At 43.6% G+C, this 72,089-nt stretch overlaps 1 protein-coding gene across 2 annotated transcripts; it reads left to right on the top strand.

The window, feature by feature from the left end:
- Positions 1-14,469: 14,469 nt before the first annotated feature.
- NSUN2 (NOP2/Sun RNA methyltransferase 2) lies at positions 14,470-67,961 on the top strand. 2 transcript variants are annotated; one of them, XM_084850673.1, is made up of 19 exons: positions 14,470-14,667; positions 15,050-15,210; positions 17,774-17,878; positions 19,388-19,493; positions 25,499-25,570; positions 26,731-26,815; positions 27,832-28,024; positions 28,895-28,969; positions 38,842-38,972; positions 40,813-40,886; positions 41,978-42,108; positions 46,693-46,789; positions 52,324-52,481; positions 53,572-53,664; positions 55,494-55,629; positions 64,078-64,158; positions 65,365-65,503; positions 66,556-66,595; positions 67,467-67,961. In XM_084850673.1, the coding sequence occupies exons 1-19, from the start codon at positions 14,605-14,607 to the stop codon at positions 67,852-67,854; spliced, it is 2,328 nt and encodes a 775-aa protein (XP_084706799.1). In that variant the 5' UTR covers positions 14,470-14,604; the 3' UTR covers positions 67,855-67,961. The 2 variants fall into 2 exon arrangements, with proteins under 2 accessions (XP_084706799.1, XP_084706800.1); XM_084850674.1 differs by having other exon boundaries at positions 14,470-14,825.
- The last annotated feature ends 4,128 nt before the right edge of the window (positions 67,962-72,089 follow it).

The raw sequence follows: 72,089 nt of genomic DNA, 5'->3' as shown, positions 1-72,089 counted from the left end.
GGTAATTAGACCACTCCTGAAAAAACCTAACCTGGACCCAGAGGATGTTAACAATTTTAGGCCAGTGGCCAACATCCCCTTCCTGAGCAAGGTGCTTGAGCGGGTGGTTGTAGGACAGCTCCAGGCACTCTTGAATGAAACGGATTATCTAGATCCATTTCAATTGGGCTTCAGGCCTGGTTTTGGAACGGAAACTGCCCTGGTCGCCCTGTGGGATGACCTCTGCTGGGAGAGGGACAGGGGAAGTGTGACCCTGTTGATTCTCCTGGACCTCTCAGCGGCTTTCGATACCATCGACCATGGTATCCTTCTGGACAGGTTGTCTGGGTTAGGAGTTGGAGGCACTGTACTACAGTGGTTCCGCTCCTACTTGGATGGCCGACTCCAGAAGGTGGTGCTGGGGGATTATTGCTCTGTGCCATGGCAATTGTGCCATGGGGTTCCACAGGGCTCTATTTTATCCCCCGTGCTGTTTAACATCTACATGAAACCACTGGGGGAGGTTATCCGGAGGTGTGGGCTGAGGTGCCATCAATATGTGGATGACACCCAGCTCTACCTCTCTTTCTCATCAAAACCAGGTGAGGCAGTGGCTGTTCTGAATCAGTGCCTGGGCACGGTAATGGACTGGATGAGGGCCAATAAACTGAAACTCAATCCAGACAAGACGGAGGTACTGTTAGTGGGTGGTTCGTCTGCCCGACTAGGTGATATTCAACCTGTTCTGGAGGGGGTTGCACTCCCCCTAAAGGAACAGGTTCGTAGTTTGGGGGTGCTCTTGGATCCAGAACTGTCACTTGAGGCACAGGTGAACTCAGTGGCACGGAGCACTTTTTATCAGCTTAGGCTGGTATACCAACTACGCCCTTATCTGGACAGAGATAGCCTAGCTACAGTTATCCATGCTCTGATAACTTCTCGTCTGGATTACTGCAATGCGTTATACGTGGGGCTGCCTTTGAAAACAGTCCAGAAACTTCAGCTGGTCCAAAATAGGGCAGCAAGATTGTTAACAGGGATTGGCCTACGAGCTCATATTACGCCAGTACTTTTCCAGCTGCGCTGGCTGCCAGTCCATTTCCGGGCCCGATTCAAAGTGCTGGTGTTAACATTCAAAGCCCTTAATGGCTTGGGGCCAGGTTACCTGAAGGATCGCCTCCTCCCCTATGTGACTGCCCGGACCTTAAGACCATCGTCAGCGGCCCTTCTCTGTGAGCCCCTGCCAAAGGAAGTGAGGCTGGTCGCGGGTGGCTACTAGGAGGAGGGCTTTTTCTGCTGTGGCACCCTGGCTCTGGAATGAGCTCCCTAGTGAGGTTCGCCTGGCGCCTACATTGTATTCCTTTCGGCGCCAGGTGAAGACCTTTTTATTTTCCCAGGCATTTTAGCATTTTAGCTTTCTAAATTTTTATCTTTGCTGTTTTAAATCTGTATTTTAAACTCCTGCACTGCTGCTAGGTTTTATTGTGGTTGTATTGTTATATTGTGGTTTTAATGTTCTATATATTTTAAATTGTTTTATTGTGTGTTGTTTGGTTTTAATTTTTGTGAACCGCCCAGAGAGCTTCGGCTATTGGGCAGTATAGAAATGAAATAAATACATACACACATACATACCTGGGGAGGTGGTGGGCTCTCCCACACTGGAGGCCTTCAAGACGAGGCTGGACAGCCATTTGTCAGGGATGCTCTGACTTGGATTCCTGCATTGAGCAGGGGGTTGGACTCGATGGCCTTGTAGGCCCCTTCCAACCCTACTATTCTATGATCCTATGATCTATGAACACAACAACATAAACACACAATGTTGTTGTTGTTCAGTCGTTAAGTCGTGTCCGACTCTTCGTAACCCCATGGACCACAGCACGCCAGGCCTTCCTGTCCTCCGCTCTCTCCCGGAGTGTGCTCAAATTCATATTCGTTGCATCACTGATGCTATCTAGCCATCTCATCCTCTGCCGTCCCCTTCTCCTTTTGCTTTCGATCTTTTCCAGCATCAGGGTCTTTTCCAGTGAGTTTTCTCTTCGCATTAGGTGGCCAAAATATTTGAGCTTCAGCTTCACTATCTGTCCTTCCAATGAGCAGTCAGGGTTGATTTCCTTTAGGATGGACTGATTTGACCTCCTTGGAGTCCAGGGGACTCGTAAGAGTCTTCTCCAGCACCACGGTTCGAAGGCATCAATTCTTCGGCGCTCAGCCTTCCTTATAGTCCAGCTCTCACAGCCATACATTGCTACTGGGAAAACCATAGCTTTGATTATACGAATCTTTGTCGGCAAGGTGATGTCTCTGCTTCTTACTATGCTGTCTAGGTGTGCCATAGCTTTCCTCCCAAGGAGCAAGTGTCTTTTAATTTCATGGCTACAGATTGTCTGTGGTGATCTTGGAGCCCAAGAAAGTAAAATCTGTCACTGCTTCCATTTCTTCCCCTTCTATATGCCAGGAAGTGATGGGGCCAGATGCCATGACCTTCGTTTTTTTAATGTTGAGTTTCAAACCAGCTTTTGTACTCTCCTCTTTCACCCTCAACAAGAGGTTCTTTAGATTCTCTTCGCTTTCTGCCATTAGGGTGGTATCGTCTGCGTATCGGAGGATGTTGATAATTCTCCCGGCAATCTTAATTCCGACCTGTGATTCATCCACCCCCAGCGTGTCTCATGATGTACTCTGCATATAAGTTAAATAAGCAGGGTGACAATATGCAGCCTTGTCGTTCTCCTTTCCCAATTTTGAACCAATAGGTTGTTTCATGTCCGGTTCTTACTGTTGCGTCTTGACCCTCGTACAGGTTTCTCAGGAGACAAGTAAGGTGGTCTGGTACTCCCATCTCTTTAAGAATTTGCCACAGTTTGTTGTGATCCACACAATCAAAGGCTTTAGCGTAGTCAATGAATCTCTTAAGATTGTAAGATATCTACCTTTGGCTCCCCTTACACAACATATGCTTATTATTATTCTCTAGTTCTTAGTTGTATATCATACATTGAGTTCACAGTCATTATCTCATTTCTCTCCTAATTTTAACAATAAAAAAGAGAACCATCTCAAAGTTCAAAATCCACATACATAGATATCATTTTTCTCTATTTCTTGTACAAATTCTATAAAAGGTTTCCAATCTAATATAAATTTAGTTGTTGATCCTTCTTTAATGAAATTGAAAGTTTTGACCATCAACGGGAGTGATTGATTAAGGGGGCTGTGAAAAACAGCACGTAGACAATGGGGGACTTCAAGTATATAATTCTCTCCAGGACGTCACTCAGTTGAGCTTCGGTGCAGACTGGGACTATGTAGGTGCTGCGCGTTGGCTGACTGGAGTCCCTCCGCAGTCGTTATCTAGGGCTCCCAACAGCAGAACAGAATGGAGGAATAAAATATTTTGCTTAGTTTAGCTTTATAACATCATATGCTTAACTGTAATACCCTGCCTGCTATAATTAATTAAGCTTTTTGACTCTTACTCCCTTGTGTAAGAGATTATAAGAGATTCCATTGCTCTGAATCCAAGAAAGAACCTCTCTGCCTTTGGCAAAGCAATCAGCGTAGTTGGCAGGATTTGGCAGCAATGCCCTTGTGGGGAAAGAAGTCTACTGAGCAAGATATTGGCCAGAGCTGCATCCCCAGATAGCCATGCACAAGTGCTCGGGCACCCATGGCTCAAATATTGAACCGGTTGAGTCCACTGGTGTCATGGGATTCTGAGAGGGCTGATACAGTGCTTGAATGCATGCAGGTACTGGGAGTGGGGGAGAAAGCGGGGCAGAAAGTGGTGACAGGGCTAGGACAGGTCTTCCTCACTGTGCTCCTCAATGTGTGGGAACAATTAGAAGCCACTCCGAAGCAGGCACAACAGCAAGCCAATGGCATTGCCGCCCTAAAAGGACAACAGGCTCCCTTGCCGGAAGCACTGGGAGGAGTGCAAGGGAGGGGAGATTGGGCAGAAAGGCAAGCCACCTAATGGGTTGTCTGGTTTGCAATGCTTAAACATCAAAAGCAGGCAGAGCAAGGGTGTATATCTAATCCTTGCAAAGTTAGAATGTTTATTGTGTCCTGGGAGTGGAATCTCGAAGACTGGAACAGAGAAAACAGGGACTCCTCTTCTAAGACAGAAGCGTGGGAGTGGGAGGAGGAGGAGGAGGAAGTAATAAACGTCTTGGCAAACTCAGTCTCCAATTACAAAGGAGGCAGTTTGCATGAGAGGTGCTGAAGCCGGGGAATTGGCTTGATTTCTCTCATGGTGCTGTCCAAAGAAAATCAACTGGAGGACAGTGAGGTTAAGCTACAGAAACTAAGAACAGTAGTTTCAAGGGTTTGTCAGTGAGCGACCTTGATGTGCAGGAGAAGGTAGGAGTTGACAGTGGAGGAGAGAACTGTGATCTTCGGGGGACAGCATCTGAAAACTTGGTGGAAGAAAAAAGCAATAGGCAGGAGAAATCGTTGCCTTAAGAGAAAAACAGGAGACACGTGGAATTGGAGCTGGCGGATGGGCTTCAGCAAATAAAAATCACTTAAATGGGAATGATCACAGGGATGCAGAGCACAAAGGTGTGTCTAACGCCTTTGGGAAACCCCAGGGGTGGAATCCAGGAATAGGGAATAGAGACATTCCAGCTGCAATGGTTGGACAGAGAAAATAGCAGAAGGCACTAGGAGTGTGCTCTTGACAGCAGAAGAGCTAACAATGTTATTTATTATATATTTATTTATTATTGCATTTATATCCCGTCTTTTTTCCTCTTGCAAGGTACCCAAGGCGGCTTACATTATCCTCCTCCTCTCCATTTTATCCTCACAACAACAACCCTGTGAGGTAGGTTGGGCTGAGAGTGTGTGACTGGCCCAAAGTCACCCAGTGAGCTTCCATGGCCGAGTGGGCACTAGAACCCGGATCTCCCAGCTCCCAGTCCAACACTCTTGCCACTACACCACACTGGCTCTCTATTGTTGGGAGCTTTATCAAAGGACACTGATTAACCAGTACTTGAGCGGGCCAGCAACTGAGGCAGTCGGTCCCTGTTTGATTGGTGTATCTTAGCAGTCCAGGCTATGTATCCTGCTGCAATATCCTGCTGCCTTCCTGGCATACTACTGAAGAGGCAGCAGACCTATTGACAGCAATGGCTATACAGGCTGGAATTGTGCCAGCAGGGATTTAATGGATCAGATGCCTGGCCTCTTACAGCTGGCAGGAGACTGCAGTTAATGACAGGAGCTCCAGCCCAAATGCATGGTCCATTATTAGCACTGGTGGAGCCTGCACAAGGAAACCCACTAGGGAAATAGTGGTTTTAATAGGGCAACTGGGAGACTTTGAAAGGGAAAATGTCTCTAAACCTTGAGCTTGAGTTGCCAAAAGAGGGGGAAAATCCCAAGGCAACCACAAAATTCAGAATAAGTAACAAGAAAGCAAATATTTATGGAGCTGCTAAAAGTATGGGTATTGCAAGACAATATAGACAGCATTTCCACTCCTGACTTGCATAAGATGTGGGAAGAAAAGTGCATGCATAACAAGGCAACCAGGAAGGGGCCCCCACTTGCCAGGTATGCTGTCTCCCAGGAGGATGGATTAGAGACGTGACTGAAAGGTTGCCTGCACTCATAAAGCCCACTGACAGATATCCCTTTCTTCTCATCCATGTGGAAACAAATGATACCACCAAGCAGAGCTACAAAGAAATCACGTCAGACTTTGAAGCTTTGGGAAGGAAACTCAAGAACTTTGGGGACCAGATAGTTTTCTCATCCATCCTTCCAGTAGTTAGAAGAGGGATAGAAAGGGAAAGAAAAATACTCCGGGTGAATGACTGGTGACGAAGGTGGTGCTGACGAGAGAGATTTGGATTCTGTGACCACAAGCTATACTTCATGGAAGATGGACTGTTGGCAAGGGATGGGCTGCACCTCACAAAGGCTGGGAAGAATGTGTTTGGCCACAGCATGAAGAACTTCATCAGAAGGGCTTTAAACTGAATCCTACAGGGGAGGGAGATGTAAAGTTGGGGGTAACAATGGATGAAGGCTCATGCACCACAACAGAGAGAACAGCTCTAATAGCGCCCAATAATAGTCAGAAACATGTAGGAAGAAAGCCAGACTATATAAAGCACATGGTCTTCATTGTGTATACACTAATGCCCAGTATTTGTTGGCAGACAAATTCTGCAAAACATGTCCCCTCCAAGAGATTCCTGACTTGTGTTGCTGATAATTTCCTTCTACAGAAAGTAGAGGAAGGAACTAGAGGATTGGCTATCCCTGACTTGATCCTAACCAACAGAGATGACTTAGTGGATCAAGTAGCAGTTGTGGGAACTCTGGGGGAAAGTGACCATGTTATACTTCAGTTCTTGGTTCTAAAGGAAGCAAAAGCTGAGTGTAGCCAAACACGTACCCTGGATTTTAGGAAAGCCAAGTATAATAAACTCAGAACAATGATCAGTAAGGTCCCATGGCAAGTGACTCTAAGGAGAAAAGGAGTCCAAGATGGGTGGGAGTTTTAAAAAAAGGAAATTCTAAAGGTACAATTACAAACAATTGCAACAAGAAAAAAAGGCTGAAGAAAACAGAAGAAGCCCATGTGGCTTCACAAAAAGCTTAGAGATGACCTGAAAACAAAAAAGGACACATACAGGAAGTGGAAGGAAGGCCAAGCTACAAAGGAAGAGTACAGGCAGGTAGCACAGAATTGCAGGGACGGCATCAGGAAGGCTAAAGCGGAGAACGAGCTGAGGTTAGCGAGGGATGCTAAAAGCAACAAAAACTTTCTTCAGATACGTGCATAGTAAAAGACAGAGGAAAGAAATGGTGGTTCAACTACTAAATAAGGATGGCAAAATGATAACAGATGACAACGAAAAGGCAGAAGTGCTCAATTCCTACTTTGGCTCAGTCTTCTCCCAAAAGAGGGTGTATGAGCCCCCTGGCAAAGGCGAAGTACAGGCTGAAGGGGCAGGATTGCAGCTTGAGATCAACAGGCATATGGTCAAGGAACACCTAATCACTTTGAATGAGTTCAAATCTCCAGGGCCAGATGAACTGCATCCTAGAGTAATAAAGGAACTGGCAGAAGAACTCTCAGAAGCACTGTCTATTATCTTTGAGAAATCATGGAGGAAGGGTGAAGTGCCAGATGACTGGAGGAGGGCTAATGTTGTCCCTATCTTCAAAAAGGGCAAAAAGGAGGAACCTGGGAACTACAGACCAGTCAGTCTGACATCAATCCTGGGGGAAATTCTGGAACAGACGATAAAGCAATCCATCTGTAAGCACCTTGAAAACAATGCAGTGATGACTCGAAGCCAACATGGATTTGTCAAGAACAAATCCTGCCAGACAAATCTGATCTCATTTTTTGATCAGGTAACCTCCCTTGTGGACCGTGGGAATGCTGTGGACATCATATACCTCGACTTCAGCAAAGCTTTCGACAAAGTGCCCCATGATATCATGATATGATGAGCAAACTAGCTCAAAGTGGGCTAGATGAAACAACGATCCGGTGGATCCACAGTTGGCTACAGGATCAGACTCAAAGAGTGCTTATCAATGGGATCTTCTCAAACTGGGGAGAGGTAACGGGCGGGGTACCGCAGGGCTCAGTCCTGCGCCTAGAGCTCTTCAACATTTTTATTAATGACTTGGAGGAGGAGGTGCAGGGAATGCTGATCAAATTTGCAGATGACACAAAATTGGGCGGGATAGCTAATACCTTGGAAGACAGAAACAAAATTCAAAGTGATCTTGATAGGCTGGAGTGCTGGGCAGAAGACAACAGAATGTCATTTAATAGGGATAAAGGCCAAGTTCTGCACCTAGGAAAAAGGAACCAAATGCACAGTTACAAAATGGGGAATACTTGGCTCAAAAATACTACAAGCGAGAAGGATCTTGGAATTGTTGTAGATCACAAGCTGAATGAGCCAACAATGTGATGTGGCTGTAAAAAAGACAAATGCTTTTTTGGGCTGCATTAATAGAAGTATAGCTTCCAAATCCAGGGAAGTACTAGTTCCCCTCTACTCAGCACTGGTTAGGCCTCATCTTGAATACTGTGTCCAGTTCTGGGCACCACGCTTTATGAGGGATGCAGACAAACTGAAAAGGGTTCAGAGGAGGGCAACAAAGATGATCAGGGGACTGGAAACAAAGCCCTATGAAGAGAGACTGAAAGACCTGGGCATGTTTAGCCTTGAGAAGAGAGGAGATATGATAGTGCTCTTCAAGTACTTGAAAGGCTGTCACAGAGAGGAAGGCCAGGATCTCTTCTTGATCATCCCAGAGTGCAGGACACGGAATAATGGGCTCAAGTTACAGGAAGCCAGATTCCAGCTGAACATCAGGAAAAACCTCCTGACTGTTAGAGCAATACGACAATGCAACCAATTATCTAGGGAGGTAGTGGGCTCTCCCACACTTGAGGCATTCAAGATGAAGCTGGACAGCCATCTGTCAGGGACTTAAGATTCCTGCATTGAGCAGGGGGTTGGACTCGACGGTCTTATAGGCCGCTTCCAACCCTATTATTCTATGATTCTATGAAGGAGCTGTGTGGAGCCTATGGCAAAAGAGGCCTTCAGGCAAACTGGTGACCTTGGGATTTTGGTCCCGACGTTTGCCCAGTGTTAATTACCCTCCTTTTGAGCGACAGCTTCTAGCATGTTATTGGGGCCTTGTGGATATTGAACGGTTAACCGGGCAGGATCCTGTAGTCATGAGACCTTCTATCCCGATTATGAATTGAGTAAAAGAGGACTCAGCTATCCTGCAAGTTGATAGGGCACAACAGTCCTCCATAATCAAGTGGAAATGGTACATTGCAGAAAGGGCAAAACCAGGGCCCCAAGGAGTGAGTGCACTCCAAGAAGTAGTGTTAGCCTTAACCCCCCACTGGGGAAGAGGTAAAAGAAAGCCCTACAATAGAACTAGGGATGTCTCCAGTGTGTGAGGCCCCACCATATGCCCAAGTGACTCATGATGAAACTTGGTTCACTAATGGGTCTGCCCAGTACCAGGGAAATGTAAGGATATGGCGAGCAGCAGTCATTAATTCAAGGAGGCAAGTCACACCCTGTAGGGCTGGGAAAGGAAAGTCCAGCCAACATGCTGAACTAATGGCAGGGTTAATGTTAATTGAACAAGCTATAGAGCAGCAGTCCAATGCCATTTATATGTACACTGACCTCTGGGCAGTAAATAAAGGATTGACAACATGGTTCCCCAAGTGGAAAGAAAGTGGGTTTTGTATACACATGGGGTCAAAAGATATGGGAGCAAATCGGTCAATTAATCCAACACATTTAAGTATACGTTGGACATGTAGATGGACATACTTCAGGAACACCTGAAGCTCTGTACAATCAGGCTGCTGACCAACTGGCTAAGGTTCGGGCAGTGCTACCTGTACAAGATTGGGGGAAAGAGATGATGATACTAGCCCAATGGACTCATGAAACATATGGGCATCTGGGTGCCAATGCTGCTCAAGAATGGGCTGTACGCAGAAGCATTTCTTGCTCTGTGCATGTGGTGGCCCCGGCAGCCACCACCTGTGAGCACTGTCTAAAGCTCAAGCAGATGCCTTTTGCAAAAGTTCCAAAGGGACAGTTAAACAGAGGTGAGGGACCAGGACAGATATAGCAGGTGGATTACATAAGTCCCCTGCCTCAGTCTGGGAGGTGGCAATATTTGCTGACAACGGTGGATACCTATTCAGGGTATCTATGGGTGCTCAGGCTATGCAACAAAATACTACGAAGGGGTTTGATGCCTTGTTTAGACAATGCAAGGTGCCTGTTCTAACAATGGGAGTCACTTCCCAGGCACTGGGCTAATGAGTGGAATATCCAATGGGTATATCATATTCCCCATCATCCTTAAGCCTTGGGATTAATTGAAAGAATGAATGGGTTGTGGAAACAGAAAATAAAACAATTAACCCCAGATCACACCTTAAAGACATGGGAGACAGTCTTGAAGCAGGCTGAGTTCGAGTTGAATAGTCGCCTTTGGGAGCTGGCCTGACTCCCTTACAACGTATGGTGGGGCTGGTAGCACCTACACCAGTGGAGCACCTTAAGGTGTGGAAAGGCCAACCCCATGGAGTACTGCCTTCTGGGCAACACCTGACAGTGCAGGAGCTGATCTCATCATGCTGGAGAAGGTGTCGTACCTCCCGGAGGGTGGGTAACCATACCCCTTGGTATAGGGATCACTCTGCCTTGTGAATTTATGGGCAGATTGCACCACGATCTGGCCTGGCCCTTAAAGGAATAGAGGTGTTAGGAGGGCTGGTGGATGCTGATTTTCAAGGTGAAATAAAGGTGCTACTGCACAGTGCTGATATGGAGATATAATCCTTCAAGCTGGTCAGCGTATAACGCAGCTAATTTGTGACAGGATTAGCATTCCTGCTTTCAGGAAGTGGCAGGCCCCGACCCACCAACAGGCCAGGGGGATCAAGAGTTTGGATCTACAGATAGGAGTTTGATACAAGGACAGAAAATATGGGTTCTTTACCCAAACAGCCTGACCAAACAGGAGAAATCCTTAGTAAAGGACCAGGAGCCACCTATTGGACTTTTACTAATCAATACCTCTTCTCCTATTTGTCTTGATGTTGCTAAATTAAGGCGCCGGGAATAATAAAAATTGCAAGGTTCTCGCAGTTGAAACAATGGCACCGCTGGGGTACGCTGCCAAGAAACTGCAAAAAAAACCAGTTGGCTGCATTTTGTTAGACCATGCACTAATATGACAAGAAAGTGGGAAAGGCAGTTTTGGACTTGGATGCCAGCATGAGAACCCACTAACAATCATAAGATGGAAATGCCATAAGGGAATAATGGCATTGGTGTAGGGGCCAGATTCAGAATACCCCACCTTGGTCTCTCTATAGTTAGAGCGTAAACCAAGATGAAAAGGATTGTGAGCGGCACCTTCTGTAGAGGTGAGGACACGACTGGGGATGTGCTGGTACTAACCCGACTCTCACCCATGAGGGGACAATAGTGGCTCCAGGGCATGTGCTGCCCCTGACACAAATGGAAGTGCCACTGGAATCAGCAAAATAAAGGCAAATTACTGTAGGCAGCCCTGAACTCAAACTCTTTACCTCTAGGGAAAGTATATTGACTGTCCACATACCCTCCTCTTCGGTGCTGACGTTGTGACCTTCATGCAATGCTTTCAGCTGTCTGTGTCAGGCGTGTGAGGCAGCTGTCGGCCCATATGAGAAGAGAAGAAACATGAATGAAGTTCCCTACATGCCCCATGAACAGCAAATGTTGGTTGCAGTATGGATTCTCTCCTCCCAACATGTCACTTTGCCAATCTATGTTGATCCACATAGGCCTTTGGGAGCCTTTGGAACCTACTCCCAGAATAGGAATGCCCTCAGTTGCACCATAATGACAACCACAGTATCACAGGATAACAAACTGAAGGGCTGAAGTGCTCAAATCTGCCAAGACATCCAAAGAGCACCTGCTTGGGAAAGGCTGAAATATGGCACACCTTCTCTATGGGCAAACCCAAGTGTTAGAAGTAGTTAGGAAGCTTTTAAGTTCTACTGACCTCTTTGTCTAGCAGTTGCGATGATTCTATAGTACAGGAGGTGGGCCTCAGGGGTGGGGGACTTCCTACAGCCACGGGCATTTCTCTGGATTCTCGCATCATGCTTCTCATTATGCTCAAAAATAAATGGGGGGAGGATCTTGAACAGGCCAGTCATGCAGGTCACTGAGCAGAATGCAGCCTGTAGTGTTGTGACGCTGTGATATCCGGAGCTGCTTTTACTCTGCCTTTCCCCTATTATCCCATCATGCCTAGGATAAGAAGCCTAAAGGAGTGGGGCATCACTGCCAAGTCAGCTGTACCCACTGACCTGGCTAACCTTTTAGCAGACCACAATTAACACCAAGTGTGTCTATTCTATCGCTGGTCTGTTACTTCCAAGTAACTGGTGTCTATTATGTATTCCAGAATAAGGAAGTAGAAAAGAAGACCAAGGTGGCTAATGGATTTGACTCGGGAAAGTAAAAGGAAAGTTTAATATTTTCAAGATATAATTTAAGGGTTATAGCCGTGATTCTTTAACATAAATAACAGAGATATTATTAATTAGCCTAGACCTCCCTCCCTTCCCCTCTAAATCCTCCCTCCCCATGCAAGATGGAGTTCTGCTGAACTCCAAACCCTAACAGAGGGAACTCACTATCCAAAGGGAGACTAAGGGCATAATCCTATGCATGTTTAGACAGAACAAAGTCCTACAACTCCCAGCATGACCCAGCCAGCCATGTTGGCTGGGGAATACTGGGAGTTGTAGGACTTTATTCTGTCTAAACATGCATAGGATTGTACCTTCTAACTTCCTGTGACATCACTCACTACCCCCACCCACAGGCAGAACTAGAACAGCCAATCACACACAATCCCCAACCTGCTCACATTTAACCCCTTCTTAGCTATACAAGTTGTTGTTCAGTCGTGTCCGACTCTTCGTGACCCCATGGACCATAGCACGCCAGGCCTTCCTGTCCTCCGCTCTCTCCCGGAGTGTACTGTCCTGGAAAAAAACAGAGTAATACTAATACAACAGAACAGATCGATATAATAAGCAACTTATTTTGTCAGAATGGCATTTCTGAGGTATGTCCTAATGAGCAGCCTTCGCTCCCAGACTGTCACATGCCAATGCAAGCCGACTCTTGCGGCAGATGTGTAATGCTGCCCAGCCTGCTTACTGGTAGCAGATAGCAGAATGGCTGTAAAACCAGCAGGGAGGTGGCTGTTATTGACCAGCAACAGCAATATTAATGGTGTGATGGAGTTAGCTGGTAGACTAACGTATTCGTTCACCTATGTGTTTCTCCAGCCATGTGTTCACCAGTTTATTTTATTAAAATATTTAAACACCCCACTTCAGCTGAAAACCCGTTAAGGAAGACTCACATGAACAAAATGCTGGAGGTACTTGCAGGCACGTCCACGATCCAGCCTGCTTGGCTTCCCCGCGCATTCGGGGTAGGAAGCGGCCGGTGTTTAAAAGGGGGGGGCGGCAGCGGCGCAGGTTGTTGTTGTTGTTCAGTCATGTCTGACTCTTCGTGACCCCATGGACTATAGCACGCTAGGCCTTCCTGTCCTCCGCTCTCTCCCAGAGTGTGCTCAAGTTCATATTCATTGCATCGGTGATGCTATCTAGCCATCTCATCCTCTGCCGTCCCCTTCTCCTTTTGCCTTCAGTCTTTCCCAGCATCAGGGTCTTTTCCAGAGAGTTTTCTCTTCGCATTAGGTGGCCAAAATATTTGAGCTTCAGCTTCAGTATCTGTCCTTCCAGTGAGCAGTCAGGGTTGATTTCCTTTAGGATGGACTGATTGGACCTCCTTGCAGTCCAGGGGACTCGTAAGAGTCTTCTCCAGCACCACAGTTCGAAAGCATCAATTCTTCGGCGCTCAGCCTTCCTTATAGTCCAGCTCTCACAGCCATACATTACTACTGGGAAAACCGTAGCTTTGATTAGACGGACTTTTGTCGGCAAGGTGATGTCTCTGTTTCTTACTAGGCTGTCTAGGTTTGCCATAGCTTTCCTCCCAAGGAGCAAGCGTCTTTTAATTTCATGGCTACAGTCACCGTCTGCGGTGATCTTATTTATTTATTTATTTATTTATTTAATTTCTATACCGCCCAATAGCCGAAGCTCTCTGGGCGGTTCACAAAAATTAAAACCAAACAACACACAATAAAACAATTTAAAATATATAGAACATTAAAACCACATCTTGGAGCCCAAGAAAGTAAAATCTGTCACTGCTTCCATTTCTTCCCCTTCTATATGCCAGGAAGTGATGCGGCCAGATGCCATGATCTCAGTTTTCTTAATGTTGAGTTTCAAACCAGCTTTTGCACTCTCCTCTTTCCCCCTCAACAAGAGGCTCAGGGGCTCCCTTCAAAAGGCTCCAGGGAACGACAGCAACAGGACTTCAGCCGCTTGAGTTCTGAACGCGCCTGCCCTGGGGTCCTTGGAAAGCCAAATCCGGTTAAAAGCAGAGGCGCTGGGCTGCTCCTCCTGAGCACCTCCACGCTGCCGCAGCAATTGCAGCAGGAGCGTAAGTGCCCCTGCGTGCAGCCTTTCCTACCACCACCGCTGATAAGGGAGGACGGGGGGCAGGAAGAGAGGAAGGCCGGGGGGACGAGTGGAGCCATCAGTGCATGTTGCGGGAACCAGTGCTCAGCGGAGCGGGGACAAGGGGCCAGCCACCGCCGCCTGTCCGGATTTTCCCGTGCAGCTCGGGAAAAGGAAGGAAGCGCTACGAGAGATGCCTGCGTGCGGGGCCAGTCGAGATCCCGGAAAGGATCAGGAACCGACAGGGCCGGCCTTAGCGGGCTGAGTGCGAGGAGACCCCTGTGCGAGTCCGGCATTGCGGCTCCGGAAGGGGGGGAGTTCCGCTGCGCGGCTGCGCCCGGTCCACGCTCGTGACGCGGCGCTGAGGAGCAACGTGGGGCGCTCGGCCTGCTGGCGAGAGGGCCGGGTTCCGCGGCGGCCTGGGCCTGTTGCGGGCTGAAGCCGTGAGGCGCGCGGGCGCGGCCGGCCTTGTGCGCGCGATGGGCCGCAGGCAGCGCCACAGGAGGCAGCCGCCGCCGCCGAGAGCGGAGAGGGGCGCCGGGGTAAGTCGAGGCCTGATCTGGGAGTGATGGCGGTGGGGCGTAGGCCTGAACTGAGGCCTCGTTCTCGCCGAGGTGACCTGGGGAAGCGTGACTGTACCACTTCAGGCTGCACGGGGCAGGCTCAAGTTACGGAATGATCCTTCAGGAAAGATGCTTTGGTAAGAAATGGAAAGCTAATAGGTCGGGGAGAAGGGCTAGCCTAGAATCTGTGGCGCTGGTGTGCTAGTCTTCTACGTGCGGGGATTATTCCTTTTGCGTAGAGAAGCATTCTGTTATGTGTGTTTTCTGCCTGCTGTTGCTGCTGCATTTTGAAGTGGCGTAGGCCCAGCAGTTTGGCTATCTCAGTTGACTGGCTCCTTCTTTTCTCCTTGGCTTCTCCTAGGGCTGGCCTGAAGGCGGCTACCCAGAGATCGTGAAGGAGAATGCTTTGTTCGAGCACTACTATGGCAAGTTGGGCATCGTGCCTCAAGGGGAGTGGGAGAGCTTTATGGCTGCTCTGCGGGAGCCTCTTCCTGCCACCCTCCGCATCACAGGATATAAGAGGTGAGCAGTGCTGGTGTGGTTGCTGATCTGTTCTTAATTTGCTGTCTTTTATTTGATAACGATATGGATGGGGGGTGTCAAATGTTGTTATATTTTTTTAAATATTTCTAGATCTCCACAAGAATACATAACTTCTGTTTATTAATTTTAAAGAGATTGGGGTCGGAACCTTATACACATTTGCCCTTTAGTAAGCCCTGTTGAACGCAATAGGTTTTACTTCTGAGTAGACATTATTGGATTTCATTGTCAAGTACTTCACTTGCTTTACATTGTACTTCTTGCAAAAAGCCTGTGAAGTAGGTATGCATTATTATCCCCTTTGTAAATGGTGTAGTGGTAGTGGTGGGAATGAGGTTGGGAGAGAGTGGCTTGCTGAAGACTCTTTCACACATAGATGTAAAAGCAGAGGGGGATTCCAGACTAGCCCAAACTAAAATGAACACACACACTTAAAAAAAAGTATATCCCTTTGAGTGCTTTGAAAGCAGGGAACACAACTAAGGGCGCAATCCTACTGAGATAGTCAGCAGCCTCCAGAGTTGGAGGCTGTCGAGTATCCAGTGCAGGGCAGCCGTAGCACAGAGACAGTCCTCACTTCCATGCTGCAGCTGCCCTGCATTTTTGGCTAGATGGTCGATTTCAGCTCTCTAGCTGTAGCTTTGGGGAGGGGAAGGTAAGTGGGCTGCACAGCACATAGGAAGCTGCGTAAAGTGGCTTCCGTGGTCTCCTCCCTGCCCTGGGGCTGCCACCTTTTCCCCCATCTCTGCATTACGTTTCTAAGTGCGGAGATGTAACTGGCGCGGAGAGAACCATGCAGGCTATGAGGGGGCAGGGAGTGCGGTTTCTGGGGACCAAAACATCCTATGGCCCTCCAGGTAGTGTCTAGTGGCCATAGGATTGCTCCCTAAAGTATGTTTTCTAAATAAAAAAGGAGACTTGGTAGCAAGGGGGTGGTATACGGTACTGGTTCCTTTGTCACTGAAGATACTCAAGAAATAAAAAAGAGGCAATTCTTTTACTTGTTGGTAAGGTTCTAAAATAAGACTGCCAGATCTTAAAGTGGCAGTTGGTTGACTGAAACTGAACATAAGAGCCCTGCTGGATCAAGACAAATGCATGAAAAAGGGTTCAGTGATAGAGCATGTGCTTAAAGCCACTGCCACTTGTCACAGACAGTATGACAATAGATGGACAGCTAGCCTGACTTGCTATAAGAGAATGACCTGTGTTTCTGTGTGGGTGTTGTGCTATCGCTATTGATGCACGTGGTGCATGCAGCTACATTTTCTGTTGCACTAATGACTTCAGCCAAACAAGTTTTTTTCAGGTCTTTCTGTACTCCTTCAAATATCTGCAGAACTTGTTTGACTACGTGCAGTAGTTGCATTCAGAAGCAACACCATATCACGGCTCTATTTTACTACCTATAACACTTAATTTTCAGTCTTGTGCCACATGTTCTCTGGCTGTGCTTACTTAAAAGTGGTTTGTTTGTTGCTTACTGTGACGGGCTGGTTTATTGAGCTCATACAAGCAGCCTTGGACAAGCCTGCATCAGTTTACTCCACATACTGTCTTGTAACTGTTGCTGCTATTGTGTGCATAAGATTGCAGAAATGAATTTGTGGGCCACCGCATTTCAATTTCTCTGAGCAGGTGTGCTGCAGAAACATTTGCATGCTGTCCAGTTGTGCTTTTCCATTTCAAATGCCAAATTCTACACCTCTTTCTTACACAGCTTGTGCAAATCCTTGCAAAGAAATCTTTGCAAAACCTTATGTATGAATCTTACATTGAAAATGGATGGCTGTAGAAAAAAAATCATCTTACTCCTGATTATTTAGCCAGTTCTGAAGCATTGTAAGTGAGAAAGCTATTGGGAGAAGTGGTAACTGGTAAAAGCTGTGGCTGGTGTCTTTGTGTTATGGCATAACATGTGTTATGTGTTACGGCATAACATGTGTTATGCCGTAACACAAATGCTATTTTCATAAACAAATGGCATGGTAATAATTTGAATAGGATGGCTACTCTATGCAGTGAACAGTTTGTGTGTACTAGTGAACAGTCATGTGCTTTTCTGTACAGTGCTGCAGATTTGTGACAGTATGGAGAAAACTATGTGGCAGTGGGTGATCTTTGCGGAAAATTGGCATATTGATTCAATTTTTGACAGCTTCTGCAAAGGTTGATGGTCATGTGAAAAATAATTTAGTCTTCATAGAAAGAGCTTCATCCATACCAGTTATTGCTGTTTTTACCATTGTTTTTATTGCTGTTTTTACTGTTTTTATTGTGTTTTATCACTTTTAATATTGTATTCATTTTATGTGTTTTATTGCTGTACACTGCATTGAGTGGGCTTCTGCCCTGAAAGGTGGCCAAGAAATATTTTAAATAAATAAAAATAAATAATACCAAAAATATTGGAGCTAAGCTATTAGGTGGAATTAGGTTTTTTTTACATTTAAAATAGTTCTATTAAAACAATTAGTGTGTGCTCTCCCCCACTCCTTCCACGGCAATTCACACTGTTGTGGTTTATTTTTTCATTTTGTAGCCATGCCAAAGAGATTCTCCATTGTTTGAAGGACAAGTATTTCAAGGAGTTAGAGAACCAGCTGGTAGATGGCCAGAAAATTGAAATGCCGCAGCCATTAAGCTGGTAAGATCATTGTATTATGGCTGTTGTATTTGGATTATACCTGACTTTAATGTGTAGTTGTAATTGTTAGTGGTATAATACACTGACTTTGAATGTCAGCCTAGTCTAGACTGGTTGTGTTCAGATGAATTGCTGAGAATTCTGGCTTATCACTGAGGAGGAATGTACTGGCACACACTGCCAGTTGGGAGCAGCTAAACTAACCAGAAACTAACAAGGAAGTAAACAGGCCAGACCCTGGCTTATTGCTCCAGTTAAAAAATAGGAGTGGAAAACTAATGTCAAAACTTGGCTTCGGGCTCCTGTTTGTTCCACACTAACAGAAGGCTTTTACTTCCTTGTTAGTATCTGGTTAGTTTAGCTAACTAGTATATACCAGGCTGCGGTGGCTTAGTGGTTAAGACGCTGAACTGCAGACCGGAAGGACGGCGTCAGCAGTTCGAGACCCGAGTGCCGCGTGATGGAGTGAGCTCCCGTCTTCAGTCCCAGCTCCTGCCAACCTAGCAGTTCGAAAGCAAGAAATTGCAAGTAGATAAATAGGTACTGCCTCGGCGGGAAAGGTAATAGTGTTCCGTGCACCTCGGTGTTCAGTCATGCCGGCCACATGACCACGGAAGCATCTTCGGACAGCGCTGGCTCTTCGGCTTAGAAACGGGGATGAGCACCGCATCCTAGAGTCGGACACGACTGGTTGGGGACACCTTTACCTTTACCTTTTTATATACCAGGCTGACATACGTCTGCACATGGCCATTGTTGGGCTTTTTTTTTTCCCCCTTGGTATGGTATTCTCAACTTATTGCAGTGTGGTCTGTTTTTAAGAATATTCTAAATATGTATGGATTGGAACCACAAATACCTTCTGCTTACAGAAGGGAAGGAAGTGATTTTCACTGATTCTCATGCAGCCTCCTGTGCTCCAAAATCTGCTCCAATGTTGAGGAGCCTCTAAAACAGCATAGGAGGTGGCTGCAGGGGAATTTGGTGAAAATCGAACACACATCCCATTCTGCCAGTGGGAACCTCTACTGAGCTAGAGCCCCTTCCAAGCCTATCTCTTAAAAAATCTGGGTAAGTGCAAATGCTTTAAGGGCACAATCCTATGCAGAAAAAGGTTCTACAACTCCCAGCATTCCACAGCCAGCCATACTGGCTGGGGCATGCTGGGGGTTGTAGGCCTTTTTTCTGTCTGAACATGTATAGGATTGCACTTTAAAGGAGTTCGTAAATCACACTGTTGCTTCTAGGAATAAAATAAAAGGTAGCTAACACATCAGAATTGAGAGTATCTTATCACTGTTACTATTTAATTTCTATTGCTGTCTTTAATTGTTTTTCTTCTATAGCATGTTTGTTTTAGCTCATTGAGTGACTTCATTACTCAAAGTTACATGCTTTGTACACAAACTGAGTCCATGTGTATACAGTTAAAAAGGCAACTGCATGTTTCATTATGCCTGTTCAAAGATTCCAAGAATACCGTATTCAGATAACCTATTATTTCATTAGGTATCCAGAAGAGTTAGCATGGCATACAAATTTAAGCAGAAAAATCCTGCGGAAGTCCCCACAGCTAGAAAAATTCCATCACTTTCTTGTTAGCGAAACAGAATGTGTAAGTATTAATGTTAAGGGTGGTTGTTGGTTTTTTTTCTCACTTTGTGCCTCACTGTGATCACTAGTATCCAGGAAGTCTCCCCCCGCCCAAACATACCTTAGGGAACATATGAACATGACATAGTGTGGATGACATTTTCCCCTAAAGAGAATTTGGGGATGGGGGGATGGCTCTTCCTTCATGCTTCTAATCAGATTTGTCCTCATAGATAGGGCGAGGACCCAAGCATAATTTTTCCAGGCATGTCAGTCTGTCGGGCCCTTCCTTTCTGTTCTGTTCCCCAGGGGGGTGGGATGGCACATCTATCTCTCATGCCTTGCTAAGTCCCCTTCTCAAAGGCAAGTGGCGGGGGTGGGGTTGTATCACTCTCTTATGTCCCTGTGTCTGTTTTAATCTTGTGTCCTGTTGGCGGTTGTGTTCGTGTATGAATGAAGCTGCTGATCTGTGTGTCTGTCATTGTTTATTGAGTTCTCTGCCATGGATTCACAGACTGCCTTTGGGATTTGTCTCAGTGCTTTCCATCTGTAAAATTGGTGTTTTCAGTGTGTCCTAAATGTTTAATTCCTTGAATACATACGTAAATGCATTTTTGACGCATGGATTGCTCACTTTCTGGAGCTGTCTGCATAGATATGTAAAATTTCCGGAAATTTTTGAAGCCATGAAAAAAAACCAAGTTAATACATAACATATTTTAGGTTCCTAATTTATGTCTGACTAGATGGAAATTCAGCAAGTAGTCTCTGAAGCATCTGAATTATCCCAGAAGCCAGAAAAGGCAGGCAGAGGAAGACAAGTCCAGAAACACAGGAATCTGTAGAACAAAACTCATACTCTGTCCACATGTTGGGAAACTGAGCATGACTTGGAGCATCCGAAAATGTTTATCAGTAAAAGATAGATTGGATCAATAATTTTAATAAGAAATGGAAGAAATAACTATGCTGAGAATCTTACAGAGAGAATGAAAACACATTTTCCCCATGGGTTCATTTTTTCCAGGCATTTTACATATTTAGTCTTTCTATAAAATTCTTGTTATTACATCATTTTTAGAAATAATTTGCCAGGGAGGGTAATGGCCTGGTAACAGTATATAAACACCTTGTCTTAAATTCTAAAAGAAAATGTTTCATAATCCAAAGCTGTTCAATTTTTCCAAGTTTTTGGAAAAGAAACAAAAATGGTCCTTGGTAAAAAAAACAAAACCAAAAACTTTTTTTTTTTCTGATTTTTTCCAGTTTTTTTCAGGGCCTTCACATCTCTAATCTGCAGGGACACACATTGTTCCTGCTTTCTGATTATAGCACAGCTGCCTGGTTGTCTTACGATCTATTGAGGACTGATATGTTGGAATTATATAACTTTAAGCATACCAGTTTTGACTCCACCCAGCCTGCCCCCCCCAGCTGTAATTGATCAGAGTCCTGTCAGACTCCCTCCACTCATGAAGACCTGGCTTACATCTGGCAACCACACCTGAGTCCAGGCAGCTGAGCACGCCCCTTCAGTTGGTGTCTGTCCTGGGGAGTTATGGGAGGAGTGTGCTGTGTGAAGATTTGAGCAAGTACAGCTCATAGCTCTGCTGCAGCCAAGGTGAAAATCCCCAGTATCCGATGGCTCCTCAGACAATGCCTAGGGGCCATAGGATTGCTCTGTAATTCAATTTAGAGATTAACTATATGCCTAACGTGTTTATACTCAAATTATTTAATGTTAGCCTAGTTAATTTACGAAAAACCTAGTATTTACACTTAAAAAAAATTAAAATCAGATAGAAATTTTAAAAGTCAGATTTTTTAAAAAAAATCATTGATATTTATCCACCTTAGGGAACAATCCTTTGGCCCCTAGACAGCGTCAGAGGGGCCACTGGTTATTTTGGATTCCCTGATCCAAGGTCAGAGACAGCGCTCTGCCCTCAAGGGGAGAATCAGAGCCTGTCACTCGCAGCAGGCGCAGAAAGAACTGTGCTGGCTGCTCTCCAAGGTTGGGAACTCAACCTCAGAGAAGGGGGCATTTCAGTGGGCGGGGAGGGGAGGAGACTGGAGAGGCCAGGATACGTTTTACTCTGAGGCCTTTCTAACCTTCCCTCCCTTTCCAAAATGCCCCAGCTAGATGGGCAGAAAAGCCCATCTAGTGTAAAATGCAGGGCAGGAGGACAAGGAAGCAAAGATCACCTCCACTGCTCCTCCTGCCCTGCATTGCGTAATCATAAGCCTCGAAGTTTGAGGGCTTACGATTATAGAGGGTGCAACTAATAGGGTTGCGTGCTTACTGTATTGTCTGTCTTATTGCCTTAACTAATGCCTTTCCTTGCTTGCTTGACTGAGTTCAACCACCACGTAAGCATAGAACAACAACACTCTTGCCCAGCCTGTGTCTTTGCATATGTAACATTAGCCAGAGAAACAGAAAGCCCAGATGTTCAAGCAGCAGGTGCTGACTGTTAGGCTGGACAGAGCTATTTTCATGAGATAAGAAACTGAAACGAATGCCCATATTTGATTAGTAGGTAATTCAGTATATGAGACTGTGACACAGCCACTAATTTTTATGACACTATAAGTGTAGTGTTAGCATGTTTATGATGAGATTTAATTGTAACTGTGATTTCTTAAATGAGAAGTTTAGTATTTTATTTATATGTATTTTTTAAAAATCCAATTAAAATAAAAAATCTGATTTAAATTAAAAAAATGTATTTTTTTAATCATTGCTTTTTTATTCCCCTTGCCACCAACTCAAGCTTCCTTAAAGCCCCCTGCCCTTTTTTAGCCACTGCTTCCTGACCCATTTTTTAGAGTCACAGAGCAGTATCCAGTGGTGACATTTTTCAAACTCAAATAGCACTAGTGGAGCTCAGTTGAATCTTTTTGTTGCATAAGCATCAATCTTTTTGTTGCCCATTATGGATGCACAACTGGTTGCACAACAGATGTAACAATGGGTACAAGCAGTTGTGCACAAGAGGTTGCACAAGAGTTATGCAAAAATGCTTGCAAACAAAACTTTACTTGATTCTTCTCTTCTGCATAGTTCAGAACCTAGTTTCTGCTAGTGCAGTGTCATTTGTCCTAATGGAATGACATAGTTGGATTCTGCCCATGGACTGGGTTCATACAACACAACACTCCATACTCAAGGTAGAGTATGGGTTGAGCTATGGGTTGTCATTGAACCGTGGGTTGTTGTGTTGTGTGAACCCACAAACGACCCTTGAAGACAACCATGAAGACCCATGATTTGTTGTTGGGTTGTGAACTGTGGGTTGTTTGTGATTAACAAACCATGATTTGTTAGTGTGGCTGGGTTCACACAGCACAACAACCCACGGTTCAGCAACAACCCATACTCAACCCGTACTCAGTCTCAAGTATGCATTGTCATATTGGGTGTGTCTTTGGCAGCCTGCTTCAGTAGATTATACATATTTGCTATCTGGGGTACCGTAGGCTTAGGTTTTGTTTCCGTTATTGGTGGTTCTGAGGCTGCTGCTTTCCCCTCTGTAACGTGAGAATTCAGCAGGCCACCTCCATTTAAACTGGGAAGCCTTTTAAGTTGTCTATCTGTGTGTATAATTAAAAGAGATTTTAAAAATTGAAATCCATAAATTATTTACTCTGCAGCATGGTCAAAAGTTCCGTTTTTTGCCCTACTGATTTTGATATGATTATTAGTTTCATATTCAGGGTGGGGGAAAGCATTATTGGGAATGGGGTTATTTTAAAGCTCTGCTGGGGCTAATTTTAATGTGTAATATTAGCTTTTTTAAGACATTAGTTAACTTGTAAAATCATTATTTCAGTATAATGAATATCTGATCCTTCCCTGACCCCCATTCTGAACTCATGACATATCACTGTAATAATTGTAGCATTACCTGGCAACCATAATAACTAGACCAGCCTTCCCCAACCTCATGTCCTTCAGATGTTTTGAACCCCCATCAGCCCCAGCCAGCATGGCCAGTGGTCAGGAATGCTGGGAGTTGTAGTCCAAAACACCTGGATGGCACCAGGTTGGGGAAGGATGTACTAGACACTTTTGAAATGTGCTATGATCCTGGGATTCTCAATAGGGCTGGCTGTTAAGACATTATGCTAGGGATGAGGTGCCTTGAGATTTCTGACAGCTCTGCCTCTGGGTCAGAGTTCGGGTAGTTAGATCAGAGGCTGGGAGAGAGACCCTCCCTAGTGAGCCAAGACACTGGGAGAGATTTATCCGAAGACTCTTGACAAACAGATGGCCCAGGCTGAGTTGCTGCCCCCTCCCTCCGCTGTCAGAACTCAAGTTTCCGAGGAGGAGGACAAATAAGGGCATGACTTGAGAGATGCTAGGGCATGTTGCAAAGCAAAGCGGGAAAAGTTAGGGTCAGGGCTCAGATGCTTTGTCAGGATAGCCACTCTTGGAAGCCAATGTAGGAGGGAGCCACCCTAAGGGAGGGGCATCACTGCGAAGCAAGTGTGGCCGTGAGAGGTTCATGCCCAAACTGTTGGCAACTTCTTTACCCTTTGGTTTGTCTCCTTGCAGATTAGTTGTTAGGGGCCTGTGGCAGTCTGAGAGTTTTCCTGGAATCTGCATTTGTAAAGAGGCTAGGTCCTAGCAAAATAAAGTAGTGATAGCCTGAAGCTTTGTCTCTTGTGTGGTGTTGATTGCAAAGGGGGAAGGACCATCCAAATCTGACAAATTAAAGACATACAGTAGTTGACCCAGTGAGTTTAATAGATTAAATCTGTACAAATTTATATGTGACTTAAAACTATAGTGTTGAAGGAAGAAATGCTTTCTTTGCTTGTATATGTGTTGAAGGAAGAAATGCTTTCTTTGCTTGTATATGGCGCTAAGCGCTATCTTAGAAGAAGCATTCCCTTCTCTGAGAACGTAGAGAGGAAACGCCTCTTCTACAGTGGTTCCTGTCATTGGACACATTATATAAATACTTTAAAATATTTTAATTTAAGATTTCTTGATTTATTGTGAATGCCTCTTACTTGATTTAAAAGATTTTTAATTGAGCTAAATAATGATTCAGTTAAACCAAGGGTAGGCAGTGTGGTGCCTGCAGGCAACAATGTGCCCTTGGACACATTTCTTGGTGCCCACTAAGGTGCCCTACACCTCCCACTTAAAAAGCTAACACTTTTTTTACCTGCAGCTATGATTGCTGTGAAACAAGTTTCTGTTGGTGCAAAAAAATATGGGTTCAAAGGAGTTGTTTAGTATGTTGGGGCTCAGAACCCACCTCTGCCTTGCACTCAGTCTTTTCAGCAGGTTACTTGACCTTTGTTGTGCCTCCCATTGCAGCCATTTTGAGGTGGTGCCCAGGACAGTTTCTGAAATTGCCAAATATGTCCACAATCCAAAAGGTTGCATACCTCTGAATTAAAGGTTGGAGCCCTAATTCTTAAATTCCATTTTAGCTATAGAAAAGTATCTTGGAAAGCTATATTTTGCCTGGCTTATAATCGATTTGGGAATTCAGAGTGGCTACCTCCACTGGACATAAATTAAGACATTTCTTCATATTCTGAGAGCAAGAAACTAGAAGAAACTAATTCTCTCTGGCCTAGTTTGGACAATCATTCCAGGCTTCATGAGTCATGGTTTATTGCGTCCTGGCTTTTTTTCTTGGCTTGTTAACTGACATTAAGCCAGAGTTTTCCGGTTCAGACATAACAGGCCAGAATATTTTCACCAAAGCATGCAAGTGAGGGAGGAGTGCTGCTCTGCCCCTGATGCTTATGAAGCTCATTCCCAGCTTCATAAACCATGATTTATCAACCATGGTTTATGAAGCCTGGAAAGATTGTCCGAACTGGATCTCTGACTTCCAGCGTTCTTGATGTATGACATTTAAATATATAAGGGAATTGGGATCAGATGGCTGCCCCTATAAACAACATGTTTAGCTACTTCAAGTGTATATGTTTTCTTCAGTGTATATAATCATAAGATGGAGTTAAAGTTGTATTTCATTTATTTTCATTTTTTTGCTTTAGGGGAACATTAGTCGTCAAGAAGCTGTCAGTATGATCCCGCCCCTTCTCCTTAATGTCCAGCCTCATCATAAGGTACCTTTGCATGACTGTGAGATCTTGAAACCTTGTTGGGGGAAAAAAGCTCAATGCAAAACAGCTTATTTGTTGGAATTTTGTATTATACATTTGTATCACATATTCTGTTTTAGTGAGGTTAGCTATAAGTGTTCTGCATGTGGGTACTATGCATGTAGAATGTACGTATATGTGTCTACAATTTAGTTACCTAAAAATAAGATAAGGTGCCATCTTAGGCTTCCCAATCTGTGGCATGATTTAATATATGTCCCCATCTTATTTAGCTTCATATCAAAATTGTTGATCAGTTTGTCTTCATTGTCGAGGTGCTGAAACGCTGCCTTCCTCTGCCTTGCATTCTCACCTTTATTCCCCCTCGCTAATATAAAGTAGGGTGCTACTTTATATTCAGTTTTTTAAATCAGCCGTGTAAATAATGTTTCACAGGATTGGAACTTGTCCACTGCTCCTGTCTCCATTGCCACCTTCCTCTTTTGCCTTAGTTCCAGTTACGAGTGAGAGAAATAGAGCCTTAGCAACATGCACGTGCTGTCTCCTCCACCTCCCATCCCCAGTGTTTAAGGGCACATGACTTTTTTATGCAATGCGACTTCTAGGCCTTTAACTGCATAGCCGTGATATGATGACTGCTCGTCTTCTCTCCCTTCTCCGTAGTATTAAAAACATTTTGTTCACTGAGCCAGCAGGAATAGTACCACACCACATACCACAACTACCCACACATCTCTTTTGCCATGGAGGAGGGAAATTTGCTCACTGGGCAGTGGCCAACTGCAAAACTGGCTTGAATTATTTTATCTTATTGCTGCTCTATTGTTCCTCAGTTGCGTCTGTTCAAAATGAGCAGGATTTTTAAGTCGGCTAGATAAGTATTTCAGAACAAAATTGAATCTTTGCATACCTCTCTCTTAGACACACTTGTGGAGTGGCTATGGTCAGATCTGAATTAGAATTCCTAGCTTTAACTGGTATATATGTAGAACAGGGGAGGTTTTAGGATTATCGTGCAGTATATGAAATAATGTATATGAAATAATATATATACCAGAATACTTTCTTCCGGTATATAACAAAGCAGATATTATGTAACATATTTTTGAATACTATTAGCAAGCTCCATGTCTTTTATTTTTGTAACTTTTTGTTCTTGGGAGATTCTGGATATGTGTGCTGCACCTGGGTCCAAGACTGCCCAACTTATTGAGATGCTGCATGCAGACATGAGTGTTCCTTTTCCAGGTAAGTGAGAGAGAGAGTGTGTGTAAGTAAATTTTAATCATGGTTTTATTTTGAGAAATAAAATTGGTTTTCATACAATGAAGTCTAGCAGCTTGACTTCTCCTCAAACCTTCTTCATCATTCAGGGTTGGCACTGGACTACAGTTATTAGTGCCCAATTTGCTCATATACAATGTATCATCCAATCCAAGTGTGATGGGCAGCACGTAATTTTTTTGAGAGTTTGCAGAAAGACACATAAAGTGAGCCTTGAAACCACATTGGGCAAATGGGATAGGTCCTGGCCAAGTTTCTGTCATTAGAGGCCTGCTCATAGAACCTCAGCTTGGTTGCTGTTTGGACTTGGATCTCACCTGGCATCTAGGGATTCCACCATTTCACTTCAGTCAATGTGTATACACCCTCTGTTATACATTTTGCTAGTATAAAGGAGTGAATATGTGTGTTTTTATTATTTCCATTATTAGGTCACACTAGATCCCTTGAGATGCATTCTCTTTCCCTTGCTGGTGCTCTGCCCAGATTAAAAAATGGGCTGGTGCTTGTCCTGATTTTTTCTTGCTTGTTGTTGAACCATGGGTTGCTACTGTACCATGGGTTATTGTGTTGTCTGAGTGCAACGTGTTTTCCACATGGTGGCTCGTTAACCATGCAGTGTTGCTTTTTTTCTCTCTAACAAGCTATCTTGAGAACCTATGGCTTGTTGTTGGCTTGTTCAGGGTGGTTAACAAGCCACATTGCATGGTTAACAAGCCACCCTGTGGAAAACAAGTTCAAAATACTATTTAACATCAAACTTGTTCGCACATAACTTAATCTACATAATGTTAATGTCAGTTGACACACCCCTCCTGTATGTTGATATCTGTAATTCTAAAAAGAATCTTATAAATCATTCTTTTGCTAATATGATTTCCTTAATACTCTTTTGAGCCTATCTGGGCTAATAAATACAGAGAAATCTCTTCTCCCCCCCCCCATTATTCCCTTAACCTGAGTTCAATTTTTTTCCCTAGAGGGATTTGTAATTGCCAATGACGTTGACAACAAGCGTTGCTATTTGCTAGTACATCAGGCAAAGAGGTTAAACAGCCCTTGCATCATGGTTGTAAACCACGATGCTTCCAGCATTCCTAATTTACAGATCACCACAAATGGAAAGAAGGAGATCCTCTTCTATGACAGGATATTGTGTGATGTCCCTTGCAGGTATGTTGCATTCATTTTTCATATCACAAGCATACTGCTGCCTTTAGCACAACTTTTTAATGCTAATAGACTTTTGCATCATGTCAAGAGAACTAGTGTTTGATGCATTGTATAGAGAGCTGGGATTTGTATCTCTGAGGCCTGAGTTCAGATCTCCTCCCTACTATGAGGCTTTTGGGGGAGCCTTGAGCCAGTTGCTATATCCCAGCCTAATCTACCTCACAGTTTAATTACTAAACATGATGGCAGAAGCGTTTTGGAGGAAGGGTGGAATGCAAGTGTAATTGGGCTAGAGTTTGTTAGTTTCCAAAACTACATTTAATTTTTCCCCTCAGCCTTAATTGTTTGCATTACTTGTTTAGAATAACCTTTTCTCATTGTCTTGTTTGTCTTTTGAATCCTGCTAAGGATGCCTTTGTGTACTATCTGCACATAGGGTAGTAAAACATTGCCCTGATATATTGGCTTTGAAATAGCAGAGATTTGGAAAACTGAAACAAAGGGTTTTATTATCAGGAAGACTTTAGTTATGGTAAAAAGAAGAGTAAAAGTACTTGCTTGTAAATCCTTTTTGGATATAGAGAAAAGTTTGTAGAATCTCTGTCCCAGATTTTTCCCTCTATGCCAGTTTCTGAAGGGGTTTTATACCCAAAGAATATACTTCAAAACTGTCTGAGTGACTTGTTGCCAAAACTGGTCAGTTGAGAACTTGCTGGTGTTGATGGGACCCAATTAATGTTTGCAACTTGTGTGTCAGGAGAAAAAAGCACATGAAGTTTGAGCCAGCTTGTATTGAAATGTAACCTAGTAACTGGCTCAGAATGTAACTTTCAGATTTCATTGGAATTAATGTGCAAATTTCTCTTCCAGTGGAGATGGAACCATGAGGAAAAACATTGATGTATGGAAAAAGTGGACTGCGCAAAACAGCTTGCATCTACATGGGTAAAAAAGCATTTTACTACTAATCTCACATCCTCTTTGAACTTAAGAGAGGGATAAAAATAGTGTATGGTGGAGGAAGGCACTTAGTCCAGGGGTTTGCCCCTGCACCCCATTGTTTATTGAGGGCTGTATGGAAAACAGACCAAAGAAAGCCCCATAGTGATAGTGAACTTCTTAATTCCCCCCCACGGGGCAATTGCAACACATTTATTGTGAGGAAAAAGGTCAGACACAACCCCCCCACCTAATAATACATATAATAGGAACCTTGTAAGTACACCAACATAATAAGCACTAGGAGATAGAAGAGAGGTCCCCAACCTTTTGGGGCTGGTCTGTACATTTGGAATTTTGTCACTGGTACTCTCACAAAATGGTTTCGGGGGTGGGTTGCCCATTCACAACATGGCTGCCGTGGTGGGTGTGGCCAGTCACAAAACACCCATTTCCCAGAAGTAAAGCTGGTAAGGTGAAAAGAAAGGTATCTTGTCCCAGAACCAAGGCAGAGAAGAGCTCCACAACACAAAACCATTCTTTTCATCATTTAGTTTTTTTGCTCCAGCATCTGATGAGGCTCAGACAAGTAACTTGGCCCAAAAACTAAGTTCAAGGCAGGAATTGAATCTGTGGCCCAAAGAGCAAATCACATATTTGCTTCCCCAAAGCATAACACAATACCAGTTTCACAGAAGGCAAACTGGTGATGCCCAGAGAAACATGCATGCCCCAAAGCCAGACAAAATGCCTGGCCTCACTCACTCTCCACCAGCCCCCTAGCATACAAACTGCTACTTCCTCTGTCCTCCCAGGATGCTTCCTAACAGCCCCAGCATACCTTTTTCTACAGCCGCCTACCATTTTATTTTCTAAATCTGTCCTGGGGCCAAGTGGCGTTCTTGGAAATAAACATGATGCTGGAGCCTGGCACTTTATTTTGCAGCACTCCAGCCTTCCAGTTAAAACTTTCTTAATAAAAATATATATTAACAGTTCTTTTAAAAAACCAGGACGGACCGGATGCCAAGGAAGGTGTCTGTAGGCACATTGTTGCCCTTGGGGATCCCAGAGTTAGAATATTAATCAGGTTTAGTGTTTACATGCTACACTTACTGGTGTTATCAAATATGTAGTGATTTGAACAGTGTTGGAGAAATTATCATGGACAAAATGTATCTCAGAATCTTTAATTTTGGGTGGAGTTAACAGTGGTGTGTTTCACTTTTTCTTAGTGAAATTTGGTAATGTTGGGAGAACGGCAATCTCATGGTCTCATCTTTACCCTCTCCCAAAGCACAGTGATTGGATCCCCTAGTAAACCATGCCTTAGGATTAGAAAGTGGACTTCTCAGTCACTCAACTGCACTCCCTCCCCCACCCCACCCCACACTCTCCCTGATCATCAGTGTTTAGGAGAAAGGAAACCAACTGATGCTATTGGAAGAGGAGACAGAATGTCTGCATTTCTGAGCACAGAATGGTAATGAAGCCTTGTTCTGGCCTGGCTTTGATTCTGTTGGCTTTGGAGAGCAACCAGCTTCACATATCAGGTAGCACCAGAAGTGGTCCGAAGGAGTCAAATTCTGCTCAGGTTTTGTCTGACTCCACTGCAACTTTATAGCAATATTTCTCCAATGGAAGCTTATTCGATTAGGATTCCACCATAAAGTCAACATTCACACAGCAGTGTTTCCAACAAGTACCATTTGTATGTCTTTGCAATTCTATGAGGTGTAATACTATTGGAACAACAATTTGTGAGAGTTCTCTTGAATTAATATCCACTTGAATACTATGCCCCTTTCTTTACGGATATATAGCCATTACTGATTTGTAATTGCCAGTTCCAAGTCCCTTTCACATGTGCCTTTGTATTCCTGATCTTTGGCTCACTGTCATATTTCATAAATCTTAGCTTTTAATAATAACGTCCATTGTGGAAGCAAATTACCCCTTATTAGAGGAGCTGGAAGAAAAGGGTGCAGTTTTTGTAAGTAAGGTGAATAGTAATGAGAAAGGGGCAACATCGTCTTCTATAGCCAGCCTGAAATGAAAACAGTAGGGTATGCCTTTCAGACAACAAATGTGGCATAAAATTATACTATGGTTAGGGTTTCTGATGGAGATCAATCATGACTGCTTATCAGGGGGGTGTCTCCACAAGTGATTTACTCCGAGCCGACTGCATTTGGAAGTCGTTAGGGATATATGACGTTGTGGCCATCCAGCAGCCAACCCAGAGCTTATCAGGGAAAAACTGGATTTCCTGAGACTCCTTAAAGTCCGATTCTTTTCCTTGAGTTGGGTTCCCCCCGGTATAGTTGTTGTGTGCCCCAACCCCCACATTGACCTCGGGTATGCTAGCCCTGCCCAGGGTGTGCCTTTCACTGTGACCCTGGTCAAGGGGTGTTCCTGTGTGCTTCCTGTCTGTGTGTTTCCCAGCACAAACCGATTAGTGTCTACTCAGAAGTAACTCCCATTGTGGTCAGTGAGGCTTGTCCCCTGAGTGCGCACATCAGAATTTACAGAGACCCCCCCCCCATTGAAATAGCACAATTTAAAGCACTAATTCCCTAAAGGCTGTAAAGAGCTTTCTTTAAGCTGTGATTCTCCATTGTTTGGTTTATTGCCATTCAGAAGTAACTACTTCCACCGTCGATCATCCTGATCCTGAGCAGCATTGGGTTAGAAAGGGGGCTGGTTTCCCATCCATTTCCCCTCCCTGTCTCTCCCAGCACAAACATGTGTGTCTACTCGGGAGTAACTCCCATTGTGGTCAGTGAGCCTTGTCCCCGAACTACACACTCCCGAGATTCCCATGAATCGAAATAATGCATTTAGAGAGCCTTAATGTGAAAGCTTTGAAGCTTCGATTGATTGCAGCAGGGCAGCAAGAACACTGTGTTCCTTTCATGATTGTCTGTGGGTGGGGGGAGGGGGAGAAAGAGAGTGATTTCTGTGTATACAGGGGAGGAAACCTCCCAGGATTTTATCAAAGGAGAAAGGGGGGAGAGCCTGTATGGGGGGCAGGGAGAGAGCCTCTCTTATTGGTTGAGCAGCCCCTGCCAGTCAGATGACGTTCATTAACACCCCCCCCATCTGAAATATGTTCTGTGAAGGACTGCAATACACTCACTTGTGGAGCTCTGTGCAGACTAAAGCAGGCTCCTTGAAAAATCCGGGTAAGCTATGATTGGCTTCTCCTTCCATCTCCTTCTGTGGTCGTGGAGAAAGCCCCCAGGAGAAAATAATCTGCTTTTAAAGAATAATTACAAGGTTCATGTTTAACCTTCAACTTATTTGTAAACTTGATTCAAACATGCTTGCAAATGTTCCGTTTGTTCCTTTTGCTCAAAGAATAGAGCATTAAGCATGTAACTGCAAACTCAAATAGAAACTTAATCCCATACATGTTACAGAAGTTTCAACACTGCTTAAGTGCCCAGTGATCAGCAGGGTAGCCAGGTAAAGAATTATTTCCACAATAGTTAGAGAAATTTATCCTATCACTGATTACTTTTCTGTGGCTACAGGAATGGGTGAAAGGAAGGACATCCTGGATTTAACCACCCGGCAATGAACCTAGTCCTGAGAATTTATGTTTCTTCTCCTTTCCAAGGAAAAGTATATATTTCAGGGGTAGGCAATCCAGTGCCTCCAGAAGTTTTGGACTGCAGCTCCCATAATCCCTGGGCATTGGCTTTGCTGGCTGAGGCATATGGTAGTAGTAATTCAAAAGACCTGAAGGGCACCAGATTGCCTACCCCTAATGTTATTTCAACTGCAAGCTGTTCTCTGAGCTACTGCCATAGAACAGGTCTTCAACCTTTTGGAGCCCATGGGCACAAATTAACCTGTAGAGGGGTGGAGGGCCAATAAAAAAGATGTTGGGAGAGCCCCCACTTATCTGTGTTTATGTCTGTGCATGAATGAGCACCCTAAGTGTATGCTACTCCCTGTGGCTTCTCTCTCCCTCTGGCTCTTTCCTCCTCTCTCTCTGGCTCCTCCTTTTTCTCTGGCTCCTCTCTCTCTCTCTCTCTCTCTGGCTCATCCTGTCTGTCTGTCTGGATCCTCTTTCTTCCCCCTTCCCGCTTTTCTTTCTTTCTTTCTTTCTTTCTTTCTTTCTTTCTTTCTTTCTTTCTTCTCTCTCTCTCTCTGGCCCGTCCTTCCTTCCTTCCTTCCTTCCTTCCGGCTTCTTCTTCCTTCCATCTATGTCTCTGGCTCCTCATTTTCTCTCTCCCCTCCCTATTAAAGCCAATGCAGTGATTTGTCCAGTGGTTTTAATAGGGAGAGGAAAATCCTCCCTGCTGAAAAAAGGTAAGGGGGCGGTCAACATCCACCCCCCCCAAGGACCCTGTTGCCCCAAGTGTCCTTGATGAGAGTGCACTTCACCCCCCCGCCATTTTTTTAGTGTGGGCTTTTCCTTCCCTGTTAAAGCCAATGGACAATCACTTCATTGGTCTTAATAGGAAGGGGGAAAGCCCCCCCTGCCAAAAATTGGTTTGGAGGGGAGGCGAAGGTCAACTCTTGACAAGGACCCTGTTGCTCCTTTTCTGTCTGATTTAAGGTAAAGTGGAAACATTTATACAAACTTTTAAGATCATGTAGTCCAAGAGCCCATGTCAGAATACTTACCTGCTTTCTGACCTCTCCAAAAAAGCGGCAGTGGGGACCATTAATTACTGAAACCAAACTGAAATATATTGATGCGACCCATAAATGCTGGTCTCGGAGGTATGGAATACTCCCAGTGTTAATTCAGGTGTTAAACAGGTTCTCATTAACACCCAGGATAAAGGAGGTTCAGGGAAGTTTTGGAGCAAAATAGAGGAAATTAAGCATATTTTCATATCGAAAAATGGCTCAAAAATGCATCTAATTTTTTATTTGAGTTTTAAAAAGTTTGTTTTTGGACTGTGTTTTATATATAAATAATAAAGAGGTCAGAATGAAGGAAAATTAATTTCTAGAGCTTAGAGCTGCATTCAAGCCCTAAAATTGAATTTACAGAGCCTAGAGCCCCAAAATTGAATTTACAGAACCTAGAGCTGCATTCAAGCCCTCAAAATTAATTTACAGAAACACAGATGAAATTAATGTTCCCCATTACACCTTGGGGGGTGGGGTAGGAGGGGGTAAGCCCTAATAAATTCTGTCAGATCTGGAATTATGGATGTCTGGAATCATGTACACTGTTCCCCAGTAGATACTGCTTTCTTTTCCCCCCAGTAATTATTTGCCCTGAAAAAAGGGCGGGCCGCTGCCCCTTAAACACCTCAGCAGTTGTTCATAAGACCAGCAGTTTTGGAGATGCTACAGCCTTTGTAAGATATCTAGATAACCAGACCTTTTGAACATTCTGATGTGGAGCTGGGAAGATGGTGTCATGATAGGGTGTGTTTGTTTGGAGCTCCACAGTTACTTTAATTAACTAGCTGACTATTGGTGTTTTGCCTAAGAAGAATGTATTTTCAGCAGGTAGCATTTATTTCCTTTGCTTACTATCTTCCTTTATATTTCTCTTGTTTCTGAAAAGTGAAACCATCAGGACTGTATTTTTCAGTCCTTATACTTTTTTGATTGCTCCTGTTTCTGTTTGGAGTTACAGCAGAGGGGAGGAGGAGAGGAGATTTAGAAAGTTTAATAAATACATAGAAGAGAAGGTGAAGAGAAAAGAGAATTCTTCTGATGGGAGGAGTGAAGAGAGTTTTGTGAAGCCTTGAAGAGAGATCTGTGATGCCATGTGGGCCTGAGATTCTAAGTATAAACTTGCAGAGGTTGGGAATTTCTGTACTATCTGGGATTCAGTAATGTGCTTTTCCCAGCATTGTATATAACCAGACAAAGAAATGGTGCTCACCAGAAATTCATATAGAATTTTGGGGATTTTACCCACTTCTGGGAGTTCCCTTTTAAATGGGAAGAAAGACCAAGCAAAAATTATGCTCTTTTTTACAGCCAGGGCTGAAAACAAAAAGTGGAAGCTGATTCCGTACTTACCATGAATTCCATCTTAGATTGGACAGTGGACTTCAAAGGCAATATTCAAGACCATGAAGGGGGTTTATCCTTTGTTAACCTCTCTTCAGAATTGGCCTCTGCTGAATCCAAAGTAACTTGAGAGGCGATACAGCCATTTGGACAGGATAAACAGCTAAGGGTGCAATCCTATGGGGATAGACAGCTGCCTCCAAACTCGGAGGCGACTGCCTATCCAGTACAGGACAGGAGGAGTGCGGAGGCCTCATCTCTTCTGTGCTCCAGGCACCCTGCATTTGCAGCTAGACCTGTCTAGCTGCGGGACCTCGGAGCATGGGGTGGGGAGGCTGGATGACACATAGGAAGTGTCGTACTGGCACTTCTGAATGACCCGCCCCGTGAGGCAGCGGGGGAGGGGGTGGAGAGGTGGTTCTCTGGGGACCAACCTTGAAGCATGGGCTCTGAGGTTGTTTCCTGGGAATCGACCAGTCCTTTGGCCGTCTAGCTGCTGTATAGCAGCCATAGGATTGTACCCTAAATGAACTAATGTTAAATGACGTCTAGCTGCTGTATAGCAGCCATAGGATTGCACCCTAAATGAACTAATGTTAAATGAGCTGATGTCAAAACAAATCTCTGAGTTAGCCCACAATGTAAAATCAGACAAGGAAGAATCTTCCAGCCAGAATGAGAAAATGAGTGAGGATAACCTACCAGTTGAGGTATGGTTTTTCATGATAATGAAGGACATTGAACATGTTAAATCCTATTTGTTTGAATGTAACGAGCTTTGGCTACACTTGTGGAACTACGTAAAAAGGTTAATTCAGGTTCCAGCCAATCAGGCTTAGAGAGTGTTATTAGCAAATGAAGATCTCAAATAAATAAGCCAGATGTGATGAATAGAAGGGTCAATAAGAGTGTGGATAGGGATGTTGCAGAATTTTACCCTTCTGCTGGGCTTGGCTAGAGAACAGACACTGACTTTCGTTTGAGCGGATGTTTATTACCAGAACACCAAGGTGTGGTGCAGTCAAGAGTTGCCAGCATGGCCCCTGGGGACTGGACCCAGAACAATAGGTGACTTTGGTATTTATACAAACAAGGAAACAAGGAGCCACAGCCTTCCTTCAAAGGAAGTTTTCCGGTTTTCAGAGACAAGGGTCCTGCTAGGCATTGTGACTCATGCGCAGTAAGTTAATCAGCCAGTAACTTAATTAGTCACCGTCTTCTTTCGTACGTGACTCTCCGCATGCAGTATACCAAAAGGCATTTTTTTCTACTTCAGTAAGAATGGGAATAATAAGTTAAAGAAGTGTAAAAATATCCCAAACAGAAAGATTCCCTCCTATAAGAAAATGCAGTTTAAGAAACTCCTTAAACTATTAGATGAAGATACCAAACAAAAAACAGAACAGAAGTTAAAGAAGAAAAGTGAGGAAAAGGAAAATAAATGTGACAATGCTGAACTCCAAAATGAACTTACAGCTGGTCCTGTAGCTCACTCCCTTTCATTTGGACCTGTTCAGGCACAGGAGATAGACAAGCAGGACCTTTGGTCAAATGTTCTTGTGGAAACAAAGTTAAACAAGATGGAGATTATAGACAGTAAAAGTTGGGACCTAGTACTGCTCTGTCAACAGGTTGTTGTTGTTGTTCAGTCGTGTCCAACTCTTCGTGACCCCGTGGACCATAGCACGCCAGGCCTTCCTGTCCTGCGCTCTCTCCCGGAGTGTGCTCAAGTCCATATTCATTGCATCAGTGATGCTATCTAGCCATCTCATCCTCTGCCGTCCCCTTCTACTTTTGCCTTCAATCTTTCCCAGCATCAGGATCTTTTCCAGGGAGTTTTCTCTTCGCATTAGGTGGCCAAAATATTTGAGCTTCAGCTTCAGTATCTGTCCTTCCAAGGAGCACTCAGGGTTGATTTCCTTTAGGATGGACTGATTTGACCTCCTTGCAGTCCAGGGCACTCATAAGAGTCTTCTCCAGCACCACAGTTCAAAGGCAAACCTAAGAGGATACTAACATAGAATGAGTGTAAATTGCACCTCCTGAATATTCTGGATATGGCTTTCCCAAGCTTTTTTATTATAGCTGATGTCGCCCAAGTGGATTATTTATATTTCAGTTTTGTATATGCAAGTGCGGTGGTTACCATTCAAGAGCAGGGTTTAGCCAGACTTGTATGTAATAGGAAGGATGTACTTGCAAAAAGGTACATAGTAGTTTCCAGATTCTTTGAGAACTTAACTCTTTGGCTCTGTGTGGATATTTTATTTCTTGTCCGAAAAGTAACAGTAGAGTTCAATACTCATAAGAACTTGATTGATTTAGATATTACTCTAGAAAACTCTCCACTTCTCTGAATTTAGAAACTCAAGAGCAGAAATGGATAGAACCTGCAGGGATGCAAGAACTAGGGAGAATATCTTTAACGAGGAAGGGTTTTTTTTTGACACTGAGGAGAAAGCACTGTTACACTCATTTCATGCTCTACTGCTAGATGTACCGAATGAAATTGTGATGAGATTTGAGTCCCTGAAAGAACAGATGATAAGTATTCAGGCAGGGAGTGGTAGATGTACAGATAATAAAGAATCATAGAATCATAGAATAGTAGGGTTGGAAGGGGCCTACAAGGCCATCGAGTCCAACCCCCTGCTCAATGCAGAAGGATGCAGAAGGGTGTACATCAGCCAGTGGAGGATTATGGTTCAGTCCAGCAGGACAGTGGTCATAAAGGAGAGGGTGGAGATGTGCAGGAGCCTCTTGGGATAGGGAAGGCCAGATCGTCTTGTCTCATGGCAGTAGAGATTAATCCACTAATAAGTAAGATTGAACAGAGATCCCATTGGAAGGCTGTTCAATACTTAGCAAAAATATTCTACATGTTTAGATATGAGATATCTGGAAGACAAGGAATTAGGGTTCCCAGACAGACCGGTCGAATTTGACCGTCATCCAATAAATGGTGTGTCTACAGCATTCTCAGATGTTAGTAAGCTGAGTCCTACTATTAATGTAATTGAACAGCTAGAGGAGGAGGAAGAGTTATCTGAGGCACAGATGACAAACCTGGGATATATAAATTGACAACCTAAGCAGCAGGACCTCAAATTGACAGGCCCCCCTCCCTGATTTACCAGCAGGGGAAAATTCAAGGAGGGTTTCCCTCAAGCCAAACACGGGTGATTATAATCACTGATATACTCCGCTTTGTTATTTATTTAGGGTCAGTATGTATGATCTTTTATATGCCATGTTTCAGATTAAGGGCCACTGTGACAACTGCTCACTAAAGTCTAGTGAGGCTCATGCCAGCAGTCCAGTCAGTTGTGGAACTGTAAATTCCAAGAATGCCACAGTGTGAATAATCTCTTTTATTTCATTATGACAAGGAGGGCAGCTTGCCCCCTAGCCCTGCAGCAATTGGAGCCAACCTAGCATCTTAGCCAATCTGCCGCTGGCTACTTGCAATAACTGCAGGCATCTCCAAACAGGAACACAATTAGTCATCTTTGCAAAGGCCACTCTTTTTGTAAACCACCTGGGGAATATAATTAAAGGGCGGTATTATATATCAAAAATAGTGAGTATCATGCTAGGACCATAGGTACAAATCCTTTTTGTACCAGAGGGGCATAGGTACAAATCCTTACTTAGCCGTGACAGCCATTAGGTGATGGGCCAGTCACACAGACACAGTGTAATCTACCTTTCAAGGTCGTTGTGAGGTTAAAAGGGGGGGTGTATGTCTAGTTCCCTGAGTTCTTTACAGGGAGGGCAAAATAGCATTGAAATATATAAAATCAGTTGATTTTAAATGTCATAATAACCTCTTTTGCAAGGATTATGAGATGATAATCAGTTTATGAAAAATACTTCCTGTGCAGATTGCAATTAAGGATTGCAACCCGTGGAGTAGAGCAGCTGGCAGAAGGAGGTAGGATGGTGTACTCTACCTGCTCATTGAATCCTGTTGAAAATGAAGCTGTCATTGCCTCTCTGCTGGAAAAAAGTGAAGGTGTGTACAATTCTTCTTGACTGTATAGTGAGAACGGAAAATAACAGTGAAATCTTGGTCAGACTAGCGAGGAAGTAAAGTTCCCACTTTTGTTAGAATCCACAGAACAGTACATTCTTGACTGAAAATCCTGACTTGTCCAATATGTTTTGATCAGAATCCCAGAATCTCATAATTGCCTCTGCAGGACCTCACTTGAAGTAATATTTCCATCCTAGACATAGTTTAAAGTGTCAGTCTATACATTAATATGATATTCCATTTTTACATTTCCGTTGTTAGTAGGTGGTTATATTTAACCGTTCGCAGTCTACTTGTAATTAACAAATTTTGTTACTAAATGTCTATGTTCAAACTGAACAAAGTCAAGTGTTTCAAATACACTAATAAAGTAATCACTGGTATAACTGAAATATACAACAACCAGAGAAGTCAAAGGTATGCCAGTATTTCCACAATGTCACTAATACAATAAACTATAAATACTGAGCACAACATTTATTTAAACTATGGGTGTAATCCCCAAGTATTTAAAGAGCACAACACCAAAAATTGTAAAATACAATAAAATGTATAACAAATTCTCATAGAGCCCAGCACAGGCTACATAGAAATGAAAAAGGTCAATATATAGCCAAAATGTAGTCCATGAGATGAAAATGATGTAGTTGTGGTTCAAATCACTCCTTGCTAGATGCTCATGGAATTGGTAAACTGGAAAACATACTCGGTGATCTCAAAACGAAGCCAAATGCGTTTCTGCCTGTGTGGCCATCCTCAGTGGCTTGAATCAAAACAAAAATTAATTCTTTTAAGAAAACTAATCTATTAATATACATTATTACAAATCAGTATATTTCTCACTAATACATAAACATCTGTCTCACCAGATTGGATCCAGGTGCCCCTTATACAGTTCTTAATATGCAGGCCAGCTATCCAATTCTTTGATGTAGTCATATCAACAGTGCTCTGTAGGAAATAGTATATAGAGCAAAAGTGCCATAGCTTTAATTTTTTTAATCCAAGATTGTTTTAAAAAACAAAACAAAAATATTTGTATCCAAATTCTAACCACTTACCACTGCATGTTCGACATTCAGTGTATCCAAGCCTGTTACCATCTGTTCTAGTAAGTGGAGTTCGTAATACATCAAGCCTTACTGTATTGCACACCTGATTAAGATGTTGATCAGGATCCAAACTGCTGTTGTTGAAAGCGCTCTGTATTATGAGATGTTCACAGTTGTTTGATCTTCTCCAGAGATTTCCAGTCTTCTCAGCTCTTGGAAGCACTCATTCTTCTTTGAAAGTGCACATGCTTTGTCAATACCACTTGTGAATTTCTGGAGCACTCCTGAAAGTATTTCTCCTGCCTCCCCCTTGATAAGTGATAAGTGGGGAGCCCACTTATCACAATCAAAGTCTGCTGTCCCCCTTTAATTCTCACTCAGATTGTGATGCAGTTTGTGTGCAGGGGTGGGGGAGAGTAAAGGAAAAAAAGACTGGCTGGCTCAAATGGGAGAGAAATTATGGTAGGAGGATGTTCTTTTCGGTTGCAATTTGAGTACTGGCATTTAAATAGTAATTGCAGTTTGATGGTGTGTGTGTGTGTGTGTGTGTGTATAGAAGTGAAGTTTTTAAAAACCTGTCTTTTAAACATGTGCGTGTTTAAGCAGCCCCTGTAAGTTCTACACATGTAATGCTGTTTCTTAGCCACTTTGCTTTAGATATTTCCTCAGAGTGTTTCAAAGCTAGTGTTTCCAGATTGCTTAGAACTGTATAACCTTCCCAAACATTCTTCCTTATGACAATCTTAATTTTTTCCTTTCCCTCAAAGGTGCGTTAGAACTTGCTGATGTCTCTTCTGAGTTGCCAGGTCTGAAGAGGATGCCTGGGGTTACACAGTGGAAGGTAGAAATGCATATTAAATATAATTGTATCCATAGTTTAGCCATGAGGAAAAATGGGAATTCTACTGGTTCCAGAATTTAAGATGATTCATGTGATCATTCATGTGTATGAACATATGAAGCTGCCTTACACCAGGTCAGACCGTTTAGTCCCTCTAGCCCAAACTATTGTGTACTCTGATGAGCAGCTCAACAAGGTGTCAAATAGAGATCTTTCCCACCCATGCTACCTGAGATCTTCTTTAACTAGAGCTGCCAGGGATTGTACCTCCTACCTTCTGCATGCAAACCATATGCTCCTGCACTGACTTATGGGTCCTTTCCTCAAGTCAAGCTTGCACAGCTTGTGACACACTGACTGCAGCCTACTAGCCACATATGGTGGCCCACCAAGGATTCAAGGGACATCCTGCTTTTTGCTTCTTCTTTGGGACTGCAAACTGGGGAGAGGAATGTGAAGCACATAGCAAGCCATAACAGTGGGCTATGTTTGACTTGATGAGTCACAAGTTTTGCAGGGCTGTCCAAAGCTGTGGTCTCCCACGGATTGCAGTGAGACAGCACTGTGAACTCATGATTTCAGAACTTGGAGTGGCATGTTTATTGCACCCTTGCATATGTAGTGAGCACTCTTAACTCTGCCCTTGGCGTTCTCTTTGGATTAGGGGTGAGGATTGTTGGCAGGCACATGCATTCTCCAGTGATTCTGGAGTGGGGCAGTCTTTACTTTGAGAAGTACCTCCTCTTGATTGACAGACAAACTATGAGTTAATTGTGGGTTAAGCAACCCACAGTTAACCTGTGATTAGTTCTTAGGTTAACTGTGGGTTGTTTAACCCATGATTGGTCCGTAGTGTCTGGGTTCGCACATCACGGAATAACCTTTGTTCAGGTCCATTAGAGCTTGCATATTCAAAATGGCGGCAGCACATAACCCCAGGAAATAGTTAATTAATTAACCAACCAACCCACAATTTGCCACTATTACGTGTGAACTGGATCTGCAACTCATGAGGGGAAGGGAACAGGTAGCTGCTTTGTTACACGAGTCAGCAGTGGCCGTTTGAAATGTGTTTGCATTTTCCCACCTAGGTAATGACAAAAGATGGTCAGTGGTTTGAAGACTGGAAAAATGTGCCTTCCAACAGACAAACTCAAATCCGGCCCACCATGTTCCCCTTAAAAGATGAAGAGAAACTTAAAGCATTAAATTTGGAGCGCTGGTATGTATTGTTGCTGCAGTTGAAGGTTTGAGTGCTCAGCATACCTTAATAGTATCTAGTTGGTGGCGTCGGAGTTTTTCTCTACCAGAGCCATTTGTTGGAGTACTTCGTCTGATGGTCTTAAAATTGTAGGCTGTTCTTGAGTTCAGGTTCATCTAAACATTGTCAAACTATGTGCCAAACTGCAGTAAGCCCACTTTCTGGGGGCCTGCAAAAATAGTCCAAAATACAGCTCAAAACTAGGATTTGAAGTCATGCCTGTAATGATAGTTTGAAGTTCTGCAATGTCAGAAAAACTCCCCCTGCACCCCCCCCACCAGTAAGCATGTGTGCATGCATGTGTCTCTCAAGAGGTGTGTTGGGGATTGCTTGTTAAGTACATATGCACAAAAATTAAATTAACATTTTTAAAGCAACCCCCCCTTTATTATTACCATCGCTACTACCTTTCCTTTGGCCAGTGAGCTCAAGGTGGTTCAGAATTTTTTTAAAAATAGCTTATAATTTAATAGGCATGATGCAAAGGGAACAGGAAGAGAGTGGGAAGAGGCAAGTAAGGAAATTCATGTACCATGGTGTAAGGTCCCAGGCCTGAACCAAGCTATTAGTAGTTTTAGAGGCACTTAGATGCTTGCTGACTTTGGTCAGTTGGCAGGCTGTTTTCCCTAACAGGCCTCTTGATTTACCAGGATGAGTCAAAGGGCTGATAGCAGTGGTCTCAAGTGCATCCCATACTAATGAGTAGAGTGCTTTATCAAGATGTGCCTGGGAAGCAAAGGTTGTTTGTCTTAAAGCTGCAGGTGGCTTTGCTGAGAACGAAGCATGGCTAGTCTATGCTGGGAATGAACGCTAGGGGGTGCTTGCTGCTGTCATGCTGCCTCACTGTTAACATGTATGCTATAAAACCCATGTTACCCCATGGGTCTGGGTTCAGAGAAGCTGTCTGATCCAACCATTGGGTACGCCTGTGTGCTGATTGTACACAATAAAGTATCTCCATGTAAGTAAACCTGGATCTGATTTATCACTATCTTGGCACCTCTAACCTAAGAGTTCAAAGCCCACGGCCGGGGCAATGCACATGGCCACTGTATAAGACTGTTCTGGTAGGGAAGGAGGTACATGGCAGTTATTTCCAGCCAAGCCAATGGAGGGGACCTTGCTTTTTCATCTCTCTGATGCAGCCAGGTCGAATGGAAGAATTTCCTCTTCCTGATAGAGGAGACGAGTGAGAAAAGAGATATTCAGAACAATCTGAAAGGTCTTTTTGGACAAATAATTGGAGACCTCCTTGGGAAAGTTGGCCTCTTCAATAAAATGCTAACTGTTGCTCTGGTTCTTAATGTCTTTTCAGTAATTGAGCACGGGATCCAACATGAAGTTGGATAACATGTGGATTGAACAAACCAATTAGAGTTTTTAAAAAGTATAAATTATGCAATAACAACAAAAGTGATGCTGACATACTTGATTTGGTTCTAAAGCCATTAACTTTAAATAGCTAGCATGCTAAAAATTATTCTGAATTTATTTCCAGGCATATCTTGCTACTGAATGAGCTGGTTTGTATGTAATCTTAACTTAGCATTACAAGAATGAGCCCCCAGAAGCCATGGACTCATGCATGCTCCTCTTTCCTCCTCCACTGCACTCAGGAGAATGAGTTTGGAAATTTTTGCTTCTGTTTTTGATTAACAAGAGCTTGTCTTGTGCTGTTGCACTCATGTCCTTCTTGTGGGTTTTCTGCCGACAGCTGGTCGGCCACTATGTGAACAGAATGCTGGACTAGATGGACCTTTGGTCTGATCCAGCAGGGCTCTTCTTAGGTTCTTATGTCTTGTTCTCTGAGCCTGACCAACTGTGCTTTATCGTAACTATATGTTCTTTTGGCAACAAACTGATTTATGAAGCTGGCTTCTTTGAACAAACCATAGTTAAAATTAACCTCAGTTTAGGGTTCAGCCAGTTAATCTAAAGCAGAAACTTCCAATCTCCTTGTGGCCATGCTGCAGTGAAGGAATAGGGAATATGCAAGCCAGAGGCTTGCTGCAGCTCACGTTTTAACGTTATGAATGAACTTTCTCAGTGCAGGAGAACTATATTTCCATCCTGGTGTAAATGCTCTGTGTGACATATGCTGTTATATTAATGTATGTGTTGTCATTGTTAAACGTGACCCAGGTAAGATAGGGTTAATAGAGTGTTAGGGAGCGGGTGAAAGGTGGCAGGGGCTTGTGCCTGCGTGCGTGTGTGAAGATTCTGAGGTAATAAAACGAATGAACTGACAGAAGTCAGATAGGGCCTTAGGGATTCAGGAAAATACATCTCGTGAGTGGGGTTTGGGGTATAGGATTTAGAAGGGGTAAAATAGTTGGTAGGTTAGGACTAAGTACAGTTTGATTAATGGTAATAATCTTGTTTTAAATTTTTATTTGTTTTATTTTTAACTACAAAATCCCACATGTTGGTTTGTCTTTCTGTTCTACTATTATAAAAACATGTTTCCTTGTTGCTTCTCCTGTATTGGGTAGAGGGAACCAATTAGGCATATTGGGTGTCTCTTTAACCTGGGGGCAGGGGGTGGGGGGCGTTTCCACCAGCGATTTACTCCGAGTCAGCTGTGTGTTGAGGTCGTTAGGGATAGATGACTTCCAACAGCCACCCCGAAGCTAATCATGGAAAAACTGGATTTCCTGAGTCTGGTTAAAGTCCAGTTATTTTCCTCAAGTCTGGTTCTCCCCAGTATAGTTGCTGTGTGCCCCAACCCCCTCACTGACCTTGGGTACGCTAGCCCTGCCCAGGGGTGCGCCTTTCACCATGACCCCGGCCAAGGGGTGTTTCCTTCCATTGTGCTGAATGAGGCTTGCCCTCTCAGTGACCACAGAAATTACTGAGAAGCCACTCAGCTGACACGGCACATATTAAAGCCCATTTCTTAAGTGTGATTAAGCATGATCTCAAGGCTCTGATTCATTGCCGTAGGAAATAACTCCTTCATGGCTTCCTTAGAGAGATCCTGTGCATTAAAATGAGGGCTGGTTTCCTCTTTCCCACAACAAAGCCATTAGTGTCTCCTCAGAAGTAACTCCCATTATGTTGAATGAAGCTTGCCTTTGCCCACATCAGAACATACAGAGATTCCCCCTCAATTGAAAGTCACATTTTAAAGCCCAATTCCTTAAGTGCGATTAAGTGGGATCTGGAGGGTCCAATTCAGTGTCTTAGGAAGTAACTACTTCACAGCTAAGTTATAGATATCCTGTGGGTTACAACGGGGGCTAGTTTCTGTCTTTGTATTTACTGCTCTCTTTCCCACAACAGACCCATTGCTGTCTCCTCAGAAGTAACTCCCATTGTGGTCAATGAGGTCCTGTGGGTTAAAATGGGGGCTGGTTTTTGTCTTTGTGTCCCCCCCCCCGCCTTCTTTCCCAGCACAAACATCTGTGTGTCTGTTGTTGTTCCGTTGTTCAGTCGTGTCCGACTCTTCATGACCCCATGGACCATAGCACGCCAGGCCTTCCTGTCCTGCGCTCTCTCCCGGAGCGTGCTCAAGTCCATATTCATTGCATCAGTGATGCTATCTAGCCATCTCATCCTCTGCCGTCCCCTTCTCCTTTTGCCTTCAATCTTTCCCAGCATCAGGGTCTTTTTCAGTGGGTTTTCTCTTCGCATTAGGTGGCCAAAATATTTCAGCTTCAGCTTCAGTATCTGTCCTTCCAATGAGCACTCAGGGTTGATTTCCTTTAGGATTGACTGATTTGACCTCCTTGCAGTCCAGGGCACTCGTAAGAGTCTTCTCCAGCACCACAGTTCGAAAGCATCAATTCTTTGGCGCTCAGCCTTCCTTATAGTCCAGCTCTCACAGCCATACGTTACTACTGGGAAAACCGTAGCTTTGATTAGACGGACCTTTGTCGGCAAGAATAATCTGTGTGTCTACTCGGAAATAACTCGCATTGTGCCCAATGAGGCTTGCTCCTGAAATGCAGGTGCATCACAGCAAAGCTGATTCCTTAAAAAAAACACCCAGTACTCCTCCATTAGCTTCTCCTACCATTGTTGTGGAAACACAGCCCTAGAGAGTAAAAAGGGCGGAAGCTGTGAGTATCAGTGAGGACAACTGACTCAGCGGAGGCAGACATCTTGAGAGGGTTTTCTTCTCAGTTTCATCAGGGAGAAGCTGGAGAAGGTAGAACCCAGGCAGGAGCGCCACACTGTGCAGTCTTCTTGGATGGGCATAAGTTGGGATTTTATGTAGTTACATAGTCATGTTATGTTAGACAAGGTTACATAATCACCCTGGTCTTTGCTTAGTTTTATTATATATTCCTTAATCTAAAGCAGCCAAATACTGTGAAATGTTTTCATAGTTCTGAGTTCTTTAATTCTATTTTTGATAGTTCAGACACATTCATAATAGAAAACCAGACCATTTAGATTTCATTTGGAAATGGTTTGAGTGGTGTTGTTTTTTAAATTTGCATCAGAACATTTCACCATTAACCATAAATGGATTTAGATTTTTTTTTCTGGTAATACCACAGAAATATGCATACTTATGCAATATGTTTGTTATTTATCTAGCCTTAGAATTTTGCCACATCATCAGAATACTGGAGGTTTCTTTGTAGCTGTATTAATTAAAAAATCTCCCATGCCATGGAATAAACGTCAACCCAAGGTAATGTTTGCTTTGTGTAAGTACATTCTTGAAACCATTTCTCAACATGTGATGAGGCCAGGATCCAAAGATCTCTAGAACTAATTCTATATGCCCAAGGGGTCCTTGGGCCTGTGTGGCTCAAACAGCAGTCCTTGCCCATGCCACAGTGGCAAACTGCTTTCTGAACTAGTTGGCAGGGGGGATTTATAAGTACAATTTATGGGAAGTGGGTATCTACTGAAAAACATTAAAATCCCATTCAGCAGCCCAAGTCCATGAGCCTCCTTAAAGTAACTCTTTGGAATCTGGCCATTATATTATTATGAAATAGTTTATTATTTTTCAGAGTCTGCAGACTACTATGTCTTAGATCGTGTAACATATCAATTCAGCTCCAGAAATGTACATTTTAAAAATGCATATATAGGCATATTTGAGGTGGTTAGTGAATGTAAGGGATGCGATGTATGTACAAATGGAAGGTAAAGTGCCGCAAAATGTCACCTGCTTTTCTTAGGTATGGCTGTGTCCACGCTAGCTCTCTTCTCTGAAATTGCTGTCCTTTGTTCACTCATTTATTATGAAGAATCCAGACAGTGCTGCTCCCAAACTGTTGCATTTCATTGGAGCAAAATCAGGAATGTCCTTTGGCACTTAAAATAATTAATTTTGGAATAAGCTTTTGTAGACTAGAGTCCATTTCATCAGTTTTGGGTATAAACGTGAGATGAGAGGGAAATGAAATATAAAAGGCAGAGATGGTGACAATCCAATTACAGCTTGAATATATGCAAAAATAAGCACAGTGAGCCTTAACAACATCAGTGATAGGCGACAACACCATCAGCTCACTGTACTTATTTTTGCATACATTCAAGCTTGAATTGCATTGCATTTCCCTCTGACCTCACTGCTTACAATCTCCCCCTTCCCCTAACAGCCATGTGTGTGTATGTACACCTGCAACTAAGGATGACTCTTCATGCATCTCGTGAAGTGGACTCTAGTCCATTAAAGCTTATGCCATAATAAATTCCTTCAGATGTTATAAGACTATTTTAATTGCATTCCATTACGTTCTGAGTGGCCCTCTCATTTTATTTTAAGACCTGGTTTGTGGTGTTTTTTCTTACTTTCAACACAATTTTAACACAAAATTGTGCCAGCCTGTCCAGTATAGACAGGCAGAGCAGTACTGAGGCATCTGATGGGAGGAGTGGTTTGTGATACCCATCATTTTCTGGTTGCTGTGTTATTACATTTGGGGGGTGCAGGGAGAGAGATACACGTGAACTCCCTCACATGCAAAGCAGCAGCAGCATCTAGATTCTCCATAATAGCTGAAAGCTGAGTGAACAGAGTAGCAATTTCAGACTGAAAAGCTAGCATGAAAGCAACGATACACAACCAAAGCAGATTCTGTGAAGTGCTATGTTTCTTGGGTGTTAAGGAGCGGGGGAAAGCCAGGGATACAAAGCCTTCTTAGTTGAACAGAAGCAGGATAGTGATCTCAAAATGGCAGAACAAGTACAATTTTTGCTGGCTTCTGTTTTGAACGGTTGCCCTCTAGCATTATGGACACTGATAGGTCTTTCTCATGGTACAAACTCTTTCTGACAGGTTTTACGAATAGTTCTAGAAAGTACTATGAATAAAAGTGTAAGAAAATATAACGAAAAAATGTGTTCAGTTCAGAATATGCATAAGAATTCATTTTAGGTCAGCTTTTTACTAGTGGCACAACCCACCAAAGTTAAGCACTTTCAGGCCCACATATTTAAGGAGGTGAAATATAATGCTTAACTGTGGCTGGATCGTGACCTGGGTGTTTAGATGTTAAGCCTAAAAAGATTTCGATTTTAGTTTTTATATCTTCTGTACCGTATAATGCATATTTCACCATTTTAGAACATGCATTCATGTGATGTTTGAGAGATTTGAAATGTACATAAATCCTTGCTAGATAACAACAGTATATATGCAACGTTTTTGGATGCCTCCATTTGTTTAATTTAGGGGATTAAATCCAAATTAAATCCTACTTAAAGTAGGCCCATTGAAATGAAGGGGACTTAAGCTAGTATTGAATATGTTTACATCCCATTCATTTCAATGGGTCTTCTCCAAGTACGATTTATGTTGGATTTTACCCATGGTAGTTCCTGTGAAGTTATATGTTGAGAAAATATAGTGTAGAATGTAATAGCAAAAAATAAACTACCAGAGAGTGCTTCTTCTACAGATTTGGCCTTTGCTCAGTGTTATGGAACTATAGTTTGATAGTTCGATAACACTGAGCTATAGTTACAGTATTTAGGAACCATAGTTCCAGTATTTAGGAAGCCTTTGGCTGCCAATTAACTACTTGTAGCTGATGAATACATTTCAAATAGAGGGTACACCAGAAAAGGTTTTGGGTGAGCTCAGTCTTTGGTTTTGTACTAACAAGGAAAATTAATAAGGGAAACATCTTTTGATCCATTTTTCATTTTTATTTAAAAAATCCTTAATATCACATTACAATATAATTTGCATAAAATAAAATGAAAACATTTCTTGTTATAAAGGAGAGCATTGCTAAAGATTTTAAGATCTTAATAGCTTAACAGGAGATAGTATTTCTTAAATGTTTCTTGTTCGTAGACTTCTAGCCCTGACAGATGAGAGCTCTCCTTTAAGCTAACTATTATGTTTTCTGTTCAGGTTTGAATAGACTATTCAACTGTCAGCTACAGAGGCATGGTGAGCTTCTAGTAAGAAGCTGCCTCATTCAGCACATTCTTATATCTTTTTGTGTAGAAGTTACTGCTTAGCTAATAGCTACTGTCCCATAAATTAGGGATCATAGTCTTAATTATCTCATCATTACTAAACATTCCTAAAAAATTAAAACATACCCCCACCCCAAGGCTTAAACATACACCTTTCAGGCTAGATAAGATCAAGTCTAAATCATGCATTTGAGAAGATAATGTCAGATTCAGCCCCCTTGAAAACCCCCACAGATCAAGACAAGGTTTAAATAAACAACTAACTATGTTTTATTGTAGCAGGTCAGCTATACAGCCAGAGCTCATGGCACAGTTCTTCACAGAGTTTATAGTCCCAATAAAACAGTTCTTAAGCAAGAGCAATAATGGTCAAGAGGAAGTTCCAAGGCAAATTGTTCTCACAGAATCGAACGCAGACTTCTAGGACCAGTGATTTACATCGCAAGTCACAAGAACTGAAGGTTCAGGATCAGTCGGGATAGGGAAGTTTTCTAATGAAGACATTGTTCTCAGCAGAGGCTCTGTGGCTTTTAAACAGAGGTGGGGCTCTTACTGTTCATTGTCAGTCCACCTATCCCTACAGGAATATCTCATCTGTGGGCATGAACTCTGCCTCATGGGGTGTCTCTGCTCTGCCCTCTTTTGTTGATGTCTTAATTTTGGAGACAGCCCCTCACCCCCTTCCTCATCTGAGTCTACTGCCTGCACGGTTCCCACAAGAAAACTCTCAGGTTATTGCAAATCTGGGGCCTCTCTCAAGGCTGTCTGTACTTGTGGCTGATAAGGAGTATCAGCCAACTCTGCTGGGAACAGAGGCAGAAATGATCTCCCAGCTTCCTGACACTTCACATCTTGAGCAGGTTCTAAATCATCCTTATCCACCTCTGAATTTAATTCTTGCTCTAAGGTCACAGGGCCAACATAACTCCTTACTTGAAATTTGCTAATTAATTCTAGACTTACCATTTTTCTAGACATCTATATGTTGCACTTTTGATGTGTTACCTTGCACACTATTTTTATTCATTGATCGATAAGGAATACTTTAAGTACATCTTGACAATGAACAATAGAGTCTCACACCTATTTATTACTCAAATAACCCTTTGACCAGAGCAATTTGGCTTTAACTCAGCATTTTGTCTCTGGAAAGTCCAGGTTATTTTCCAGGTTATTTTGGCAATTATTTTTATGCCAGTTACTCGGAATTCATTGTGAACCTGCTTATGTCTTCCCTTTAATACAATTACTACTTATTTATATTTTCAAATTAATAAACATTTTCTGTAGATTTTCACTTGGCATTGCATAACAAGTTATCCTTTATTGTTTTGAGGGAGGTGCGTAAACAGTTTCTCAATAGACTGTTCTGCAGTTTCAGTAAAGCAAAATAAGCTATTTTTAAACATTCCTGATGCTTCATTTATGGTGGAATGCTGAGTTTAGGCTGCCGTCCGTCCCTCTTTAACCTGCATTTTCAGAAAAGAAAGCCAATTGATAATTTAGAATTCTTTCTTATTAATGCCCCTAATAAGAACATTTAATTTTATCATAGACAAATTAGTAGAGAATTAAAGTCTCTTAAAGCTAAATACAACAACCAGTTATTTAAAAATGGATTGGCCACTTTTTCAGAGATCAGAGTGGTGTGTGATAGAAACATTTGGTTGTGTCGTACCTTAAAGTCTAATTTAAGTGCTTTTCATGTATGTCATCGGACTATTTGAAGAAAGACAGCTTTGAAAACATTCAAATGTTTTTTATTGCCTTTCTAGAAAAGTAAATTGAACTAGCTTGCCATAATTGCCCTTCAAGGAAATATTTCTGCTAACATCATGTTTAAGGGAGCAGACCTATCCAGATAGACAGCCACCTCCAAACTCGGAGGCGACCGCCTAATCAAAGCAGGGCAGGAGAAGCATGGAGGGCATCATTCCCTCCACGCTTCTCTTGCCCTGCTTTTTCAGCTAGACAGCTGATTGCAGCTGTGTAGCCGTGGGAAGACGGAACGGGGAAGGAGGCTGCTGTATGCCACATAGGATGTGTCATACAGGCAGTTCCGCCCTCCCCGCCCTGGAATGACCCCAGCCACGCCCCTTTTCAGCCATTCCGTGCTCCTCTTGCGAGTGCAGAGGACGGGGCTGTTCCATGCTGCCTCCAAGGCAGTGCAGAAGTGGGGGATGTCAGTTCCTGGAAAACAACATATCCTTTGGCCATCTAAGCCACTGTCTAGCGGCCATAGGATTGCTCCCTAATTTCTGTTTGAATTCTTTAAAAGGAAGTAGAATTTAAATAATGGTGAGGGAAAATAATGTATGTCAAAGATTTGCAAACTGTTGTCTGTGAGTTCCATTCAGGTGGTCTGTGGAAAGACTGTGAACTGTTGAGAATGTCTGTATCCGCACTTGATTTTCCCCGGACAGCAGAAATCAAGATTATCAAATAGCTTAACAATGCCCTGGCCTAGCACTCACGACTTTATAACACAGTACAGTCTACTCATTTTTCCTAAAAATTATCAGTTGAAAGGGCCCTTCTCAGCATAGGGTCTGTGATATTCCAGAAATGACACTGGTTCTGATGATGGTGCTGTTGATGAAGAAATGAATTGTATATATGTTTTAATGTATAGAACAAAATCAGTTAATTCAGTGGTCCACAAAGACCCTCAGCAAATTTCAAGAGAACTGTGAAAAAAATGTTTGAGGACCACTGCTGTATGTCATAACAATTAGATATGTTTTTCACACATTGCAACTTGGTCCTTCTATTTTGGTATAGTTCCAGCACAAGCTGCCACAGAAGACAGAATATGTATCGCCTGTAGCTGCAGAACAGGGTTCTTCAGAAACTGTTGATGGCCTTGTGGCCTTAGAAGCAAAAGATGGAGACTCCTTGGTAACAGAGAATGCTGAATACAAGAAGGATGGAGTTTGTGGGTAAAAAATTGAAAATCAAGGCTGCCATTCTTAAAAGCAGTGAAGCCACTGGTCTATTTTAATGCTTGTACTGATCCTTCCAGTATGTACTCACAGTAGGAAAGCTGAGAGACCTCATATTGTCTTTTCCCATCAGAGGTCTGAGATCATGCTGCCCTTCATAGGTTGGAAGGAGTTCTCAATTCAGCACTTTTTGGAAACAGGGTGGGTCTTCTGATAAAAAGCAAAATCCTTTTTCTCTCAGAGCAAGTTAATACATGCAGCAGGTCTGACGTTTGACACTGAAATAGCAAAATCTATACAAAGAAAACACAATTTTTGCAACAGGAATATTTAGGCAAACCAGACAATTGGTAAACTATTTGCAGGCTTAATTTTGCTTAGAAATGCTGCACAAATTTCTTCCCACATTGTCTTAAAATGCTAGGACTAAAAGAGACCCAAAAACGTTTAGTGTAGCCTCCTTCCGTAAATAATATTTTCCAAACAAATGAATGTTGCATCTCCAATCCATCCTCAGATTTACCCACATCATTTGTTTTGTCATTTGCATATTCCCAAGAGTGTTGGTACAATTCAGGAAACGTTTAACATACTCAGGAGAAACTTTAAACAAAAGCACAGATCTGGTGGTGTGTGTCTAGATCAGGGGTGTTGAACCTCTTTCTGCCTGAAGTCCAAATGTCATTTTGGAGAAGATCCCAGAGGTCACATTCCAGTGATAGGTTGGACCAAAGACAAAATGGGTGTGGCCAAATTACCAGTATATTTTAGCTTAAAGCACTTATTGCCCGTACTTAGGAGAGGCATTTCAAACTTTTAGAATAGGGGACAAACTGCAGAAAATCTGGGAAAGCACCAAACAGTTGATGGTCTGAGGGAAGAGGGCATAGCCTGGGCGGGCTGGATTGGTGATCCTCAGCCCCCTCTCCAGCTCCAAGGCTGGGAGGAAGGCTGCGGTGGTTCAGTGGGAGGCTCGCTTGCAGGGGCTTCATTGAGAGAAGGGGACGAACCTGGTGACCAGTGTCTGGATTGGCTAGCAAGGCCAGCCCAAAATTGTAGAATTTGGATATATCTGTTTTTCTTATAGGCCTCCACCATCTAAAAAAATGAAGCTTTTTGGATTTAAGGAAGATCCATTTGTGTTCCTTACAGAAGAAGATCCTCTATTTCCACCTATTCAGTAAGATAAGATCTTTCTTTATAATGAGTTCCATGAGAAGTCTCGGCACTCCATGCGTGAATTAGGCCAGTTTCAGCTGGGTGAGGTCAAATTAGGGTTAGCACCTTAAATAAAAGAAAGGGGAAAGGATACAGTGGGCCCATTTGCATGTAACTGTGACTAATAGTGGGTTAATTAATCGTGGGTAGCAGGCCTGACACGTGTCACTGCCACTTTGCATAATCAACCTTCAGTGGGAAGTAGTTTTATGATGTGTGAACTCAAGACACTATTGGTTATTTGTAGGTTAAACAACCCACAACCTATGATTACTTCAGGCTGATTGGAGGTTTGTTATGGAAAGTGCCAGCGGCACACACTGGGACACAGCTCAATGTTTACCACTGTTACGTGCAAACAGGATTATTAAGTGCTACTACATATAATGCTCCTAATTTTTCGAGTGAATTTTGAGAGGAAGTGGACGTTAAACTAGAGGCTATACAGTTGTCATGAGTCTTAGTTTCTTGTTTTCCAAATCTCGTATTAGATAATTTTTTTTTAATGTATAAACTTGCATCCAAGAGTGTCCTTCTGCTAGTAAAAGGCCTCCTGTTCACAGAAGACTGTTAAGAGTGCTGCTTGAGGGAAGTGACCTCAAATCCAGAGACGTTTTTCTATTTGTTCATGCTGTTATGACCCACTAGATTTTATCTGCTCTAGCCTGTATTTTCCTTATTCACTTCATTTCTCCTACGTAGCCCCCCATCTGTTGTGGTGCTACACTACTAGAGTGTGCAAGATTTTATGGAATAACTCTATAATTTTTTCTCCATCTCTTTTTGGATCCAGACCATGGGATCATGAGAAGGGAACTCACTACGCAGTAAATTAAAATGCACATTGGCTCCAGACTTAAATATTGAGTCTTTACTTCTCTAATTAAAGATTCACAAATGCCATTAACATATTTTTCTCAGTTTGGTACGAGCAAGCATCCAAGAATGGGTTAACTCCCTTTATCACACAGCAAAGGTAGGGATCCATGAGCTAGAAAAACTTTTCATTACGCTGACTGCCCTCTGGCTACACCCCCGTTCTTCTTAGCTTTTTCCCCAGGAAAAATGCTATCTCCTTTTGCGTCAATCTTATAATATTACTCAGTTCTAGAGTCTTTTCCCCTTAGCATTCTCTCTTCTCACTCATGCTACAGCAATAATAAAAACAATAATGAATCTTTTCTCTCCTTTTCTCCAACCTCTTCTCTTCACTCTTCCTCCATCTCTGCTCTACCATGGCCCTGACAGGGGAGCAGTCTTGTTCTAAGCTTGCACAGCAAGCAGCATCTGTCAAACATGTTAGGGTGGTGAAGGATAAGCACTGAGCTATCAGACTGAGCCAAATTATTATAATGTACAATTATACATTATAATTAGTTTTTGCTCTTGACACATTCCAGCTCTGCTGTACCCTGCCAGGGTGTGGGGAAAGTCCACTTCCTTGCTTTCTTCATGAGGTTTCCTTCTGTAATGCGACTGAAACATCATCCTCAGTTTATCTGTCTTAAGCTCAGCCATGGGTTATGGAACTGGGGTAGAGCCAGAGGGCAGTCAGTCCAGTGCAAGGTTTTTCTAGCATGTGTTTCTTGCTTTTCCTGGTAACCCAGTCTAGGGTGCCTCTGTCACAGCAAACCAGAAGGAAGTTTCATGACAAGTAACCAATGTTCCAATACACTGCTTTTCTGAAAAAAACATTCAGAGCTGTTTACAGAATAAATAGCTTTTAAAAAAACTAACAATATAATATCAGCAACAGAATAAATAAACCTGAATATGTGTAACTATTTTCAGGACTTTTTATGCATTGGATCCTTCATTCCCCAAGATGAATTTGTTAACTCGTACTCAGGAAGGAAAAAAGAGGCAGCTGTACATGGTTTCCAAGGAGATAAGGAATGTACTGCTGAACAACAGCGAAAAGCTGAAGGTTTGACTTTGTATTTCTCTAAGAGTCTAAAATATAACAGTACTAAAGTGGATGAGGAGTTGTTATTCTGTCCATAGAAGCTGTCATCTGCCATGACATTTCATTTGGTTCAGATGGGAGTCATCTTTCCTTGTCAATGTTAGTATGAGTGAATAACAGGGAACATAGCTTTTTCCAAAACCGGGCATACCACATTGACACAACAGGTGAAATGAGTACTTGAAAAGTGGAAATTGTGCCTAAGATATCCCATGGATACCCGCTGCTGTCCCCTGCTGAGGAAAATAGAGGGGGGCAGCAGATTCTTCTGCTCTGCTTCAGCACTAGAAAGGGCTCTGTGAAGGAATAGAGCTGTCCTCCATTTTTGTTTTTAGTTGGTTTTAGGACATGGGTGTGTGGGGGGGTGCGCGCGTGCGCGCGCTGGTCAGTTTCAGCCCTAATAGTTAATACTTTAGAGGCCAAAACTTTAGTTAGAATATAGTGGTCATGTCATTGTTCCCAGGAGGCCAGGAGTTAGAGGAAATGGCGGCAGGGGGGAGGGGGTGTTGGTCATTTAAGCGCAGGAAATAGAAACTTAGTTTGCAGAAATGGGAAAGAAACTACCCTCTGGGTTGGGTGGAGTTGGGGAGGAAAAATAATAATTTTAAGAGATAAAAGCCTAGGCAGACAGAGAAGAACAAGAGGGAGAAAGAAGGAAAAGCCCAGAATCTTAGAGGAAAGAAAGAGTCAGAACTACTGGAATTGGAGAACTTATAGAGAGTGCTGGACCAATGACAATAAGATATTGCTTGGATAAGGAATTGACAAAACAGGGACAGTCTGGTTAGGTCAGAGATGCATTTATGCCTGATTGTTTTATTACCCTGTTGTTCATATTTTTAATGGTGTGTGTGTATCTGTTCAGATTCTAAAACTTTTCCGTGGTCACATTTTTCTACAGTAAAATTTAAACATTATTATTTGAAAGTTTGTGGTCTCTATTTTTAGGGTTACCCACCCTGTGCCTAATACCCAACCCCCACACTACCTAAAACTTTCTGACATCCAGAGAGTTTTGAGACTGGAGGCAGCCATAGAAAAAAAGATTTCCACCTGGTGGCAGCATAAATGGCCACGGGAAAGGAAGGGCAAGAACAAGTGGGAGAACGCTATTTTGCCAATTTTCCCTCCTGCTCATTGAACAGGGCGTTCTTCTTCATGGTCTCTGTGCATCACACATATGGGCTCTGCACCTGCACAGAGCCTTGATTTGAGAAGCTTCTATAGCTGAAGAATTTGGGTGGGAACCCCTGTCCCACTGTCCCAGTGCACATTTCCCTAGCAGGTTCTTGCTCGTTCCCTCAGTTCTCTTTCGACTGCCACTGCGTGTGCCTCATTAGGGAGCTTCTCTCGTGTTCAGTTTATCTGAAAGCTTTTTTTCTATAAAAAGCTGAGGTTTTTATTCTTCGCTGTCTATCAAGTCTTTTCTGTCTTTCTCATTATTTTATTTTCCTTTATCTTCACGACTTTTGGGATCACCCTCAAGGCATATGGCCCTCAGCACCTCTTTTCGAAAGTGCACCTGTCGCAGGGCAAAATTGCTGCCTTCCAACAGGCATTCTCCCTGCTTCTTCTGCCTCGGAGAGGGGCACGTTGTTGAGGCCTGTGCTCATTGTAAACCCTTCTCGAAGCAAGCAAGAAAAAATGGATCCGACTGGCTAAAAGCCGCACTCTGGAAACAGGCCCTGGAATTGGTCGAAGAGCCTAACAGTATGGCAGAAGTGCCAACCTTGTCTTCACCCAATCTGCTTGCCATGCAAGAGTTTGCTCCAGTGTTGGGGTTGTCGTGCCCTCAACATCATACTCGGACAAGTACACAAGATCCCCCTCACTACCACCCCCGGACGATCTTTGACGTTTGAACTGGTGAAGAGGTTAACAAAAAAGGCGAAAGCCTCTAAGCAGGCTGGTCTTTCTTCTTCAGTCCTCTTTTGATTGTTCTTCAGAATCAAAGAAGAAGACAAAGACTTCAAAGATGTCACATGACTTTGCTCAGGATTGAGCATCAGGCTCACCCACCCTTTCTCACTCCGCACGAGCATTTTGAGACCGAAGGCAACCTGTACAGGTCATGTCTTCCAGCACTCCCACATGGGATGAAGCACCTCCCTCTACTCCAATCACTCCACCCATTTTGGTCCAGGCATCTCAGGATTGACAGCGACCTGTGATATTGGTTACGTCTCCCACTGCTCCACCAATGCCTACCGCTTGAATGCAGTCACCTGTACCTGCTGCACCACCAATGTTATTTTCACTGATTCCAACAGTGAATCATATCCCAGCAAGGAAACCCATTTTGACTGCATCTATGTTAGAGGGAGAGATCTGGGATCCATCCCAACAGAACTGCCCTTTCGACCACCTCGTCAATACAGGCTGGAAGGTTGTGGCACAGGTCATGACAGGCAACAATTGCCTGATTCAGTGTGCTCATTTGCCTCCTCTACAAGAGGTCATGCCCCTAGTTTTTATGAGTGGATCTCTTAGTTTTTGCCCTAATGTTCACGGCTTGATGGCTGCCATTTGTGCGGGATCTATTGCTGAAAATACAGGAATTCGCCATTTTAAAAATGTTGCTTTGGACAACATGAGTGTCATGATGTATGTGAACAAATAGGGAGGCACCAGATCTCTCCCGCTGATCACCCTTATGCTCCAGATCAGTTGGTGTAAACCCGTCACATCGGACTTGTGGCTTATACATGTGGCTGGTGTTGACAATGTGCTGGCCGACCAATTTTGTTGGACTGCGTTGACCTCCCATGAGTGTGAGCCGGACAAAACTGTTCTGAGCAGTCTCTTCCAGCAATGGGGGATGTCAGAAATTGACCTTTTCGCCACACTGGAGAATGCACCTTGCCCAACATTCTGCAGCAGAGCAGGCCAAGGCCAGGGATCTACAAGCAATGCCTTTGTATTTTAGTGGATGGGGCACTGTTCTACCCGTCCCTGTCCCATCCCCGGTCCCCCCACTTTCCACTGAGAACCAAGGTCCTGGCAAAGATGGGGAGAGAGAGCACCAAGTCATCCTCATAATGCCTTGGTGGCCTCGCCAGATTTGGTTCACCCCTGTACTCAAGATGTCAAAACATTGATACCGACAGCTCTCATTGCAGCCATCTCTTCTCATGAGAGAGTAGGGTTGAATCCGGCACCCAGACCTGACAACTCTCCACAAAACAGCATGGAGGATAGGGTGACAGGGGCAACCTCGGTGCTGGCAAGGATACAGAGGATTCTTGACACTGTGCGCAAGCCTTCCACGCAGCATTCCTATTCAAGAAAATGGACTGCTTTCTCCTCCTTCAGCTGCACTCAGGGTTGCAATCCAGTACAGTGCTCCTTGCACCTAGTTCTGTAATTTTTACTCTCTCTGTTCTAGAAGGGATTCAAATTGTTGTCTCTACGAGTCTGCCCATCTGCTGTTTCCGTGTTCCGCCCTCATGTTGAGGGATTTTCCCTTTTCTCGCATTCAACAGCAGAATGATTCCTAAAAGGAGTAAGGAACATGGCACCAGCACTCCATTCTGTGGTACTGAGGTGTAGCCTTTCAGTGGTATTTAAGGCGCTGTCCTCTAAACACTTTGAGCCCCTAGCAACTACAGACGTGTGCCTCATTTCTTGGAAGGTGGCGTTCTTGGTGGCTGTTATATCTGCACACTGTGCCAGTGAACTCTGTGCTCAGAGTAGACCAACCATATCTCCTTTTTCATCAAGATAAAGTGGTGCTCAGGCCTGATCCTACATTTCTGCCTAAAGTTGTGTCAGACTTCAATTTGAATCAGGACATGGTTTTGCCTCCTTTCTTTGCCTCTCCTCCTACTCTGTTGGAGTCGGCCATGCATACATTTGACATTCATTGCACCTTGGCTTTTTACAAGCAAGGACTGAAAAGTTTTGGCTCCACCTTTTTGTCTGCTATGGTGGCAAGCACAAAGGCCAGCCTCCTTGATTCAGCACATTGTGTCATGGGTTGTAAAGGCTATTGAACTATCATATGAGCTGGCTGGACTTGAACTGTCTGCCCCAGTCCATGGTCACTGTACTTGTGTGGTAGCGACATCGGTTGCATTTGATGGGGGTTGCCATCCCAGAATTGTGCTGCGCTGCAGCTTGGTCGACACCATCTACCTTTATTAGGCATTATGGACTGGATGTTAGGACTAGAGCTGACTGTGCTTTTCGTTGTACCGTCCTCTCTTCTGTTTTGTAGTAGGACACCGACCCGCCACCTTTGTAAGTTAGCTTGTTACTCACCCATAGGTGTGATGCAGAGAGACCACAAAGAAGAAAGACAGGTTGCTCTCTGTAACTGTAGTTCTTCAAGTGGTCATCTGTGCATTCACACAACCCACCATCCCCTCTTTGGTATCATATTCAACTTTGATGTTGGGCACTGAAGGTATTTTTTTCTTTTTCTTGTCTGCTGTGTCTGTCTCGTGGAACTGAGGGAATGAGCGGGAACCCGCTAAGGACATGCACACTGGAATGGCGGGGGAGGGGTTCCTGCCAAAATTCCTCAGCTATAGAATCTTCCCAAATTGAGGCTCTGTGCAGGCACAGAGCCCATATGTGTATTTTTTAATTATTATTATTAAATTTATTAATTGCCCATCTGGCTGGTCACCCAGCTACTCTGGGCGATGTACAACATACAATAAAAACAATAAAAACATTTTCTAAAATACCCTAACCCACCCCAAATGCCTGCCTGAACAACCACGTTTTTAATGCACGGCGGAAGCTCATTAAAGAGGGGGCAGGACGGAGTTCCCTAGGGAGGGAGTGCCACAGAGTGGGGGCCACCACAGAAAAGGCCCTCTCCCTCGTCCCCACCAGTCTAGCTGTCCTGGCTGATGGGACAGAGAGAAGGCCATCCGAGGCTGATCTTGTTAAGCGGCCTGTCTGGTGCTGCTGGAGGCGCTCCTTAAGATAGGCTGGGCTGGAACCATATAGGGTTTTAAAGGTCAAAACCAACACCTTGAATTTGGCCCGGAAAACAACTGGTAACCAGTGCAACTCCTTCAGCACTGGAGTGATGTGATCTCGCCGGTGGCTGCCTTTAATCAGGCGAGCCGCCACGTTCTGTACCAGCTGCAGTTTCCGAACCGTCTTCAAGGGTAACTCCACGTAGAGCGCATTACAGTAGTCTAAACGAGAGGAGACCAGGGCATGTACTACCGATGGGAGCAGATGGTCGGGAAGGAAGGGGCGCAGCCGCCGTATCAGATGGAGTTGATACAGTGCTGTCCGGCTCACAGCTGACACCTGAGCCTCCGTGGACAGCTGGGAGTCCAAAATGACCCCCAGGCTGCGGACCTGGTCTTTCAAGGGTAGCCGTACCCCATTCAACACCAGGTCAACATCCCCTAGCCTCCTCTTGTCTCCCACCAAAAGTACCTCGGTCTTGTCAGGGTTCAGCTTCAGCTTATTCCTCCCCATCCAGCCACTCACCGTCTCCAGACATTTGGACAGGGATTCTACGGCCAACCTTGGTGAAGATTTGAATGAGAGGTAGAGCTGCGTGTCATCCGCATATTGATGACCCCGCACCCCAAACCTCCCCAGCGGCTTCACATAGATGTTAAATAGCATTGGGGAGAGGATGGAACCCTGTGGCACCCCACAAGTAAGTGGCCACGGGTCCGAAACCTCCTCTTCTAGTGCTACCGTCTGGTACCTGCAGGAGAGGAAGGACCGGAACCACCGCAATACGATGTCTCCAATGCCCAACCCCTCCAGGCGGTCCAGGAGGATACCGTGGTCAACGGTATCCAAAGCCGCTGAGATGACGAGGAGAACAAGGAAGGAGCATTCGCCCCTATCCAGAGCCCTCCTCATATCATCTACCAAGGCGACCAAGGCCGTTTCTGTCCCATGCCCAAGCCTGAAGCCCGACTGAAATGGGTCTAGATAATCGGGTTCTTCCAAGTGTGCCTTCAACTGCACCGCCACCACCCGCTCAATCACCTTGCCCAAAAATGGCAGATTTGAGACTGGGCGAAAGTTGTTCAGAACTTGAGGATCCAAGGAGGGCTTCTTTAAGAGCGGTCTTATCACTGCCTCCTTGAGGGCTGGTGGCATCACTCCCTCCTCAAGGGAGGCATTCACCACCGCCCTGATCCCCTCACCCAGTCTCTCTCTGCAGCCCATAATGAGCCAAGATGGGCAAGGATCAAGTAAGCAGGTGGTCAGCCGTACAGATGAAAGCACCTTGTCCACTTCATCAGGAGGAAGAAGTTGGAACCGATTCCACAAAACCGGTTTGCCACAGGCCGCCTCTTGCTCACTAACTGTATCCACAGTGTGCAGAGTAACACACCTAATCTGATCAATTTTATCTGCAAAGTGCCTTGCCGAGGCCTCACAGGAGGCTTTAGAATGCTCCAGTGGTTCTGGAGCCACAGGACCAACCAGGCTCCGGACCACTTGGAACAGCCTCCTGGGACAGCACTCTGCAGACGCGATGGAGGCAGCATAATATTCCTTTTTTGCTGCCTTCACCACCACGTGATAGGCTGCTCTAGCCCGTGTCTGATCGTCTTTGGAGCGAGACTTCCGCCACCGGCGCTCTAACCGTCTCACCTCCTGTTTCGGAGCTCGTAACCGTGGATTGAACCATGGTGCAGTCCGAGCCCTGTTCAGGGGGAGAGGGCGTTTCGGAGCCACCTGATCTAATGCCCCAGTGATTGCGCCATTCCAGACACCCACCAGGGTCTCGACCAAGTGGCCGTTGGCGTACCCCAGAGAATCCCCAAGCGCGTTCAGGAATCCATTTGGATCCATAAGACGCCTGGGGCGGACCATTTTAATGGGTCCTCCACCCCTGCGGAGGGGTTGTGGAACCGAGAAGTCCAACGTCACCAGATAGTGATCTGACCATGACAAGGGGGTGGTGGATATACCCCCGACTTCCAGATCACTCCCTGCTTCTCCAGAAACAAACACAAGGTCTAGTCCATGACCGGCTACATGGGTGGGCCCAGTTAGAATATGGTGCAGCTCCCAGGAGGCCATGGTCTCCATGAAGTCCCGAGGTGCTCCTGTGAGGATGGCCTCCGAATGTACGCTGAAGTCCCCCAACACCAGTAAGTTAGAGGACTGTACACGCACATCAGAGACCACCTCAAGCACCTCGGCCAGGGAGTCAGTCGTGCAGCAGGGTGGACGGTACACGAGTAGAATCCCCGGACTGACTTTCGGGCCCAACCTCCAGTACATGCACTCAGCAACCTTGGTCTCCTGGAGAGGGGGTCTGGTAAAGACCAAGGACTCTCGGTAGATAACAGCCACTCCCCCTCCCCAATCCCCAGCCCTCAGCTGCTGTGCATACGAAAATCCAGCTGGACACATGGCTGCAAGGGTTGGAGCAGCAGCCTCGGCCAGCCAGGTCTCCGTAATACATGCCAGGTCTGCACCCCCATCCAGGATCATGTCATGGATGAAGGAGGTTTTCTGGGTAACAGACCTGGCATTGCAGAGCAGCAAATGAAGGCCAGAAGATGGGGTCACACCTCCCCCAGACATCCTTTGGCTCTGGACAGGCCCGGAGCAGGGGACAGATATTACACATCTCTCCCTTGTTCCCCTTACCTGGCATGGCCTGCCCCTAGCGCTCCACCAGCGCCTGCCGCCCAGCCTCGGTATGTTCTGGCCCCCAACACTCCCCCCACTGCCTCCATCAGGTGGACACATGCCCCCTCGCTCCCGCCTATCAGGCAGGCTACCCACCCCTAAAAACACAACAAAATCCCCAAGAAAACAAAACAAAACGAAAAAAACAAATACATAGATGACCACTCGAAGAACTGCAGGTACAGGTAGCGACCTGTCTTTGCTGGTACATGACAACCTCCATGCAGGTTAACTAGATCCTTCTCAGTGGCCCTCTTGTACCATGCAGTGGCTTTGTCTATATGGCCTAGATACTTTCTCCCCCAAACCCTCCATTCAGCAACCTTCTCTTTCCGTTCAGTTCTGTTGAGGATTGTCACTAGTGTACAGATTGCATGCTGTTCCCTAATCCTCTTGCTTCCCCCCGCCCTCTGAGTGGCTCCCTAAACCTCATCTGAGTTCCCAGTTCCAATCCCCTCATGAGAGTCTGAGGTCACCTAGGCCGACCTGTGTTCCTCATAGGGAATCACTGTTTTCTCTGTGTTGTTTTCTCTGTGTTTATTAACATTTATGAGGAGTGGATACTCATACTTTTTATTAAATGTATTAATAGAAAATACATTTAATAAAGTCTACTCTGAGTACCTGCTCCTCACAAATGTTCAGAAATGCTTATTCAAGAAGAATACGCCAGTATAGATGCTGACACCTGTGAAGTTGCTTCAAATAATTATTCAGTATTGGAGTACTTAAATATGTTTACATGTTTTCCTTTTCTTAAATCCATTTTAGGTTATTAACACAGGGATAAAGGTGTGGTGTCGCAATAGCGATGGAGAACAATTTGGCTGTGCTTTCAGATTAGCGCAAGAGGTAACAGTAAAAGTGCTACCATTAAGCTGAAGAAGTATTTTATTTCTATAGTGATAACTATGCCTTGGAACATGAGTATTTATATGTGTGTAAAGACTAATAGGTTAATTATGGCATAAGCCTTCTTCTCACACACAGGGATAGAGAAAAAATTATAAAACAGTTGGGCCAAGTGGCTCTGAAATGCAAGAGTGTACATTCTGTGACAATTCAAAGTAAAGCTTAAATGTATTCAAAATAAATATAGTAACCATTCATAAGAACAGTAATAACTGATAACACAATCTTATTAGCTTTGCTTTGCTGATTAAAAGCCTATAGGGGACAGGAAGCCATTGGCCCCTAAGCCATCGGCCTAAAGGAGTAGGGTCAAACTTGCTAATAAACATTGTTCAGCAATTTTATCCTAGAGTTTCTCTTTGAAGTGCCTTTATAGAAGAACTTTCAAAACAAAGTGACTTATCTGTAAGTAAAATGAACATGGACGCTAACATTAAAAAATGGCAAGACTTAGAAACCAGTAGGAGGATATTTCAATCTCCCAGGACACTGCTGCTAACTGGGAAGTCATCATTCTTCAAGAAAGCAACTTCTAAGGAGGATTCCTGTGATAAGTTGCTAAACTAGTATTTCTCCTTATCTGGTACAGAGAAGCTTTACGTAGAATTGTCACAGAATGTATCTTTTGCATTTCATGGGCATTTGGCCAGTACTTGTAACAATCATGTGTGTCAATTGAGAATAACACTTCATCTGTCTGAACTCCAAAAAGCTTCTGCCACAATAAATCTTACAGTTTTTAAATTACCACACAACTTTGTCATGTTTGCTGCAGCAAGCTAACATAAAACTCTGTGGACGTTTATGTGTGGGAATCTATCAGAAGTACATTTTGGAGTATTGCCCTTGCTCTCCTGTTCAAGGGTAAGAAATAAAAAGTTTGGGGAATATTATAATTTCAGTTTGCTCTATGGTTGGAATGCTGATGAGATAAAATACGTAGTCAATTATAATATTTTATTTCATAACAGTAAACTGACAGGTGGGGAGGAAGTTTGTATTAGGACATTTTGTTAAAGATCTATTGGTCAAGTACTGAAAGCATTAACTTAATGGGGGCAGGGGACACCAGTCAAATGGCCACATCTATTTCAGTAAGAAAGCAGGAACTGCATTTTCAAAATAGGTTTTGTATTTCATCTCCAGGGAATATATACGCTGTACCCCTTCATTAATGCAAGGATCGTAAATGCCAGTACAGAAGATGTTAAAGTTCTGCTAACAGAAGAGAACCCATTCTTAAGTAAACTCAGTAATGAGGCACGTAATCAGGTAAAAGGGATAGGTAAGTGTTTGCTTCCGATGACTAATAGTGTTATCTGAGACTTCAACACATTGGTAAAAGGCACATTCTTACTAGTTCAGGGAATATATACTAAATATTAAGAGCAGTCTGTTTTCCTAGCTGCCCTGAGCCCCATAAATATAGACTTGGGGAAAATGACTTACAAACTACACAACTGTGCAGTAGAATTTCTGCTCAGTGAAAGTGATCATGTTGGCAATAATATGTATCTGAAGAGCCCAAATTGCAGTATTTGTCTTATGTAAACCAGGGGTGTTGAACTTCATGCCAAGCCCAGCCTGCCGGGGACCCCAATATAGATGGCCATGCCCCCTTCCTGTAGCCCTACCCCATCACCCTGTCTATTGTTTGGTGGTTTCTTGGCTTTTCCACAGTTTTTCCCCCATTTTAAGAGGTTAAAATGCCTCTCCCAGAGCTTAATCACTGCAGTAAGAGCTTTGAGCTACTATATGCTGGCACGTTTGGCCCCCACGGTCTTTTGCCTTCTGTCCTGTCCATTCGAATGCACCCACCAAAAGCTTCTCCACAGTTGAATTCAGCCCTCGGACTGAAAGAGGTTCAACCCTCCTGAGGTCAGCCCCATAGGACTCCTCTCTGGTTGCATTGTGAATTATTCATACACCAAAAATACTTGTGCAAAATCATAAATATACGGGAATGTTTACACTTAAATGGTGTCTCTCTGGTTTTCAGTTTTCACAAATCCAGGCTGCAATCCAAAGGAGCTGTTTATACGTGTAAAAGAAAAACTACTTATGTGGCCAAAGTTTCATCTGCAGTTTTCACTACTGCATTTCCCACAGACCACAGGGCAATCACTTTGGAAACTGAGGCAATTTCAGCACGGAAAACAATAGAATGTCAAAGTGAGGGCTAATCAGCTGGACAGTGAGGAAAAATGGGCAGGGCTCAGCAGGCTGCACAGAGAGCAGTCGAGGGTTTTCCATCTGTGGATTGATGCAATAGTAATGCAATAGTAAATGTGTAATAAGAACTGCTGCTATATTAATGTCACACACACTTTCTTGCAGCTATGGGGAGCATAGTCTTGAAGTATGAACCAGACACAAAGTAAGTAGCCGTACTATTCAGTGTGTGTGCATGTCTGGAGACAGCCACGCATACACAGCCTACAAACAATTCTACTTAGAGACATTATGGGGAAGATAAATCTTAATTGCTTTAAATGAAACAGTATTTCCAGATTACAAGCTTATTTTGGCAGGACTCATCTTCCTAAGTGTTGTGTTCAAAGCCTAGGGCAAAATCCATTCCAATCACTTCTTAGGTTTTTCTAATTTCAGTGGGTAATTAAGCATGAGCTTAAATCTTCCATTGAAGTAAGTGGAAATTAGAAGTGCTTAACTATGGCTGAATTGCACCCTGGGTTTTTTTAGCGCTCAACAAGCAATAGCTACTTGCACTTATTATTACTGCTTCTCATTTTTATAGTTATAATTATAATGATTAATAAATAACGGGTATTACTATGATCATTATCATCGGAACATAGAACGTAGGAAGCTGCCTTACACTGACTCAGACTGTTGGCCCATTTAGCCCAGAATTGTTGACACTGGTTTGCAGCAATGGCTCTTCAGGGTTTCAGGCAGGAGTTTTGCCTAGTCTTACCTGGAGATGCCAGGGATTGAACCTGGGGCCTTCTGCATGCAAATCAGGGGCTCTACTACTGAGCTACAGCTCTGCAGCAGCAGCAGCCACAAAATGGGCTTTGGAGAGGATTGACTATGTTCACACACAAAAATCATTTTAGTTAAATATGAGACAGCCCTACAGAATACCAGATGGATTTTCTGATATAATCCTCAGCCAGATCCTGGCTGAGGAGTATATATGGCAGCAAAATTTACAATTAAAGCAGTAGCATACTAAAATGGTCTATGTCATTAAATGGATTTTCAATTATCTCCTGTGTTTGTAGCAAACCAGATACCCTTCAGTGCTCTATTGTGCTCTGTGGTTGGCTTGGCAAGACTTCCCTTCGTGCCTTTGTGCCCAAGAATGAGAGGTTGCATTACCTGCGAATGATGGGGGTTGAAGTCTTCAAGGCAAAGAGAAAGGAAGAAGATGTGGAAGGCAAAACAGAAGCAGGCACCACAGGACAAGGGCTGGAAAAAATACACTTGGAATGCGAAGCCAAGGAAAACAATCAGTTACCTGCACAAATAGAAGATGAACTGAATGTGCAATCTGTAAAGGAACTTACGGAAACCAATGTAGTAGAAAACCTTTCTTCCAGTGACAAAAATGAAAGCACCAAAAATATAGAAATCAAAGATAATGTTGACCTTAGTGATAAAAAAGAATAAGATGTTAACTTTCAGTAATTATCTATGTGCATTGTTTGAGATAATTGTGCTGCAGCTAAGCATCTCGAACCTAATTTTAATAAAAGGCTATTTCAGTTTATTGGGAACATGTGGTATGAGAACTACTTTATAAGAGTTTCTTCCTGTGTTTTTTTATATAAAATGTTTTCATTTACTTGTTTTACCATGTAAACCCCATGATGCTTATAACTTTGGTGGGTCTATTGCCGGCAATGGATTTTATACCACTACAATGATACTTTCGGTGTCAAGATTAAATAAACTATTGCCATGCGGATATAATTGGTAAAATTGGGCTGTGAATTTGCTTTGTCATTTGGAATAGTTTTCTTGACAGAGAATCTTATCAACTTTTAAACACACTTGGAAATTACTTCCCTTTTGCTACTCTTTACCTGAAAGGTGTTCATATTACTATTAGCCTTGCTTATATACCATTTCTCATTGAATAAATCCTGAAATGGTTTACAAAAGAATACTAAAAATGCACAAAAGTATTATATTAGAGGTTGGTTCAAAGATATCTCACAGCTGGGGGAAAGCCAAAGTAAACAATACGGTTTCAGTAAATCTCTAAAAGCGTTGAGACCTGATGTACTTCGGAGGAGAGAACATTCCACAGGGTGGGCGCCACTGCAAAGAAAGCTTGTCTCTGTGTCGCCACCAGACAGAACTCCAAAGGCCACAGCATGGACAACAGGGTCTCTCCTGAAGATTGTAATGGCCTGGGAAGTTTGCATGGGGTGGGGGTAGGGGCGTTCTTTGAGATAACCTGATCCTGAGTTGTTTAGGGCTTTGTATACTAATACCAACACCTTAAACCTAGCTCAGTCGCAGACCAGCAGCCAGTGTAGCTCCTTTAGCACAGGCATAATATGTGTGTAGTAAGGTGCCTCTGTCAGTAGCCTAGCCACTGCATTCTGTACTAACTGCAACTTCTGAACCAGCCCTAAGGGCAGCCCCCCATAAAGCACATTACAGTAATCCAGTCTCAAGGTCACCAATGTGTGGATCACAGTGGCCAGGCTATCTCTGTTCAGGAGCAAGCACAGTTGGCATACCTGCCTAAGCTTGTAATAGGTACTCCTAGCCTTTGAGGCCACTTGGGCAATGCATCGAGGAACACCCCCAAACTGTGAACCTGTTTTTTCAGGAGGAGTGCAGGTCCATCCAGAGCTGGCAATCGCCCTATTTCCCATATCTGGGAATCACTTGACCGCAGTGCCTCCATCTTATTGAGATTCAGCTTCTGCTTATTAGCCTTCAGCTGCGTTCAAGCACTGATCTAGGTTGTGAATGGCCTCTCCTGATTCAGATGTAATGGAGAAATAGAGCTAGGTGTCATCAGCATATGAATAGCACTGTGCCCCAAATCCCCTAATGACGGCACCCAGTGTCGTCATGTGGATATTAAAGTGAAGTTGTTATGAAAATGAAGTCAAAAGTGACAGCATATAGAACCTTAGATTTATGGTGTATATTTACACTAGGCTGTATCTGATGGTTCATCCTGTAACGTGATAAACGTACCTGCAGTGATCTTAATTTTGCCAGGTCAACCAGCTTTGTGGGGGCAGGGGTTGATACTGCAGTTCTATTGTGGTAGTTACCATTTCTATTTGCCAATAACTTGCAAGTGTGCACTCACAAATATATGTATTGCTGAAGAGAATCTAAAGCGGACTCTCAGCAGCAAAATGTGATCTCTAAAGACAGGCAACAGCCTTGGGATCAATCCCATCCATGGAAGAGTACGTTCTCCTTGGTGCCCACATTCACATCAAGAACTTCATTAGGGCAGCCTTGGTTGTTTTCAGGTTCTTCACCTGGAAACCAAATCCAGTCCTATAATATCAACCAAACAAGCCTTCAAATGTTGAAAACAGATTTCTGGGCTGCCTATCCCCTAAGATTATTATCCTAAGGGTTATCATTTTGGCCTCAAGAGTTGACCACTGTACCTGCTGAACCAGCCATTTGTGTTACTGGGAAAGGGGCATCTATGACCTGACCTCAGTATCAGTACATGATTCCATAGGGAATAGAAATTCGTGCTACGGCCTTTCCCTGCTAAGCATAAATATCTCAAGGAGAGAGCATGGCATTGCTTTGATGTCAGGAGGGCCATTAGAATGTATCTTTTGGGGACTTCATTGGGTGCCTCTTGTTGACCTTTTGCTCCTTGGTTAGTTTGGCTCAGCAATAGTTTAGTGGTTGGGGGGGGGTTAAGTCTCCATTAGTAATAATGAGCTCTTGGGAGGGAGTGGGGGGTGTTTCCCAATCCAGTCCAGCCCCTGGCTGAATCTTGAAGAACCTGCTTCCTGGTGGATGGAAAGATCAGCCTACAGACTACTGTCAGGCAAGCAAGCAAAAGGAGAAATCACAGGTAAGCCATTTTTCTTTTTCTTGAAAATGCTGGAAGTGGGATTAAATTTACAGTTTACATATTGTTCTGCCAACATGAATGACAAGAACAGCTGAGCATACGTCCATACATTTTTGCACTCTGCTTTTCTAGTTTTTGGCAATATTCCAAATTATTTGATCTTTCAAGCATATGAAATTATGGAATTTAAAATATGCACATTTATTCAATTGACAAATCGCTTTTCAGTGTAAAACTAGGTTTCCCATGGCACAGTACATACAACACTGATGGAGCTAGCCACCTTTGTGAGTTATCCCCCTTCTCTGAACATCTGACGACTTCTCGCTCTTAGCACGCTATTTGAATCCATCTCCTACTAGCCGATAAATCTCATGAGTAGCTTTGTTCAATTACCTGTTCAAAAAATTGGCAAAGTAGTTTAACACCGTTGTACCAGCAAACATGGGTATAGATTTTCTAGGACAGCAGTTTTTAAAGTGTGCTCTAGGAAACTGATTTCCATGCGAGTAGCCATCTTAGTCTGTGGCAGCAAAAAGGTTCGTGGCACTTCAAAGAGCAACTTTTTATTATGGCATCACAGCTGGACCGTTCTCCACCATCACTGGTCTTCCTACAACGTACAGCTGCAGTGGCGCTTTTGGTATGTTTTAAGGTCCATGCTCAGTTCCCGCAAGGCAATAGTGGTGGCTAACAGATTTGGTGAGTACCACACATGAAATGGAGTGGAGGACTCAAGGTGTGGTACTCTCTGCAATATGCAGCAGTTCCTTGATGGATGAATTAATGTGAAAAAGTTCTCTGAATGCAGAATATTGAAAAGCCACTCCTCTTGTGTGTAAGAAAATTAAAAGGAGCTTTACAGCACATCAGCCCACTGACATTGATAAAGGGATGTAGGTGGGAGTTCACATGGTTCACGTACAAAACATTTGCCCCTGCATATAGAAAACTAGCTTGACTGGGGAAAGACTTCTGCCTAATCTTAACTCTGACATGACATTTTGCTAAGTACGGGGATTTTTTTAAGGAGGACGTTTAGTTCGTATCAGCACCCATAAATCAACTTAAATGTGCTTGTATTTCCTGGTTGTTAGGAATTCAAATGGCGCAGCAGGGGGCAGCACAGGGCAAGCGAGGAATGTCATGTCTGAAACGTTTGCTAGGTACTATACATGGCTGCTCTGTTTTGTTCCCTGAACGCTGACTGAGGTGGCAGTTCTTGACATGAAGGTTGTGACACAAGAGTAAGGGCAGACACAGTTCGAGTCGTGTATTCTGGTCTTGCCATTAAATACTTCTGTTGTCTGGGCCCAGAGAACTGTCTGTGCTGTGTATTTATACAGTACTGCCAATTCATGCAATGCTTTACAAAGTTTCACAAGCAAACAGCCAAGGATCCTGCTGCAAGGAGCTTACAATATGGACTTTGGCTTACATTTTCAATGTAGAATCAAGAATTGGCAGAGGGGGACAAAAAGGCTGGAGACTGGGGGTTTTTGTGGGAGGAGTTGAAGGCAATATGAAAGCTATCATAGATGGTGCAGCACAAGTTCCTTGTTTCTATCCTACTGTGGTTAGACTAGTTTTGCAGGCTTTTGAAGCATCAGTACCAGCCCCACCTGCACACAAATAATGGGTACTGGCTCTGAACATGTTTCTTGCAGCAAAGCTATGCTGCAGGGCAGTAGCCATCAATCTTTTCAGTTTCAAGACTCACCGTTTGCCCCAACTTCAAATTTAGGGTCCACTCCTTTTGTAGCCTATTTTCTCTGTTTTTCTCTCTTAATTAAATAATATATTTTAAAGCTTTAAAAGAAAACCGTGC

This window comes from Heloderma suspectum, chromosome 4 (assembly GCF_057233095.1).
Source record: "Heloderma suspectum isolate Gila_16-S chromosome 4, 16-S_ref, whole genome shotgun sequence".
NCBI classification, from domain to species: Eukaryota; Metazoa; Chordata; class Lepidosauria; order Squamata; family Helodermatidae; genus Heloderma; species Heloderma suspectum.
This window is presented reverse-complemented; position numbering and strand designations above follow the sequence as displayed.

What these genes read in the sequence shown, in the direction of transcription:
- NSUN2 (XM_084850673.1), top strand. Translation starts at nt 14,605, where the DNA reads ATGGGCCGCAGGCAGCGCCACAGGAGGCAGCCGCCGCCGCCGAGAGCG. An exon ending in ATGCCGCAGCCATTAAGCTG is followed by an intron (nt 17,879 to 19,387) that starts GTAAGATCATTG and finishes TTATTTCATTAG; the next exon opens with GTATCCAGAAGAGTTAGCAT. An exon ending in TCTGCTGGAAAAAAGTGAAG is followed by an intron (nt 38,973 to 40,812) that starts GTGTGTACAATT and finishes TTTCCCTCAAAG; the next exon opens with GTGCGTTAGAACTTGCTGAT.